Here is a 72089-nt window from a genome sequence, read left to right as displayed (position 1 = left end):
GGAGGGATTAGGTTAGGCACTGGGGGGAAGGTTAGGGTAAGGCACCCCTAAGGAGGGTTAGGGTTAGGGGTTAGGGGGTTAGGTCAGGTTAGTTCATACTTACGTGGGGACGATTGGTATTTTCAGCCGTGTCAGCCTGCCCCTGTCAGGATTCGAACCGCTGGACTTATGTCTGGCGGTAATTCGTACGTATTCCGTTAATACAAAGGTTTCTTATTAATAGGGTAGAAATAAGATGGCTATTTTACTACTTATAAGAAATATTATTCCTACTGTAATAGGTGTGATAACATATGATATGTATAATATGGTCTTAGCCTTAATGTATTAGGATTCCCTTGGTTATTGGATAGGAAGTATGCAGGTTGGTATTTGATGAATGCTTGGCAACCAATTTTCCAAGGGTGATGCACAAAATGAATACAAAATGTCCTGTGGCTTTTTTATGCTATAGGATGCCTATTATGTACCTAACATCAGCGATGTATATCTTTGATTATTGTTTTTCCTTTTTTTCTTTTTGGAGTATAAAGTGTTTTGATATAGTATATTCGTTTCCTCCTCGCTGTGTACTGCCATCTCCGGCTGTGTACCCTGACAGCCAGGTTGCCAGGGGACTTGATTGGTTGCTCTGGCCAGCCGAGGGTGTGAAGGTCGCGGTCCCGCAACGTCACTTCCGGCATGGCGGAACTCGGATTTGGTCCCCATGATGCTTGGTGTGACCTCAGGTTCCACTTGCCGGATGCTGTAAGCCAGCGATTGTTGGAGACCGCAGGTGGGGATCTTTTGCACAGGTGGGTTTGATAATTATATATTTGTTATATAAAGCAGGTATTTAGATTCAGATAGGATGGCCAACCCTTGTTAAAGGCGGACTGAGACGGAAACGGCCATCGGGGAGGCGGTAAACTATGGCTTTAAATCCTTAAGCATGATGTTGCTAAGTATTGCCTGATTTTTTTTAAACTGACTAAATTGATGGCTTCTGAATGTGGAAATAAATGTTTTTCATACCTTTTTTCATACTAATGGTGGTGTGCTGGTCTCCTGCTGTATGCTTTTATTAGCTGCTTCTAGGTGGATTTTATTTATAATATTATATATAAATAATCCAATTGAGCGGCACTCCAATCAATGCAATAACTATGACTCTGGTGCCCTCCGTTTAGGACCAAATTCTGTGGGTCCAATATAGAAGTCCAACTCGGCAGCACTCAGGTCAATAAAACAGCCACAGCCCAGGTATTAAATCACAGATGTTTCAGAGCCATTTATTGCTCCGTCATCAAGCTCAAAGACAGAAATACAAAAGACACTTACTTATACCCACACCTCACCTCATGAGAGCCGCGCCGTCTGGCATCCAGGATTAGGTCGTACCTCAATGACGTCATCCCACGCATCCGCATCACCAGCTCCAGCCATTGGAGAGAGGGGACGTCACCCATAAGCGACTCTGTCACCTAGACTATGGACAGCATCAGATCTGTAACATGTAAAAAAATAAACATAAACAAGTGACATCAGTATCAGGCACAGAATAGAATAATACACACAATACTGCATAAAATCCTAGCGATATGTCATAGTCTTAGAGCATGGACCTTATGACCCAGATATAATAAAAACATTATTCTCCAATAGGGATCCTTCCTAGAAATTAATTTGACAATGAACTGAATGACAATATACCTAATGCAGCATTTCTATGAAAAATTGCTAATATATAGTTAAGGACCACCCTATCCATATCATGAGTGTTATCAAAATAGTAACATGGAAATACCTATACACACAGGATATCTAGTTCTAAAGAACACACACCTATATGTGAAACAAACACGTGTTCACAAGAAGCAGTGTAAACCAAGGTTCTCATTAAGACCTCATGGTGCCAGGGAATCTAGCCTATAGATCCAGCGTGCTTCACACTGTAACAGCTTGAGTGATCTATTGCCGCCACAGGGTGATTTAGGCACATGATCAATGATCATGTATCGTAGGGAGGATAAATTATGTCCCCTTTGCAAAAAGTGGTGAGCCACTAGCTGGTCACAATTGCCAGAAGATTTTTGCAGAACAGATGGCTGACCGGTGCAGCGCCATGCATTCTCTTAGGGTCCTGTCAATTTTCCCCACATATGTCAACCTGCAGGGGCAAGTAATAAGATATACAATAAATTTGGTGGTACATGTTACTTTATGACATAAAAAATACTTGCGTCAACTGTAAGGGTGTCAGAAACTGTTTCCCACAGTTAATGAATGACATGTAAGGCAATTAAGGCATTTAAAATATACTAAATTTAGATTGTAAAAATTGATTCATATTCTCAGTAACTAATCTGGTGATATCTGTTTTCATAAACCAGTTATGTATATTGCGGCCTCTGCTATAACAGGGCATAATGCGAGTGTTATCAAGATTTAAATCAGGATCAGTACCCACAATTGGACATAGCTCCTTGGTAGATCTCCTAATCTTCTGACTATGGATGTTGTAGTGATTTACCCATGGAATCTGAGGTTTAATATCATCCTTCTTTTTCACTGATCTAAGGAGATTCATTCTAGGGATGGTCAAAGCTCTATTTCTAGCCTGATCCAGAATTTCATCCAAATAGCCTCTCTCTCTCAGAATTGTATTGTCATTAAATCAATTTCTATTTTCTCTATAGCCTCATCACTACAGATTTTGCGAGCTCGTAAAAATTGTGAGAAGGGCAGCCCGTAATTCAATGGCCTGGGATGGAAACCTCCACAATATAAACTGGTGGTTTCCGTCTGTTGGTTTACTATATAGTTGTGTTACAAATTTGCTACCACTCAGAATCAATTGAATGTACACTATGGTCATCTACAAAATGTAAATTTGATCGGGCTGCTGGACAAATTGTGTTGTTCCATAAACCCAAGGAACTGTTGTCTGGTGCTAGATACACATATAGCGCCTGGAACAACGACCCCCTGGATGATATAATCGGTCTCCCAGGGGGTTATCCAGGTGCTAGTGTATCTTGGGTAATGTGTATAACAAGGCCGTCATGGGACATTGAGGATTTAAAGCTTCACCAAGATTCATAGGAGTTATCCCCTCTTCAACCGCAACTCTCAATCTATCCTGTAGTTGTTTAATAAATATATCCATGGGGTCAACATCCAATTTCCTGTATACCAATGTATCTGAGAGTTGTCTCTCAATCTCAGTCTTATATGTGGACAGGTCCTGTATGGCAATGGCACTGCCCTTGTCCGCAAGGCGGACAACTATAGTATGTCCATATAATTATATAAATCTCGCAATGCACTCCAGTGTCCAGCAGATAAATTACTGCATCCTTGCATGTTATTAATAATATTATTAGATGAGATCTCATTACTTCCTGGTCCAGCATGCGTGCAAACATTTTTATTGCAGCATTATTAGATACCGGCTCAAACTGTGATCTTGCTTGTAATTTACATACTGTGCCAGGAATCTCATTCTCCAACATTTGTATAGGTCTTGGTGGAGCCTTTGCACCATTGTAGAATTCATGAAGTTTCAACTGTCTTGTTAAACGGTATTTTTCTATTTCCCATTGCATCCCATCAAACTTTGAGGTAGGTACATATGACAGACCACGACTTGAAACTTTCTCTTCTTGGTCTGTAAGTATATGGGAAGAAATATTTATTACTATAGTTTCCTCGGGAGTGACGGTCACCCCGTTCTTCTTTGACCGCGTCCTCGTCCACTGTTTGCCCCTTCTGGTATATCTCCTCCACCTCTGGGGGCCGGTTGGTTGTTGGACCCTAATCCTAAAGGGACCATATGACTTGTTGGTCTACCAAAACTGGTATCCAAATCACTAGTATTCTGATTATATTGAGAGGAATCTGAATTATCATGTTGCTTACGGAATCCCCGTCTTTCGTGGCAACATTTATCACTTCAGCCATTATTAATCCAATTATATACACGATTCTGATCGCAATCTGAAGCTACTTTAACCACCTTTAATTTCTTGAATTGTATTAGATCATGTTTGTATTTAGCTACTCTTTTGTTTAGCTTCTCAAGCCAAGTTGTACTGGCATCTGCTTCAAATGCTGGTTTGTGTTCCTCCTCAAAGCTGGTTAACTTTTCCCTTATTGATGTAAGCTCACATCCAGCCTTCTCAATCACAAGAAGCATGAAGTCGTAGCTACACTTATTTTGTATAGCTAGCCACCTTTTACAAAAATGTATATTGTGGCGACCAATGGTGGGACAGTTTCTAACACGGAACCCTCGGGGGATACGTTTCTGCTTGTAATAGTCACTCAAGGTAACTCCGTGGTAATGAAAGTCCAACTCTTTTTGTTTTAACTTCAACCAATCACGATACAGATGCTGTAATGATTTAGTAGCCGCATCATCTCCTAACTGTTCCTTGAATGATATTGCTTCTGCATCAGGATCAGAAAATTTAAGTGTACTACCTTGTGTCAAAATAGCCATGTTAATGGCCTCATAAGATCCTTCTCCAACCTTATCTGTGCCTTCAGCCAAGATGTCACTACCACACTACCTACACCAGTAGGAACAAATCACTTAGATGATGTGCAGTATGAAAATCATATATACCGGGTGCCTGCCCTGTGTATGCAGCCCCTGCCTGGTGGCTCACACCAAATAAATAATCCAATCGAGCAGCACTCCAGTCAATGCAATGACAATGTCCCTGGTGCCCTTTGTTTAGGACCAACTCCTGTGTGTCCAATATAAAAGTCCAACTCGGCAGCACTCATGTCAATAAAACAGCCACAGCACACGTATTAAATCACTGATGTTTTGGAGCCATTTATTGCTCCATCATCAAAGACAGAAATACAAAAGACCCTTACTTATACCCACACCTCACCTAATGAGAGCCGTGCTGTCTGGCGTCCAGGATCAGGTCGTACCCCAATGACGTCATCCAACGCATCCGCATCACCAGCACCCACGTGAGCGGCACCAGCCATCAAAGAGAGGGGGCGTCACCCAGTAGCGATTCCATCACCTAGACTACGGACAGCATCGGATCTGTAACATGTAAAAGAATAAACATAAACGAGTGACATCATTATCAGGCACAGAATAGAATAATACACACCATACTAAATTAAATCCTAGCGATATGTCATAGTCTTAGAGCAATGGTCGGGGAACAGGGGTAAATTACCCCACATGGGGTAAAAATTTAATTCCTGGGGGTAATGGATGAACAGCCGGGCATGCATATGAAACATTCTATAATATAGAATGATTCATATGCATGCCCGGCTGTGCCACAGGGAGACTCTAAGCCGGATGCCCGCTGAGATGTTATTACCAGCGGGTGCCCGGCTCCTTCCCTGCAGCGCCACGTTAGCCAGAGGCTGGAGTTCTCTTCTAAACTCCAGCTTCCGCCTCTCTCCATGCGCACTACAGGAGAGATGTCATGACATCTCTCCCATAGTTCGGAGGAGCAGCCGGGCAGACAGGATGGTGGCGGATGCAGGAGCGGGGATTATGTTAATTGTTTTTTTTTTTTTTTTTTTTTTACAAGCGGCACTACAGGAGCATTATATGGGGGTACTACTACAGGGGCATTATATGGAGACACTACTACAGGGGCATTATATGGGGAATTACTACAGGGGCATTATATGGGGGCACTACTACAGCGGCATAACTATGGTGGCACTACTACAGGGGGATTATATGGGGGCACTACTACAGGGGCACTACTACAGGGGCATTATAAGGGGGCACTACTATATGATTTCCTTACTTTCAAATCAAGGGGGTAACGTCGGCGTATCTAAATATATTTTGGGGTAAAAGGTAAAAAAGTTCCCTGACCCCTGTCTTAGAGCATGGACCTTATGACCCAGATATAATCAAATCTTTATGACACACATATAATCAAAACATTATTCTCCAATAGGAAATTAATTTGACAATGAACTGAATGACAATATACCTAATTCAGCATTTCTATGAAAAATTGCTAATATATAGTTAAGGATCACCCACTCCATATCATGAGTGTTATCAAAATAGTAACATGGAAATACCTATACACACAGAATATCTAGTTCTAAAGAACACACACATATTTGTGAACTAAACACATGAGTTCACAAGAAGCAGTATAAACCAAGGTTCTTATTAAGATCCATGGTGCCAGGGGATCAAATGTAAAGATCCGGTGTGCTTCACACTGTAACAGCTTGAGTGATCTATTGGTGCCACGGGGAGATTTAGGCACATGATCAATGATCATGTATCTTAGGGATGATAAATTATATTCCCTTTGCAAAAAGTGGCATGCCACCGGCTGGTCAATTATTTATTTGGTGTGAGCCACCAGGCAGGGGCTGCATACACACGGCAGGCACCCAGTATATATTGATTTACTTGAGATGATTCTCACAAAGATTTTTTTTATGTATAAAAGGTATGTTGTAGAGATGAGCGGGTTCGGATTCCAGAGTTCCGAACCCACCCAAATTTAGCATAACCGAGTCGGACCCAAGCAGGCTTGGATGTTCCCGCCTTACTTGGAACCTTCAAATCGAGGCAAAACCATAGAGACAAAATCTCATGGTTCGCGAGCTTTCATCTCTATGATCAATGTAGTATATAAGGGACCACGCAACGGATGCCATTTCACTCCGGCTGTGGAGACTGAACAGGGAGGGTGGGTAGTGTAGGGCTGGGAGAGGTGCTGGTGCTATCTGCTGTGTCCTGGGCTGGTGACTGCTGATCCATTCTGGTCACGGTGCTGTCACTGTCACTGTGCTGTCTGCTGATCCATCTGGGCTGTCTGCTGTGTCCTGGGCTTGTGTTGTGTCCATCTCGGGGCCCAAGTTCTGGACTCCAAAAACGAAAAAAAAATCAAAAAAAAAAATCAAAGTGTCTTTTATATTTTTCTGTGTGTGTGTGTGTGTTAGGCTTAACCGCAGTAGCTCACAAGATCCAGCCCAACTCCAGTCATGCTAAAAACAAAAAAAAACAATCAAGGTGTCTTTTATATTTTTCTGTGTGTGCTCGTGGGTGTTAGGCTTAACTGCAGTAGCGCACAAGAGCCAGCCAGCGATGCAAGTTGCAACCTTGTGCTGCCCGACTCCAATCGTTCTAAAAAAAAAACCAATAAAAGTATCTTATATTTTTTTCTTCTGTGTGTGCTCGTGGGTGTTGTGCACTACTGCAGTTAAGCCTAAGAGCCAGCCAGCAATGCACGTTGCAACTTTGTGCTGCCCGACTCCAGTCGTGATCAATCAGTGCTCTGGGCCCAAGTTCTTCTGGAGCTGACAAAAAATAAAAATCATCATTTGTCTTTTTTTCTAATATTTTTGTGTGTGCGCACGACTGCACATGTGTGAATTTTGTAATTGAAGGCGCTAAGGATGATGAGGATGTTGATGATGAAGATGTTGGTGATGAGGTTGCTGATGCCGAGGATGTCCTTTTTTGTAAGTAAGGCAACAGCTGTTGCACATGGTTTGAAAAAGCCAAAACCCATTGTTGTCATGCCAGGACAAAAGACAAAAAAATCTACTTTTCACGTTTGGAATTATTTCCATCCCGATCCGGACAACAGTTGTCAAGCCATATGTGCCCATTGCCATGCAAGAGTGAGTAGAGGGAGGGACCTAAACCACCTAGGAACCTCCTCCTTGTTATGTCACTTGGATCGCATTCAAATATCAAAGTGTACGTCGCCAAGTTCCAAAACTCAAAACGTAACAGGTCCAGTGTCGCCTACCTGCTCCCTCTCTGTGAGATCCAAGCGCCTTCGATCTCCAACACCAACACCTGCATCATCAACATCCTCATTCGTCATCGGAAGTAGTCCTGCTGCATCCAATGTTGGTATTCGAAGCATAATTGACTCCTCTCCTATCCGTGATTCCTCAGAAGGATCCTTGATAACTACACCTGTTGCTGCTGCTGTTGCTGTCAGTGGATCTTCATCCCAGAAGGGGACCAGAAAGAAGACTACTTGTAGCGTATCCTCCAAAAAACAATTAATTGTCAAACAATCGTTTGCAAGGGCAAACAAGTATGACAGCAATAACCATTTGCACAGCAGATTACTGACACCATAACAGCTATGCTAATAGATGTGCGTCCAGTATCCTCCATTACTGTAGTGGGTTCTCAACAGTTAATTAAGGTCCTGTGTCCTCGCTACCAGATCCATTCTAGATTCCCCTTCACTAGAACAGCAATTCCAAATATCTACAAGGACATTAAAAAAAACCTTACTAATGTCCTCAGAAATGCCGTTATACCCACTGTCCACTTGACCACTGATATGTGGACAAGTGGGACAGGGCAAACTAAGGATTACATGACTGTGACAGCCCACTGGGTAGGTGTATTGCCTACAACAGCAACAGCAACATCTCCCAAAAGGCAGCTGATACAGAGGCAGGCTACTCTTTGTATAACTGGTTTCTCTAAGAGGCATACCGCTGAGAACCTCTTAGAAAAACTCAGGGAAATCATTGCTAAATGGCTTACCCCACTTGGACTCGCCTTGGAATTTGTGATTTCGGATAATGCCACCAATATTGTTAGAGCATTACATGTGGGCGAATTCCAACATGTCCCATGTTTTGCTCACACAATTAATTTGGTGGTGCAATGTTTTTTAAAAAGTGACACGGTCATGCAGGAGATGCTCTCTGTAGCTCGCAAAATATCCGGACATTTTAGACATTCAGCGACCGCTTGTCGAAGATTGCATGACCAGCAGGTACTGTTAAATTTACCCTTCCAACAGCTGAAGCAAGAGGTAGTAACTCGGTGGAATTTTAACCTCTATATGCTTCAGTGCATGGAGGAACAGCAAAAGGCCATCCAGGCCTATACAACGGACTATGACATAGGCCATGGAGGGGGAATGCACCTTACTCAAGCGCAGTGGAGAATAATTTCCATGTTGTGCAAGGTTCTCAAACACTTTGAACTGGCCACACGTGAAGTTAGTTCAGACACTGCCAGCTTGAGTCAGGTCATTCCCCTCATCAGACTTTTGCAAAAACAGCTGGAGAAACTGAAGGAGGAGCTGAAACGGAGCGATTGTGCAAAGTATGTCAGACTGGTGGATCAAGCTCTTGATTCACTTCATCAGGATCCAAGAGTAGTCAATCTATTGAAATCTGAAAAATATATTTTAGCCACCATTCTGGATCCTAGGTTTAAATCCTACCTTGTGAGTTTTTTTCCAAAAGACCAAAATCTAAAACTATGCAAAGAGCTGTTGGTCAAAAAATTGTCAGCTGCAGCTGCATATGAAATGCCAACATCTCCTCCTTCAGTTTCAACAGCTGCCAGGAAAAAACTCAATTTTCCTTACAGAATGCCTGCTTGTCATGCACATCGTTCACCAAAAAATGATATCTGGTCGGGCCTGAGACAACTGCCTATTAACTGCCTACAGTCCCTTGCAGCACTGGCAGGAAAAAGAGGCAATTTGGAGTCCTATACACAAACTGGCTTTGCATTACTTAAGTTTCCCACTCTCCAGTTTGTACTCTGAAACAGTTTTCAGTGCAGCTGGCAACCTTTTCAGTGATCGGCATAGGAGGTTACTTCCTCAAAATGTGGAAAATGAATTACAAATTCCACGAGGAAGACCTCTGCCAAAAATTACATTAAAATATTACAGAGGCACCTATGGTGGATTCCAGTGGGGACGAATTAATATTGTGTGAAGTAGAGGATGTACACACTGATGGGGATGACGAGGACGCGGACAACTTGTAATGTAAAGCCAGTTTGTGTATGGGATAATTTTAATTTTCATGTCCAATGCACATTGGCAGCTTGTTTTATGGGGGTCCAAACAAACCAATCATTTCAGCCACAATTGGCAGTCCTTTTCGCTGAAATGATTGGTTTGTTAAACTGTCCTGTTTTGTATACAATGTAAGGGTGGGTGGGAGGGCCCAAGGACTATTCCATCTTGCACCTTTTTCCTTTCCATTATGTGCTGGTTGGGGCATTGCTGCCTGACATTTTAAATTAATGTTATGGTTGGTTTAGGAACCAATGCTTTATTTTTAAATTAATTTATGATCAATTTAACAGCCAGGGGCTGCACCCAATGAATTGTTTTTAAATTAATTTATGATCAATTTAACAGCCAGGGGCTGCACCCAATGAATTGTTTTTTAATTAATTTATGATCAATTTTACACCTGGCTGTCACTGTCATCGGCGTAGCTGTGCAGGGGTGCTGTGCTCCTGTCTGTCGAGGGGCTGCTGCCCAAAATAATAAATAAACAATTTTTTGTGTGTTTGTCAGCCACCCCTGTCATCGGCATAGCTGTGCAGGGGTGCTGTGCTGCTGTCTGTCAAGGGGCTGCATGAATATTGCAATGACATTTTTAGGTTATTGGGTTTCAAAAAGGTTTTTTTTTTAATCTTAGGATAATATTTCTACTATGTTTAACAGCTTATAAAGTTATATGCTCTAAAAAACTAAAGCCTAATTCTGCCAAAAGATACACTGACACCATGGCTAAACATATGAGTCACCTTCTGGATGTGAATTGTCTCATTTGCATGGGGAAAACCCAACCCTCAGATGAGATGGATTGAAATCACCATTAAAAAGTCACAACTGAAGATACAGTGTGGAAAATCTTTCTTCACAGTCAGGAGAGGCCTCAGAGAACATGAAAAAAGATGCTTTAGGTGCTGAACTTCAATGGATTTCTCCATCATGTTCTGCAGTGTGGAAAGGTTTCATTCACATGTTTTCTATAAAGCAGTTCAAAGTTACAGACTTCAAAGTGTCTGGCAATAACACCCACCTTTGCCAGGAATTACCAAAGATTATTACAAGCAAAGGATTCATCTGTCCGGAATCTGTCTGGGAATTCATGGATCGTATTTGGCCTAAATGCACTAAGACATCCAGTGATTCTGTCACTGTGTTCTGTAGCCAACTTTATTCCTACCTGAATCGCAAACTGAAATACGGAATAGTAAGCACAGACAACATGGAGGCCCTTGTTATTCCGCTGCCTGCATTCCAACCAATACCTCCCAGACTACACCCACTGGGGGGACCAGGTCTTGATAATGACCATCTGCATCTGTTGCTAGGCCTTCTTCTTCCAAACCATCCATCCTGGACTTCCTGTCCAAAAAGGTTAAGCAGGGTACAGAAAGAGGAGCTAGATGTCCCCAATGACATTTTCTTTCTTCTATCATAGATGATGTGGAGAGATAAGAGCTTCAGATGTTGGAACAGGGGCTTCCACATATTTGGCTTTCCTCCAGAGGACAGAACTCTGTTCCACAGGAAATGTCTATGCCTGAGCTGATAGGTAGGTAGTCTCTGTCTGTTGGTAAACACCCTTCAGGAGATGGCAACCCAAAATAACAACAACTATAATAAATTAATGTGTCCACTGATGATTACCAGCCTGACACCTTAACAGCAACATACCCCATATGGCCAACTCATGACATGACACCCAGTTTGCAGCCTCCTCTTCCTTATGACACTAATCCAGTCACCATGGTTGATCAATCAGCCATGTGTGGTCCACCCAATTTTTGGCCTTCTACATTCTATTCTAACACACATATCTAAGAGAAGTGGACAGTGGGAACAATGGCAATTTGAAGGCCACTAACTGTTTTTTTTATGCCCCTGTAAAAGTTGGGAAATTCCATTACACAACAGAAGGTGTGCAAAGGATTATTTAAGTCAATTGTCTATTTATTTTTGGAAAGCATGCTTCCTGGTCCCCTTCTGGGATGAAAAAAAATCAACTCCCAACAAGCAGGCATGGCGATCAAGAAAGAATTCCCAAGATAGACTCAATGTAATACTTAAACCTTAGGTCTGAAATGTTGCATTTGCTGCTCTGTTCCACTTGTTCACAATATATCTAATATGGTTAAATGGACAGTGGGAACAATGGCAGTTTGAGGGCCACTAACTAACTATGTTTTTTTATGTACAGGTTGGGAAATGCCTTTATAGAAGATTTGAAAAGCATTATTTAAGTCAATTGTTTATTTATTTTTGGAAAGCATGCTTCCTGGTCCCCTTGTGAGCTGTGAGGTGGTCAAAATTGACTGGAAACTAGTGGAAATAAATGATATTGAGGTTATTAATACTGTAGGAATAAAAAAGGCCCAGTTTATGTGATTTTAGCTGTTTTTTTTATTTTTTAAGAAAAAAATCCAGATCCAAAACCAAAACACGAAAACAAAACACGGAGGTTAGGTTTTGGCAAAAACCAATCCAGATCCAAAACCAGGGGAGATCCAGATCCAAAACCAAAACCAAAACACGAGGGTCGGCGCACATCTATAGTATGTTGTACCTTCAGCTCGTTGGTGTGGCAATAGTTCCAAAGTGGCCCCATTGAACGCCAATGCGTACATATTTCAGACTGAACAGGAAATTTTCTTTCAGGACATCTGTATATCTGGCAATATCGTCTTTTATACCAGTTACATAGACGACATATTCCTGAAATGGACGGGTACCAGACTAGAGTGCCTTAGGTTTATGGAACAACACAATTTGTCCGGCAGCCCGATCAAATTTACATTTTGTATAGATGACCATAGTGTACATTTTTTGGATGTTCAGTTGATTCTGAGTGGTAGTAAAATTGTAACAAATTGTAGCAAACCAACAGACAGAAATACCATTTTATATTGTGGAAGTTTCCATCTCAGGCCATTGAAATACAGGCTGCCCTTCTCACAATTTTTACGAGCTCACAAATACTGTAGTGATGAGGCTACTGCGTGAATAGAAATTGATTTGATGACAACAAAATTCTGAGTGAGAGGCTATTCGGGTGAAATTCTGGATCAGGCTAGAAATAGAGCTTTGACCATCCCTAGAATGAATCTCCTTAGATCAGTGAAAAAGAAGGATGATATTAAACCTCGGATTCCATGGGTAAATCACTACAACATCCATAGTCAGAAGATTAGGAGATCTACCAAGGATCTATGGCCAATTATGGGTATTGATTCTGATTTAAATCTTGATAACACTTGCATTATGCCCTGTTATAGTAGAGGCCGCAATATACATAACTGGGTTATGAAAACAGATATTACCAGATTAGGTACTGAGAATATGAATCAATTTTTACATCCTAAATTTAGGATGTTTTAAATGCCTTAATTGCCGCACATGTTATTCTTTAGCTGTGGGAAACAGTTTCTGACACCCTTACAGTTGATGCAAGTATTTTTTATGTCATAGAGTAACATGTACCATCAAATGTATTGTATATCTTATTACTTGCCCTTGTGGGTTGACATATGTGGGGAAAATGGACAGGACCCTAAGAGGACGCATAGCGCTGCACCGGGCAGCCATCCAGGCTGCAATTTCTTCTGACAATTGTGACCAGCCCGTGGCATGCCACTTTTTGCAAAGGGGACATAATTTATCCTCCCTACGATACATGATCATTGATCATGTGCCTAAATATATAAGAAACTGTTAATAAATAAATCCCCCTGTGGAGGCAATAGATCACTCAAGCTGTTACAGTGTGAAGCACGCTAGATCTATAGGCTTGATTCCTTGGCACCACGGGGTCTTAATGAGAACATTGGTTTACACTGCTTCTTGTGAACACATGTGTTTGTTGCACATATAGGTGTGTGTGTTCTTTAGAACTAGATATGCTGTCTGTATAGGTATTTCCATGTTACTATTGTAATAAAACTCATGATATGGAGTGGGTGATCCTTAACTATATATTAGCAAATTTTCATAGAAATGCTGCATTAGGTATATTGTCATTCAGTTCATTGTCAAATTAATTCCCTATTGGAGAATAATGTTTTGATTATATGTGTGTGTTATAATGTTTTGATTATATCTGGGTTGTAAGGTCCATGCTCTAAGACTATGACATATCGCTAAGATTTTATTCAGTATTATGTGTATTATTCTATTCTGTGCCTGATAATGATGTCACTTGTTTATGTTTATTCTTTTACATGTTACAGATCTGATGCTGTCCATAGTCTAGGTGACGGAGTTGCTTCTGGGTGACGCCCCCTCTCTCCGATGGCTAGTGCCGCTCACGTGGTTGCTGGTGATGCGGATGCGTGGGATAACGTCATTGGGGTGAGACCTGATCCTGGATGCCAGACAGCATGGCTCTCATGAGGTGACGTGTGGGTATAAGTAAGTGACTTTTGTATTTCTGTTTTTGACCTTGATGATGGAGCAATAAATGGGTTTGAAACGTCCGTGATTTAATAACTATGCTGTGGCTGTTTTATTGACCTGAGTGCCGCCGAGTTGGACATATATTTATTAGGGATGAGCGGGTTCGGATTTATGGAATCCGAACTCCCCCGAGCCCCCCCGATCTGAGTCGGATCCGAGTCAGGCTCCAGTTTTCCTGCCTGACTCGGAACTGAATTCGAGGCAAAACGTCATCATCCCACTCTCGGATCTCGCGGCTTTTGGATTCTATAAAAGGTCCCCGCATCTGCGCCATTATTCACTCCCGGCTGTGGACAGTGAAGAGGGAGGGTGGGAGTTAGGGCTGGCTGGGCTGTGTTGTGCTGCTGTTGTCCATAGGGGCTGTGTCCACTCCAAAGTCCATAGGGGCTGGCTGGGCTGTGTTGTGCTGCTGTTGTCCATAGGGGCTGGCTGGGCTGTGTTGTGCAGTCAGTTGTCCATAGGGGTGTGTCCACTCCAACGTCTATAGGGGCTGGCTGGGCTGTGTTTGTGCAGTGTCCCATAAAGGCTGTAGTCCTAAAGGGGTGCAATAGTGTTGTCCAGCGGGCGATCTGTCCATCAAGGGTGCTCCCTCCAAGTGCAAAAAAAAACAATTATTTTTTTTGTGTTTGTGAATTGTGTGCGCTGTAGCCACACATGCATCAACAAAGTAGAGCCAAGCGTGCGCCTGTGTCATAAATCAAGGGCCGGCTGGCTAGTCTGTTAAAGGGCTGTGTAACACCCAAAGTGCACTCGAAAAAAATGAGTAATTCTTTTTTTCTGTGTTTGTGAATTGTGTGTGCACAGTAGCCACATGTGCATCAACAAAGTAGCAGCTCCAAGCGTGCACCTGTGTCATAAATCAAGGGCCAGCTGGCTCCTCTATTAAAGGGTGGTGTAGCCACCAAAGTGGGCTCCATCCCCCCAAAAAATAAAAAAAAATTCTGTGTTTGTGTGTGCCTTATACGTCACCTGCAGAAACTTTATAAGTCACAGTTCAGAAACTTTGGCTAAAACCGTAAGCAGTCCAGGGACACCTAAATCACTTTGTCCTGTTGTATCCAAGTGCCTGCAAACCACAATTTCCTCCTCAGTCAGGATCGGAAGTAGTCCTGCAGGCCATGTCACTGGCATGACTGACTCCTCTCCTATCCGGGATTCAACCAGAGGATCCTGCATTGCTACACCTACTGCTGCCACTGCTGCTGTTGCTGCTGGGATTCGTTCATCATCCCAGAGAAGAAGTAAGAACACCACTACTTCTTTTACTAAGCAATTGACCCTCCAACAGTTCTTAGCGAGGAGGATGAAGTATGACAGCAGTCATCCTGAAGCAAAGTCAATAACTGAGGCCTTGACTGCTATGTTGGTGTAGACGTGCGTCCGGTATCCGCCATTAGTGCAGTGGGATTTAGACAATTGATGGAGGTAGTGTGTCCCCGGTACCAAATCCCGTCTAGATTTAACTTCACTAGGCAGGCGATACCGAGAATGTACAGAGACATCAGAAAAAGTGTCCTCAGTGTCCTAGAAAATGCAGTTGTACCCAATGTCCACTTAACCACGGACATGTGGACAAGTGGAACAGGGCAAACTAAGGACTATATGACTGTGACAGCCCACTGGGTAGATGTATCGCCTTACGCAGCAACAACAGCAGCGTCACCAGTAGCAGCAGCTCAGAAACGCCCGCTCATTCCAAGGCAGGCTACGCTGTGTATCACCAGTTTCAGTAAGAGGCACACCGCCAACAACCTCTTAGAGAAACAGAGGGAAATCATTGCCCAATGGCTACCCCACTTAGACTCTCCTGTGGATTTGTGATATCTGACAACGCCACCAATATTGTGAGGGCATTACATCTGAGCAAATTCCAGCACGTCCCATGTTTTGCTCACACAATAAATTTGGTGGCGCAGAATTTTCTGATACACAACAAGAACGTGGAGGAGACACTTTGGGTGGCCCGAAAAATTTCTGGCCACTTTCGACATTCAGCGACTGCGTGCCAAAGACTGGAGCATGAGCAAACAGTCTTGAACCTGCTCTGCCATCACCTGAAGCAAGAGGTTGTGACGTGGTGGAACTCAACCTCTATATGCTTCAGAAGATGGAGGAGCAGCAAAAGACCTATATATCCACCTATGACATAGGCAAAGGAGGGGGTATGTACCTGACTCAAGCGCAGTGGAGAATGATTTCCGTGTTGTGCAAGGTTCTCCAGCCCTTCGAACTTGCCAAACGTGAAGTCAGTTCGGACACGGCCAGCTTGAGTCAGGTCATTCCCCTCATCAGGCTTTTGCAGAAGCAGCTGGAGAAAGTGAAGGAAGCGCTAAGATGGAGCGATTCCGCTCAGCATGTGGGACTTGTGGATGAAGCCCTTCATTCGCTTTGCCGGGATTCGAGGGTGGTCAATCTGTTGAAATCAGACCACTACTTTTTGGCCACCGTGCTCGATCATAGGTTTAAAGCCTATGTGGTGTCTCTCTTTCCGGCTGACACAAGCCTGTAGAGGTGCAAAGACCTGCTGGTGAAAACACTGTAAGCTGAAGTGGAAGTGACACGTCAACAGCTCCTTGGTGCAACCTTTTGGCCTAAAAACAATATTGTGAGGTGTGAGGTGTTCAGAATAGACTGGAAATGAGTGGAAATTATTGTTATCGAGGTTAGTAATAGCATAGGAGCAGAAAAACCCACAAATTCTGTGATTTTTAGCTGTTTTTATGCTTTTTTCCAAAAAAATACAGATCCAAAACACAAAACCCAGAACATAAAACACGGAAGGGTGGTTTTGGCAAAACCAATCCAGATCCAAAACACAAAGAAAGACCCAAATCCAAAACCAAAACACGAAAAGTGGCCGGTGCACACCCCTAATATATATGCAGCAAACCATGCCCTGGCACTCCGGTCAATATCTAATATTTCTTGCTCCAGTGAAGGGATTGTGAAGGGTGGGCTGGGTGGCCCCCCGGCTGCTTATGCTCCAAACACAGCAGCAGAATCCCAGAGAGGGGAGTTAGTTAGTGTGGGCTGAGCGGGAACTGGCCCCGCGTCCCGGCAGCCCAATCCACCCTTGGCATCAGCACAGGAGGGGCGCATAGGGAATATCAAGAGGAGGCATTAAAGACTGGAGGCGGAGCAGCAGAGTGGGTCGGCCAGTAACATCGGCCGGACCCAGCTGCCAAAGCCTCTATGAGTGTGGGTTTTTTGCCTTCTCCGGGAGTGGGGGGTAAGCGGATATAGAAAGGCTCCTGCCACTGGGGATTCACCAGTTCTCTCCATGCCCTCCATGGGGATTCACCAGTTCTCTCCATGCCCTCTCTCCAAAAGCCTCAGTGGGACGCCCCTCAGGTCCCGACACCCTTAGGCAGCTGCCTTAAGCTGCCTAATGAAAGCGCCGGCCCTGTTCGCAGAACTACATAAGGATGCCCACCTTACCTTACACACATCCGTAATGTTTAGTAAGACTGCAAAACCATCAGTAACATTGAGTACCATCGCAGCCTCACCCACACTTGCACAAGCTCTGACCTTACTCAGAAATTGCTAACCTCATCGTACGCTATGAGTACTTAAGCTGCATAAGGCATCGCAGTGGATAATTTATGCACTCTCCTGCAGTGGCGTTCAAACGCACTGACGCGCCTGTGTTTTGCCGACCACCTCCTGTCACCTCCACCAAACGGTACATCCTGTCAATCACTCTGCAATGGGTCTGCGTAGTAACTGCGATTGCAATCCTGATCGCAGTAGCTGGTTTGCGCATGCGCACTGCGAAGCTTGCGCATGTGCAGAACGCAACAATTGGCTGATTGCATGTGTAATCGCAGTTGCGATCCTTGCTGACTCAGGCCCACTGTTAGCAAACTAGTACATAGATTGTAAAGTGAATTAGCATTAGTAATTAAGGATGTCTTTACTTTAAATTTTCTGTAAGTACTGTAAAGGTAACGTATAATGCAAGAAATATAAGAATACTGGTAGATATGACTGGTCTACTGGGCTGTTATTCCAGTTGAGAAATCTTGACACTTTAGGCTGTGTCCCTGATCTAAATGACCATTGTCCAATTAACCACAGTTTCAGCAGGCCTTGACTTTCTCCACAAATTAAGATGTTGCACACCTGTTTTCTATGGAAATGTAGACTCAGCACAGGTGAGAGATAGATGCTCTGGTCTTCCAGTTGGGCATCCTGGCAGTCAAAATTCTGACTCTGGCACCTTGACAGGGTTAGGATACGGACACCTCTCTGTAGGTATCCTAACCTTCTCCTACCCCTATCTCTAACCCTAACCATCCCTCCCCGCTGCCTAAATCTATCATTCCCCCCTAGTGCCTAAACCTAACCCTTCCCTTAGTGCCTAAATCTAACCGCTAACCCTTTCCCTAACCCCACTTCATACCTTTGGGATGCCAGCGGTATTGATGCCAGTGCCGGGATTGTAAGCACCAGCATTACACTTGCCAGGATTATGGATCTCATCCCTACTGTAATAGGTTAATGTATGACAAAAGGGAGCCAAGCAGTGACGATTTTAGTGAAGTAACTCAATGTAAAAAAGGACATTCCAGAGCTTACTTTGCTTATGCTGCCTAAACCGTTAAAGATATTTCGCAAAGATGGACTTTATTTTATACCATGTAGAGATTGATACGTATTATTCGGTTTCTCATGAAAAATAAATATAAGTCCTGTTTACTGATACAAAATGTATTTTCCCTTGTTTTACTGTTCCTATTTCATTTATGTGAATTTCAAATACGTCCATATCCTTTTAAGAGTCTCATTTGGTATGACAATAAATAAAGCACAGGAACAGACATTTTATATGGCTGGAGTTGTCCTAAGAGGAGATAGACAACTTTATGTGGCCCTTTTGCCTGTTATGTCAGAACAAGTAAATCTTTTTGCATTGACGTTAGGAGGGAATACAACTAATTTCATCAACATGGCAATCTTATAAGACCTTGGTTAAAAAAGACTATCACCGTAAATTCAAAATTGCTCCAGGGCGAAGCCTGCGCTGGTCACTAGTTAGATATATTTCAGTCTTGTATGTTGCAAAACTGCCACCTGGTGTTATAATTTTACATTACGTCTGCTATTAAAGTGGATTATTTCAGACACTTGATATTTGCAAGTGTTAGGTAACCCCTGAGTTTTAAAAACCTTGCTTTACAACTGGGATTTACCAGGTTTTCTTCTTTAGCTAAGGTACACTGTTTCGAGTATCAGGTCAGCTCACATAATTTTCCAATTAGAAGAGTACTCCCACTCCCCTTCTTTCCTTCCTGTTTCACCAACAGTGCAGGTTCTGAATTCAAGACGTGATGTTATAGCTTTTGCTATTTTGCTAAGAGTAATTGAAGATCCTAATGCCCTACCTAGACAACAATTTTAATAGCTTATTGTCTCTTTTTGGCACTGACCCCATTCCTCTGAATGCCCAAATCCCTTGCCCAGGTACTCTGACCCAATTGCAGAGTGACTCTGACATTGATGAACCAGTCCCAATTAGTTTCAACTTGCAGTCTGTTGTTTTTATGCCCATGCTTCTTATTGAGAATGCTGGTGCCAATTCTCCCTTGCCACCTTTGCAATATGCTGCTTACCAGGACCATTTGCATCCTAATGGTGCATACACACGGTCAGATATTCCAGATGAACGACTGAACGATTGGACAATTGAATGATTTGCAAACGATTGAACGATTTCAGCCTGTATTAAAAGGAATGAAATCGACCAAAACTGACTGCAAAGACAACAGATGTCAGATATCGTTATCTGACAAATGGGTATGCGCATCGTTCATTGTTGCCCACATGTCAGATTTTTCTTTCAGATATGAACGATTGAACGATTTTTAAAATCGTTATCGTTCAGATCTGAAGAAAAATCTGACTGTGTGTATGCACCATAACACTTGGATAGACAGTGTTGCTCTCCTGGACGATTGGACTCTATGGTACCTGTTTCTCCTATGGTACAGGAAATAACTGTAACTTGGAGCAGTTGTCGGTGACAGCTCTATCCTGGTCACCTCAGGAGTCATCGATCAACATACTGTATGTAAACCTGATTTTGTTCTTAATGCTCTGGAAACTAGAGCCAGTTCTTGAGATGTTGTTATTGTGTATGTGGCAAGTTATCCCCCCTCCCCCTCCCTCCATATGTACTATATATTTATTTTTAGGTCTCTTAAGGGCTATTAAATGAGAAGATGGTTACTTATTTAAGTCCTCTTGTCTTTCTTCTACTAGATATACCTTCACAACTTTGACCATGTCTCTTGATATTCAAAATTTCCACTGGTTACAATGTGTGTACATTGTTTGCTACCCTCTCTCTTTGGATTTAATGACATTATTTTTCTAATATTTTAGGGGGTTGTTTGTGAAGTTTATATTTTTATAGTTAGTATTAAAGTAGAACTTGATAGGTGTCTGCTTGCAAAGATAGATCCTGCTAATAATATTCTAATACTCATATATGTTACAGTTAGTTTCCTATTTTAGGTTTGCAGTTCAATATGAGAATGTGGGCTGCGGTTGTAGCTCCCACCCCTTTCTTGTTATTATTTGGAAAATTAGAAAATTAGGACGTTGGAAGCAGCGCATCTTCATTTCAGTCTGTGTTGAACGTTTATTCCATCTTTAATTTTTTCTCATCTCTTACACGTATTTTTGTTATATATAACATGAGATGTCTACTATATTATGTCAAAATTTCTAAGCCATAAGCCGCATTGTTATGTCTTTTCAATTTCCTCTTAGCTATGCTACTGATTTTGTATGTTGCACCAATGCATGTGCTTCAATAAAAAAAAAGATTGTTTAAAGTGAGATCTTTTTTCTGTAGCATAAACAGCTGAACAGTGTTAACATGGACACTTTAAATCAAGTGATTTTTTCCCTCTCTTAATGGGGTTTAGTTAAAACATACTAGTCAACTTAACAATGTTTGCTTCCACTTAGGTGTGTTTAGTGTGCATGTCTGCAACATTTCAGGCCCAAATGGCCCTTTCTCAAGCTGTTACTGGTTGAGAGAGAGCTAATTGTGCCTGAAACGTTGAAGACTTGCACAATAAGCATACCTTGTTTAGGAAGCTATTCCAGAGTTTCTACAGGAATTTGCAGATACTGTTGCTGGACTAGTTCTGGAGCATCAACTATGGCTGATCATTGGAGATTTCAATGCATGGGTAGATGATGAGAATTCACACCTTGACCAAGACCTCCTGTGCACAAAGAATGCTCTGGGCCTCACACAAGTCATTCCTTCTACTACATATAAAAGTGGTCACACTCTTGATCATGCCTTCCATATTGGAATAGAAGTACCTGACCTGAATATAAACCCAGTCACGTGGTCAGACCACCACTCAATTCATTTCTCAGTCGCAACCCCTCGAAATAAACCTTTACCCATGGAGTTGAGAAGGTATCATCCAAAAAGGGGTATGACTCCCCAGGCTCTTGCTGCAAACCTGGATCTCTCTCGTTAATAGAGGTCAGTGAGGATCCTTGTTCCCTAGTCTGTTACTATAACAAGGATGTCACAGCTGCAATGGATATTATCGCCCCTGTGTGTATACAATCCCGCATACCACACCGTCAAGCCCCTTGGTTGATAACAGTGTTAGTGACTTCAAGAAAAGGGGTCATAGAATTAAAAGATGATGGAGGTAGATGAACCTGGTAGAGGATGTTAAAATGAATCAAACATATTGGAGAATATCAATCAACAATCATCCATAAGAAAACAGAGTTCCTTTCAAATGAGATAATGACAGCAAACAATAGGCCAGCTCAGCTTTTCCGTACAGTGGAGATGCTTTGCAAACCAGTATACATGCAGCCTGATTAAACCCTCTCCCTGTCAAGATGCAATTAGTTTGCAAATTCTTTGCAGATAAAGTATCCTCCATCCGTGGCTGAAATGCCCATAGTACCATCAAAGAAGTGCCAAACTACCAAGCCTGTGAAGGTAAGCCATCTGTCTCCATGGAACAGCTTTGACATAATGGATGTAAAAAAAATTACTAAAATTCCCCGAATGTTGCGCCCCACCACCTGTGATCTGGACCCTCCCTCAACCAAGCTTCTAATAGTGTGTATGGACATGATTGGTCCTGTATTTGCAAAAATAGTTCAATGCTCTTTGCAGACAGGCATTTTTACTGAACCACTAAAGGAAGCAATTGTTAGACCACTTCTTAAAAAACTTAATTTAGACTCCACTGCATGGCCAACCACAGACCTTCCTTTTCTAGGAAAGATTATCAAGAAAGTTGTGGCAACTCAACTAGAAGCCTGTCTGTCAATCCATGATATTTTTATGAACTATCAGGAGAAGACATAGCACTGAAACTGCCCTGCTATGTGTGCTTAATGATCTTCTGATGGCAAAAGACAGAGGAGACTGTTCTATCTTAATCCTTCTAGATCTCTCTGCAGCATTTGAAACCATGAACCATGGGATTCTAATTGAGCACCTAAAACATTTCTGTGGACTGGATGGTACAGTCCTTAGCTGGTTCAAATAATTTCTGGCAGGTCTCAGAGTTTCTTCTGGAGTAAATTCTTCATCACTAGTGCCACTTCCATGTGGTGTCTCACAGGATTCTATACTATCTCCCATGCTTTTTCATTGTACATGCTACCACTGGGTGAAATAATCAGACGTCATGGCCTGGTCTACCACTGCTATGCAGATGATACACAACTGTGTCTGTCCTTTGCTCCAGGTACTGAAACCCCAATAACAACCCTAAATGACTGTCTAGCTAAGCTCTAGGAGTTGATGAGTGCCAGTTGGCTGCAACTGAACCTTGATAAAACAGAGGTCCCTTTGATAGGTCACTGGACAAGGCTGCAGCATAGCCAACTAACAGGACTTACGCTTGGGGATCAGAATTACAAAATACTGAACATGTGCGGAATCTTGGTGTTGTCCTGGATAGTTGCTTAACACTTAAACATCAGTTATCAGCCACAATAAAAATACTCATTCTTTCATATGAGGAACATAGCTAGAATCAAGAACTTAATTCCCTCACAAAAAGTCATACATGCATTTATATAATCATGCCTAGACTACTGTAATGCCCTCTACTTTGGTCTCCCAGCAAAACAATTGCAACACTTGCAGCTGCCAGGGTTTTAACCAACCAGCCCCGTTCCAGCCACATAACACCCGTTATCTACACCCTTCACTGGCTGCCTGTAAGATGGCGAATCATTTTCAAGATTTGTTTACGGACGTTCAGGGCCCAGGGTACATGAAGCAGCTTCTGATCCCTTATTGTCCAACTTGTTTACAGAGATGTATTTACAGTATCTTAAATCTCCCAGAATTTGGGGGTCAAGCTTTCAGCTTTGTGGCTCCGACTCTATGGAATTCGCTTCCCCACACAGTTCGAAAAGCCTCCACTCTAGAATTCTTTAAATATAGACTCAAGACTTTCCTGTCCTCACAAGCATTTCATTAATGTCCCTTTGTTAAGCTTGTTTTGTATTTTGTGCTGTAAAGGCAAATATAAGGCCCTATAACGAAAAAAGTGCTAAATAAATACTATTATTATTATTATTATTATTAATAATAATAAAACATATTGTATATATATATATATATATATATTGTGATAGAAGCACTGGTAAAGTGGTCAATGGCAGATACGTTTGTCCTAGATTTTTGGCCTATATTTTCCCTCAGGAGAAGTTTGTTTTGCTAACAGACCAGAGTGTCGGCTTTTGATAAATGCCAGATTAGGTCCTGGGGGTGTGGATGTGAGGAGAGGGAGGGCTCCATCCACAGGCCACTCCAGGTGTTGGGCCTTTCAGCCTGACAGCAGGATCCTAAGGGCTTGCACCTGGAAATGGCTAATATAAGATGGGTTTGTTTGTGGTTGAGTGTCTCACACCTGGGGAAGTAGGCATGCAGGCTAGCATGTCCAGAGACACTGTTTAATAACCCTGTAAGTACTGTGCATGTGTTGTTATTGATGGTGAGGACAGTAGGCCCTACCGTTCTGATAGTGAGGGTACCTACTGTTTAGTTAGTGACCAGATAGGCTAGAATTTTGGTTTATGTTTTGTTATATTTATCTGGCACAATAAATACTGACTCCGAACAGCTTACACGAGAACCCTGGACTGGTGTACTGTTGTCCCGGCTGCTGTGTGTGTAGAGAGGGAGTCAGTCTACCCCAGGAGAAGGACCCCTATCCCGACCTTATCACAATTGGTGGAGAATGCGGGCAATCACACACTGAAGTTTGCAGCTAGAAAAAAAATTTCCTTTCAAATTTAAAGGGACAGACATGAAGTTGTGAAATCCATGAAGGTGGCATCAGCAGATGCTCAGATAGGCCAGGTTCTGCTTTCAGCCTACCTCTAAAGACAACATGGAGGACAGTATTAAAGTCTTGTTCCAAGCTACGGCAGCTCAGCAGGAAGCTACCAGGGCTCAGCAGGAAACAAACAAAATCCATCAGGAATCCACCAGGGTGCAACTATTGGCCTTGGAGACCGCCCAGAGGCAACAACAAGTCACCATCGAGGAAACCCGCCAGGCCTTAGCGGAAAAACCACCAGGCTTTAACGGAAAACAGCCAGGCCATAAAAGAGGTGGTACAACACCTAGTAGCCCCGTCTGGAGATGCATCCGCTGACCCTCCAACCCACACTCACCTCATACGCACCAGTCATTTTTTACAGAAGATGACTTCAAGTGATGATGAGGAGGCGTATCTCACGGCATTTGAGAGAGCCGCAGAAAGGGAGAGTTGGCCCAAGGAACAGTGGGCAAGTCTTGTGGCATCCTTCCTGGCTGGAGAACCACAAAAGGCAAACTATGATTTGTGCCTGGATAATGCAAAGGACTAAGTAAAACTAATACGGGAGATCCTAACTCGCTTGGGAGTCACCTCATTTGTTCGTGCCCAATGAGTCCACCACTGGGAGTTCCAAATGGAAAAGCCTATAAGCTCACAGATGCATGACCTCATCCATCTAACCGCAAAATGGCTACAACCCGAGACGCTGACAAGACCGTAAATTGTGGAAAGAGTAGTGATGGACCGATATCTGCAATTGCTATTTGCAACTCTGCACAAGTGGGTGAGCCATGCAGACCCTAAGTCCGCAAACCAGTTAGATGAACTGATGGAGAGGTACGTGGTGGCTGAGGAGCTTATAGGTGTGCCTCACCGAGCCCCGATGGCACATCGGCGAACTCCCATTGACACTGGTAAGACTGTTCCAGGGGAGAAGGGTGGTGGGCAGTGGAATGTACTCAAGACTGGGGGTGTGGAACCTGGAGACGGCCAGCCAGGAAGGTTCCTACCCCATAAAAGACTAAATATTAATGTGATTCAATGTTTCCGATGTGGTGGTTTCGGCCATATTGCGGCTAATTGTCCACTTACTTCTGAACCTATGCAATGTGGTACTGCTCATGTCAACTGCAGGATGTCTTTCTTTGCACAGCCAGCCTGTACTGCTGACCAGCAGGTTGAGACAGATAAGCACATTAGTATACTCACTGTAGAGGGCAACCAAGTAGAGGCTCTGTTAGATTCTGGTAGCCTGGTTACACTTATGAAAGCTGAACTGGTGAACCCCTTGAATTAAATCTCAGACACACTCCTTGACAATGGTAACTAGGGAATAGGGTATTTAAACCCAGTAACATGTGTGGCTCTGTTTGCCCTGATGAAGCCAGACATCCGGTGAAATGTGCATAGGCAGTTGCACTTACTGTGTCTCCTTATGTGAAAACTGAAAAACAAATGTGTCAGTTTAAATATGTCAATTTTTGTGCAAAATAACATAGAGTGAATGCAATGTATTGGCAGAGTGTGTAGTGCTAATTGAATTGAGACTGCAGGTGCTTGTCAGCCCCACGTGAGCATCGGCTAGCTGACCGCAAGGTAACTCTCTCTGCAATAACAGCAGAGAGTAATTGCGGAGGGACACACTATATCAGCAGGAGTCCCGAATGTAAACCATGCCGAAAGCCTGACAAAGCTGTTAGACATAATAGAGGCAGGAGAAACTGTCATGCTAACTAGGGATTCTGACATGTGCAGGAATTAACAGCAGCTGGAAATCCACACACTGTGACTTATGGTAGCCATCCATTCAGAACAGGATACATGATATTTTAGCTATATGAGCAATGATATATCTCCACAATACTAGAAGATCAGTAAAGAAATTTGCTTGAAGAATCAGTATATATCTCAATAAAAAGAGAAGATTGCAACAGTGTTGCCTGAGACAGCTGAGATTTCACAAGCAATATATCAAATTTTGAGACAATTGCCACATTATTTGATGGAGTCTATATTGTTGCTATATGTAACACAATAATAATAATATTCTGAAGGAAATATAATCCAATGGGATTTTTCCCTTTTAAATCAGAATAAACATACTGACATACAAACACAAACAATAATTATTAAAAACACAAATAAAAGACACAGAGGTTATGATTTTTATATCACTTTATTTTCAATCTTTTTTACTACTTTATTGATTTTAATCTATTTTTCATGCTATTTATAAACCGCCAAATAATAGTTAAGTTTTAATTTTGATGTTAGCCTTACATTCATGGTTCCAGGTGTGCACCAACTAATCTCACTTTCTATTAAATCATAAGAGTCTTTTCTTTTAGTTTTTTTGCCCCCTTTTTTTCATTAGAGGTATACGTTAGAACCCCTTGAAGTATAAGGGGAAAACTGTTGGTGTGACCTGCATACATGGGGATACCTGGTATTATGTTACTGCAAAAGTGAAAATAGAAACACCATGTGGTTCCACAATAGTTTCTGTGGGTTTGGTACATGGCTTAATGTATGATGCAATATAGGGGAGAGATTTTGCTCACTTCTGGAAGTTGTGGGAAAGACGATTTTCTACAACGGTAAATTGCCCTGACCCATTTGAGAAGGTTACTGATGTAGTAGCAGAGGAAACTTCTTCAGGGTCGGAGATGTTCCCTTTTTCTAGTATTATTGGCGAACTAGAGAGTGTGGAGCGTGATGTGCCTCCCACCGAGATGTGAAGTGTTATTGAGCCAGTTGATCGTCTGCCTGATTTAGAGGTCAGAAGAGAGGTCTTTGCCGTGAAGCAGTTAAATTACCCTACTCTGGTAAAAGCCAGGGAGAATGTCAAAGTGACTGATGGTAAACCCATAGACCCCGATAGTCCGTTGTCATATCCTCACATGGCAGTCTATGAGGTCTATGGAGGAGATAGGCTGACCGCACATAGCCAATCAGCGAGCAGCTCCGATGGAGATGCCCACTGATTGGCTGGCGCCTCCTGCAATGACTGGGCACACATGGGCCCAAGTCATTCGCGCAGAGGAAAGGTGTGGAAACACATACCGTTCCTCCTGTCCGGCATGGTTTCAGGAATTTGCGGCTTGTGTTTTAACCCCCTGGATGCCTACATGGAACGTAGAGGACCTGAATGTATGTTATAATAAAGTTTATTGACATGGTGCGTTTGTTGTGGTTTTTTTTTAAGTACTTCTTTGGCTGTGGAACTACAGGTACCAGCGGGCCCATAATGCCACACATGCTGGTACTTGTGGTTCTCCAAGTACCAGCATGCAGGGGAGGCTTGCTGGGACATGTAGTACCACAGCTAAAGACAATATTTACACCTCTATTTTACACTACACTTTGACACTATCAACCCCAGGCTATCAGCATAGGCCTGGTGTACCCTGGAGAGGGGAACCCCTTTATTGGGGCATTCCCAACTCCCCAGGGATCCCTGGCCTGGGCTGACCAGCGGTCAGGGGTAATGCTTTGACCGGGGAAACCGGTGAAAGGTTTTCCCTGGCTGTGGCATTACACCCCCCCCCCCCCACTAGAAAGAGTCAGGTGCTGGTTATGAAGATTACAGGTGATCCTTACTCATTTTGTCCCATTTTTCCACAACAAGGACTGGCTCAGCAAAGCCCTGTGCTGGTTCCTAATATACAGGGGCCCCCTACACATTTTGACCCCTGTATTTTGAGAACCAGGACAGGCTTCATAAAGCCCGAGGCTGGTTTTGCTTTTGGGTAGGGGCTGCACATCCTTTTTTTTACTATTTTGGGGATCTAATCGATGTTAATGGCAATAACATCATTACAAACTCTCAGGAGAAGTCTGTTTTGCTAACAGACCAGAGTGTCAGCTTTTGATAAAAGCCAGATTGAGTCCTGGGGGTGTGGATGTGAGGAGAGGGAGGGCTCCATCCACAGGCCACTCCAGGTGTTGGATCTTTCAGCCTGACAGCAGGATCCTAAGGGCTTGCACCTGGAAATGGCTAATATAAGCTGGGTTTGTTTGTGGCTGAGTGTCTCACACCTGGAGAAGTAGGCATGCAGGCTAGCATGTCTAGAGACACTGTTTGATAACCCTGTAAGTATTGTGCATGTGCTGTTTTTGATAGTGAGGGCAGTAGGCCCTACCGTTCTGGTAGTGAGGGTACCTACTGTATAGTTAGTGCCCAGATGGGCTAGGATTTTGGTTTATGTTTTGTTATATGTATCTGGCACAATAAAGACTGGAAAAGGAGAGGGGGGGGAAGGAGCAGGTGCACACTATAAGCTTAAAGGGTGCACCTGCTCCTCCCCCCCTCTCCTTTTTGCTGTAGAACTACTGGTCTCAGCATGGTAGCACCTATTATCATGTTTAATATTAGGATGTGCAGCCCAGCCCCTCCCACAATAAAGACTGGCTCTGACCAGCTTACACGAGAACCCCGTACTGGTGTACTGTTTTCCCGGCTGCTGTGTGTGTAGAGAGGGAGTCAATCTACCCAAGGAGAGGTACTCCTATCCCAACCTTATCACAATATATATATATATATATATATATATATATATATATATACCTACTATATATATGAAAGAAGTTTGTTTGTTTCTTTGTTTGTTGGTGAATATCTGCTACAGCTCTAACAATAAAGCTGCCAAATCTTCCATAATTATTTAGTATCAAAAAAGTAAGCTATTAGATCACAAAGCGACAATGAGACAAAGTGGCAGAGCAGCAAATCTTATATATAACATTAATTGGTCTGATTGTTTGTTTGATAGTCTGTCCGTTAATGCATTCAGACACCCTTTCACCAATGTGATTTGGTCCAGTTAGAGCCTGGCCAGTTTTTAAGGGGGTTAGGGTCTCGGACGGACCTTCTGTTCAAGAACACTGGGCAGAACTTTGACACAGTGGGCCTGTTCTGACCCTTCCACTGGATGGATTTGGATTTGGAAGAAAACTTCACAGAGTGGTAACATTGGATCCCATAAGACATACTAGCAGGTCAAGTTCCCGGTCGGACCTCTTGTTGGTGTACACTAGGCAGAAATCTGACCCGGGGATCCTGGGCAGACCTTTGACCCATGGAGCCTATTCTGGGTCTTCCACTGGATTGATTTAGATGAAAACTTCATAGAGGGGTGGCAAATGGTCTGTGTGCCTACTAGAGTTGTTGGGGTCCTGGTCAGACCCCATGGTGGAGTGTGCTAAGTAGAACTTTGACCGAGGGAGCCTCTTATAGGCCTTCCACTGGATGGATTTGGACAACATCACATAATTTGGACAAAAACTTCACAGACTGGTAATACTGGCACCTAGCAGACATACTAGGGGGTTGGGATCCCAGTCAGACCTCCCTTTGGTGTACCCTGGGCAGAACTTTGACCCAGAGATGCTGGGCAGAACTTTGACCAAGGGAGCCTATTCTGGGCCTTCTGCTTTATGGATTTGGATGAAAACTTCACAGTGGGATGGCAATTGGTCTGAGATGCCTATTGGAGTGGTTGCAGTCTCTGTCGAATCTCACAGAGGTGTGCACTGATCAGAAATGTGACCCAGGGAGCCTGTTCTGGGCCTTCCACTGGATGGATTTGGATGACAGCACATCAGAGTGGTAACATTGGATTCCACAAGACATACTAGGGGGATGAGTTCCTGGTTTGACCTTTTGCCTCAGGGACGCTGGGTAGAACTTCTGGGCTTTCCACTGGATAGATTTGGACAAAAATTTCAGAGTGGTAACATTGGATCCCAGAAGACATACTAGGGGGTTGAGGTCCTAGTCGGACCTCCCGTTGGTGTATGCTGGGCAGAACCTTGACCCAGAGAGCCTGTTCTGTGCCTTCCACTGGATCAATTTTGATGAAAACTTCACAGAGGGGTGGAAATTGGTCTGGAATGCCTAATAGATTGGTTGGGATCCTGGTCGGATCTCACGGTAGAGTGCACTGAGCAGAACTTTGATCCAGGGAGTCTGTTTTGGGCTTTCCACTGGGTGGATTTGGAAGACATCACAACATTTGGACAAAAACTTTCCAGAAAGGTAACATTAGATCCCAGAAGACATACTAGGGTGTTGAGTCCGACCTCACGTTGGTGTACACTGGGCATAAATTTGACCTAGGGAGCCTGTTCTGAGCTTTCCACTGGATTGATTTTAATGAAAACTTTACAGAGTGGTAACATTGGATCCCAGAAGACATACTAGGGGATTTAGGTCTCGGCCGGACCTGCCATTGGTCTACGCTGGGCCAAACTTTGACCCGGGGATCCTGTTCTGGGCCTTCCACTGGATGGATTTGGCTGAAAACTTCACAGAGAGGTGGCAATTGGTCTGGGATGCCTAATTAAGTGGGTGGTTGCTATCCTGGTCAGACCTCATGGCAGTGTGCGCCAGGCAGAACTTTGACCCAGGGAGCCCGTTCTGGGCCTTCCACTGGATGGATTTGGACATCATCACATAATAAAACTAAAAAACTTGAAGATTTAAATCCGGGCAATGCCAGGTACTTCAGCTAATATATATATATATATTAGGGGTGTGCACCGGCCACTTTCGTGCTTTGTATTTTTGTTATGGATCTGGATCTTTTTTCGTGTTTTGGAGCTGGATTGGTTTTGCCAAAACCACCCTTCCGTGTTTTGGGTTCTGGGTTTTGTGTTTTGGATCTGTTTTTTTTTTTTTTAAAAAGCATAAAAATAGCTAAAATCACAGAATTTGTGGGTTTTTCTGCTCCTATGCTATTATTAACCTCAATCACATTAATTTCCACTCATTTCCAGTCTATTCTGAACACCTCACAATTTTGTTTTTAGTCCAAAAGGTTGCAGCGAGGTAGCTGAATGACTATGCTAAGCGACATGAGTGGGCGGCACAAACACGTGGCCCATCTAGGAGTGACACTGCAGTGGCAGACAGGATGGCAGTTTGAAAATCTAGGCCCCAAACAGTACATAATGAAAAGAAAAAAAGAGGTGCAAGATGGAATTGTCCTTGGGTATGTTGTATAAACAGGACATGCACACTTTAACAAACCAATCAGCGCCAGGGTCTGCCAAACGACTGTGGCTGAAATGATTGGTTCATTTGGGCCCCCACAAAACAAGCTGGCAATTAATCTGTCCCTGCACAAACTGGCTCTACGGAGGCAAGATGTCATCCTCATCCTCCTCATCCACCGAGTCCTCACCCTCTTCAGTGTTGTGTACATCCTCATCCTCACAGAGTATTAACTCGTCCCCGCTGGAATCCACCACCACAGGTCCCTCTGTACGTTCTGGAGGCTGGTCTCCCTGGAAGAGTTGATAATTCATTTTTATGAACATCATCTTCTCCACATTTTGTGGAAGCAACCTCCTACGCCTTTTGCTGACAAGGTTCCCGGCTGCACTAAACACTCTTTCGAGTACACACTGGAGGGGAGGCAACTCAGGTAAAATAGAGCCAGTTTGTACAGGGGCCTCCAAATTGCCTCTTTTTCCTGCCAGTACAGGTACGGACTGTCTGACCTCCCTACTTGGATGCTGTCACCGATGTAATCCTTGGTGACAGTATCATATGCAGTGACAGTAGACATGTCAGAAATTGTTGCCAGGTCCTTCAGTCCGGACCAGATGTCTAAACTTGGTTCTGCCTGCCCTGCATCACCGCCAGTGGATTGCTTAGGATACCTAAGTTGTTTCATGTCAGCCCCAGTTGCGGGAGAAAATGAAGAAGGAGCTGTTGACGTGTCACGTTCCGCTTCAGCTGACAGTGTTTTCACCAGCAGGTCTTTGCACCTCTGCAGGCTTGTGTCAGCCGGAAAGAGAGACACCACATAGGCTTTAAACCTAGGATCAAGCACGGTGGCCAAAATGTAGTGGTCTGATTTCAACAGACAGACTACCCTGGAATCCTGGCAAAGCGAATGAATGGCTTCATCCACAAGTCCCACATGCTGCGGAATCGCTCCGTCTTAGCTCCTCCTTCCCTTTCTCCAGCTGCTTCTGCAAAAGCCTGATGAGGGGAATGACCTGACTCAAGCTGGCCGTGTCTGAACTGACTTCACGTGTGGCAGTTCGAAGGGCTGGAGAACCTTGCACAACACGGAAATCTTTCTTCACTGTGCTTGAGTCAGGTGCATACCCCCTCCTTTGTCTATGTCATAGGTGGATGTATAGGCTTGAAAGGCCTTTTGCTGCTCCTCCATCCTCTGAATCATAATGAGCGTTGAGTTCCACTGCATCACAACCTCTTGCTTCAGGTGATGGCGGGGCAGGTTCAACAGTGTTTGCTGGTGCTACAGTTTTCGGCACGCAGTCGCTGAATGGTGAAAGTGGCCAGAAATTTTTCGGGCCACCCAAAGCATTTCCTGCATGCCCCTGTCATTTTTCAGAAAATTCTGCACCACCAAATTTATTGTGTAAGCAAAACATGGGATGGGCTGGAATTTGCCCAGATGTAATGCCCACACAATATTGGTGGCGTTGTCAGATATCACAAATCCCCAGGAGAGTCTAAGTGGGGTAAGCCACTGGACGGTGATTTCCCTCAGTTTCTCTAAGAGGTTGTCGGCGGTGTGCCTCTTACTGAAACCGGTGATACACAGTGTAGCCTGCCTTGGAACGAGCTGGCGTTTCTGAGATGCTGCTACTGATGACGATGCTGTTGTTGCTGCATAAGCTGATACATCTACCCAGTGGGCTGTCACAGTCATATAGTGCTTAATTTGCCCTGTTCCACTTGTCCACATGTCCGTGGTTAAGTGGACATTGGGTACAACCACATTTTTTAGGACACTGAGGACACTTTTTCTGACGTTTCTGTATCGTCTCGGTATCACCTCCCTAGTGAGGTGGAATCTAGACGGGATTTGGAACCGGGGACACACTACCTCCATCAATTGTCTAAATCCCACTGCACTAACTGCGGATACTGGATACACGTCTAACACCAACATAGCAGTCAAGGCCTCAGTTATCTGTTTTGCTTCAGGATGACTGCTGTCTTACTTCATCCTCCTCGCTAAGGACTGTTGGAGGGTCAATTGTTTAGTAAAAGTAGTGGTGTTCCTACTTCCTCTCTGGGATGATGAATGACTCCCAGCAGCAACAGCAGCAGTGGCAGCAGTAGGCATAGCAATGCAGGATCCTCCAGAGGAATCCCGGATAGGAGAGTCAGTCATGCCAGTGACATGGCCTGCAGGACTACTTCCGATCCTGACTAAGGAGGAAATTGACGAGGAGGGAGTTGATGGTGTGGTTTGCAGGCGCTTGGATACAACAGGACAACGGGATTTAGGTGTCCCTGGACTGCTTACGGTCTTAGCCAAACTTCCTGAACTTGACAGTAACTTTTTATGAACACGCTGCAGGTGAAGTATAAGGGAGGATGTTCCTGGGTGGTTAACGTCCCTACCCCTACTTATTTCATCTTTACATATGGCACATATGGCAAGACAGTTGTTGTCCGTATTTGGATAGAAATTTTGCCTGACCAAAGAGGTGGAATGTTTAGTCTTCTGCCCAGGCATGACCGTGAAGGGCTTTTTCATCCCACGGACAACAACTGCCTCCCCCCGGAGCCTGATTTAAACAAACCACATCACCATCAGAATCCTCCTCGCCAACTTCCTCCTTAGCGCCAGCTACACCAGTATCCTCATCCTGTTGTACTTCAACAGTGACATCTTCAATTTGCATATCAGCAAGTGGACTGTGGGTGCTCCTTTCAGCACTTGCAGAGGGCATGAAAATGGTGGAAAGAGCCACCTCTTCCCATCCAGTGCTGGGAAGGTCAGGCATCGCAACCCCCACCACACTTGGACTCTCCTGGGGGATTTGTGATATCTTCTTAGAACGCACAGTTCTTCGCTGTGCTTTTGCCATCTTAACTCGTTTGATTTTTGTAGCGGGAGGAGGGCTTCCATCGTCATGTGAAGCTGAACCACTAGTCATGAACATCGGGAAAGACCTTAGCCGTTCCTTGCCACTCCGTGTCGTAAATGGCATATTGGCAAGTTTACGTTTCTCCTCAGATGATTTCAATGTTTTTTTAAGGTCATGTTCCTGAACTTTGTCATTTGGGATTTTATATGCCCTCTACTATGACATTGGGCATCGACCTTGGCAGACGACGTTGATGGCATTTTATCGTCTATGTCATGACTAGTGGCAGCAGCTTCAGCACTAGGAGGAAGTGGTTCTTGATCTTTCCCTATTTTATTTTTATCGGACAAAGTTAGGTCCTCCATTTATATTATATTGATATATACGTGAAGCTAAGGCGCATACAAAAACAGAAAAGAAGAATTTAAAAATTTTTTTGAAGTGCACTTTTGGGTTACACAACCCTTTAACAGACTTATGACACAGGCGCATGCTTGGCGCTGCTCATTTGTTGATGGACGTGCGGCTACAGCGCACACAATTCACAACACAGAAAAGAAGATTTTTTTTTTTTTTTGGAGTGCACTTTGGGGATTACACAACCCATTAAGAGATGAGCCAGCTGGCCCTTTACTTATGACACAGGCCCACGCTTGGCGCTGCTCCTTTGTTGATGCACGTGCAGCTACAGTGCACACAATTCACAAACTCAGAAATAAATGGTTTTTTTTGCACTTGGGGGGATCACCCCTGATGGACAGATCATCCCCTTGACAACACTACAGCACCCCTTTAGGACTACAGCCTTTATGGGACACTGCACAACACAGCCCAGCCAGCCCCTATAGACTTTTGGAGTGGGCACAGCCTCTATGGACAACTGACTGCACAACACAGCCCAGCCAGCCCCTATGGACAACAGCAGCACAACACAGTCCAGCCAGCCCCTATAGACAACAGCAGCACAACACAACCCAGCCAGCCCCTATGGCCTTTGGAGGAGTGGACACAGCCCCTATGGACAACAGCAGCACAGCACAACACAGCCCAGCCAGCCCTAATTCCCACCCTATCTCTTCACTGTCCACAGGCAGAGTGAGAAATGGCGCCGTCGCGGGGACCTTTTATAGAATCCAAAATCCGTGAGATCCGGAAGGCGGGATGATGACATTTTGCCTCGATTTACCGAGCCGGACTCGGTTCCCGACTCGGATCGGGGGAGCCCAGGGGGGGGCTCGGATTTCAGAAATCCAAACCCGTTCATCATATATATATATTGTGATAGGATCACTGGTATAGTGGTCTGTGGCAGGTACATTTATCTCAGATTCCTGTCTTTTGTGTTTTAAACCCCCAGGAGAAAGTCTGCAGTGTAGCAGGCTTGAGTCTCGGCTTTTTGAAAAGCCGGTTTGGGACCTGGGGGTTGTGGGTGAGAGGAGAGGGAGGGCTCCACCCATGGCCACTCCAGGTTTTGGTTCTCGCAGCCTGGTAACAGGCTTGTTAGGGTTCCCACCTGAGAGTGGCCAATATAAGCCTAGTGTGTTTAGGGCTGAGTGTCTCACCTGGGAGAGCAGGCAGGGAGTTTGCTCAGAGACACTTGAAAAACCTATTTGTAAGTACTGTGCTGTGCCTTGTTGCTGGTGAGGGCATTAGGCCCTGCCAGGTTCTTGTAGTGAGGGAACCACTTGTAAAGTTAGAGCCCAGCCAGGGCTAGGATTTACTTTTATGATTTCTTTATGTTATTTCTGTTTTGCACAATAAAGACAGGCGCCGAAAAGCTTGTACTCGAATCCAGTCTGGCGTACTGTTTCCCAGCTGCTGTGTGTGTAAGGAAGGAGTCCTCTACCCAGGAGAGGAACCCCTAATCTGACTGTGTCACAATATGGTGGAGAATGCGGGCAACCACACACACTGAAGTTGCAGCGAGAGGAAAACTTTCCGTTTAAAAATTAAAGGGACAGACACCCAATTTGTGAGTGTGGAAATAACACTGTGTCCTTGGAGTCCCATAGAGGAGGCGTCAGCCAATGCTCAGAGAGGCAAGGTTCAGCTTCCAACCTACACCCCAGGACAAAATGGAGGACATTATTAAGGCCTTGCTCCAAGCTACAGCAGCTCAGCAGGAGACAAACAAACTTCAGCAGGAATCTACCAGAGCTCAGCAGGAATCCACCAGGGTGCAACTGTTGGCCTTGGAGACAGCCCAGAGGCAACAACAGGTCGCCATCGAGGAAACCTGCCAGGCCATAAAAGAGGTGGTACAGCACCTGGTCGCCCGGCCCAGAGATGTTACTACTGGTCCTCCCACCACCACTCACTCCATACGAGCCAGTCACTTCCTCCAAAAGATGACTTCGGGCGATGATGTGGAGGCCTATCTCACCGCATTTGAAAGAACGGCCGAAAGGGAGAGTTGGCCCAAGGAGCAGTGGGCAAGTCTGGTGGCACCTTTTCTGTCTGGGGAGCGACAAAAGGCATATTTTGACTTATGCCTGGCTGATGCCAAGGACTATAAAAAACTAAAACAGGAGATCCTAACTCGCTTGGGAGTCACCACCTTTGTTCGTGCCCAACGGGTCAACCGCTGGGAGTTCCATATGGACAAGCCTCCACATTCACAGATGCATGACCTCGTCCATCTGTCCCCAAAATGGCTACAGCCCGAGACGCTGACGGGACCACAGATCGTGGAAAGGGTCGTGATGGACCGGTACCTGCGATCATTACCTGTGACTCTGCGCAAGAGGGTAAGCCATGCAGACCCTAAGTCCGTGGACCAGTTGGTCGAGCTGGTGGAGAGGTACGTGGCGGCTGAGGAGCTGATGAGTATGCCCCACTGAGCCCCAATGGCGCACCGGCGAACTCCCACAGACACTGGTAAGACTGTTCCAGGGGAGAAGGGTGCTGGGCGGTGGAATGTACCTAAGACTGAGGGTGTAGAACCCGGAGACAGGCCTGCCAGGCCAGGAAGGTTCTTGCCCCGTAAACGACTAGACATTAATATGACTCAGTGTTTCCGATGTGGTGGCTTTGGCCATATTGCCGCTAATTGTTCACTTACAACTGAACCTATGTAATGTGATACTGCTCATGTCTACCACAGGGGGTCTTTCTTTGCACAGACAGCCTGTACGGCCGATCGGCAGGCTGAGACTGATAAGCACATGTGTGTACTCACTGTAGATGGCAACCGAGTAGAGGCACTGTTAGACTCTGGTAGCTTGTAGACACTTATGAAAGCTGAGCTGGTGAACCCCTTGAGGCATAAGGGGAAAACTGTTGGTGTGACCTGCATACATGGGGATACTCGATATTATGTTACTGCCGAGGTGAACATCGAGACACCATGTGGCTCTGCTATAGTTTCTGTGGGTTTGGTGCATGGTCTGATGTATGATGCAATATTGGGGAGAGACTTTGCTCACTTCTGGAAGTTGTGGGAAAGCCGTTTTGTTCCAGAAGTGAACAACCCCGATCCATTTGAGAAGGTTGTCGATGTAGTGGAGGAGGGAATTTCTTCTGAGTCAGAGTTATTCCCTTTTTCTACTATGATTGGCGAACTAGAGAATGCGGAGCGTGACGGTGGCCCACCAACTGGTGTGCCTCCCACTGAGGTGGGAAGTGTTGTTGGGCCAGTTGATCGGCTGCCTGATTTAGAGGTCAGAAGAGAGGTCTTTGCCGTGGAGCAGTTGAATGACCCTACTTTGGTAAAAGCCAGGGAGAATGTAAAAGTAGTTGATGGTAAACCCGTAGACCCTGATAGTCCTTTGTCCTATCCCCACATGGCAATGTGTCAGGATTTGTTATATCAGGTGACTAAGAAGGGGGAAGATGTTGTGGAACAACTAATAGTTCCCAAAGCCTACAGAAGAACAGTGTTGGATCTGGCCCATGGTCATATAACGGCAGGCCATCTAGGGGTAGAGAAAACCACTGAGCGAATAATGCAGAGGTTTTTCTGGCCTGGGCTTCATAAAGAGGTATCTGACTTTTGCGCATCCTGCCCTGAGTGTCAGTATCATGCTCCCAGGCCACATTTTAAGGGTCCACTAGTTTCATTGCCTATTATAGAGGTGCCGTTTGAAAGAATAGCGATGGATTTGGTTGGACCCTTAATGAAGTCTGCCAGGGGACACCAGTATATTCTGGTCATAATGGATTACGCTACCAGATACCCGGAAGCGATCCCGTTGCGCAATACGTCAACCAAGACCATTGCCAGAGAGCTAGTTCATGTCTTTAGCAGGCTGGGTATACCTAAGGAGATACTAACTGACCAGGGTACACCGTTTATGTCAAAAGTCATGAAAGAGTTATGCCGCCTGTTCAAAATCGAACAGTTAAGAACTTCGGTTTATCACCCCCAAACCAATGGGCTGGTCGAGAGTTTTAACAAGACGTTAAAACACATGCTTAGGAAAGTGGTCAACAAGGATGGTAGGGATTGGGATTACTTATTGCCGTATTTATTGTTGGCCATAAGAGAAGTTCCCCAGTCCTCCACCGGGTTTTCACCCTTCGACTTGTTGTATGGGAGACACCCAAGGGGGTTACTAGACATTGCCAAAGAGACATGGGAGGGGCAGTCTAGTCCTTACAAAACGGTGATTGAGTATGTTTCTCAAATGCAGGAGAGAATTGCTGCGGTAGTGCCGATAGTGAGAGAGCACCTGGAACAGGCTCAACAGGCACAGCAGAGGGTATACAACCGCAATGCTCGGTTACGCAGCTTTGCTCCTATGAACAGAGTGTTAGTATTGGTTCCCACTGTGGAAAATAAACTTTTGGCTAAATGGCAAGGGCCCTTTGAAATCTTAGAAAGAGTGGGGCAGGTCAATTACAAAGTTTACCAGCCGGGGAAAAGAAAGCCGGAACAGATATACCATATAAATCTGTTAAAGCCCTGGAAAGATAGAACGGTACTGTCGGTCGTCCGAGCCCCTCCAATAATCCAGGGCCCTTAGTTCCCGAAGTGACAGTGGCAAAAACCCTGTCGGCAATTCAACAACAAGAGGTCAAGGAGTTTCTGATCAGAAATAGGGTGCTGTTCTCTGACGTACCTGGGAAAACCTCGGTCATTAAACATGACATCATCACTGACCCAGGGGTTAAAGTTAATCTAAAGCCCTATAGGTTACCAGAAGCACAAAGAGAATCGGTGTCGAAAGAAATTAAAAATATGCTAGAGTTAGGGGTTATTGAAGAATCACATAGTGAATGGTCAAGTCCCATTGTGTTGATTCCAAAGCCCGACGGGAGTGTGCGTTTCTGCAATGACTTCCGAAAGTTGAACAGTGTTTCAAAATTCGATGCCTACCCGATGCCAAGAGTGGATGAACTGATTGAGAGACTAGGGACGGCAAGGTATTTAACCACTCTTGACCTAACCAAAGGGTATTGGCAAGTACCGTTAACCGAGAGCGCCAAACAAAAGACAGCTTTTTCAGCGCCAGAGGGCTTGTTTCAGTACAAGATGTTGCCCTTCGGGCTACATGGGGCACCTGCTACCTTCCAAAGAATGATGGACAGGATTCTAAGGCCCCATAGACGGTATGCGGCTGCTTATCTGGATGACGTGGTCATTCATAGTCCTAATTGGCAGTCTCACTTACCCAGGGTACAAGCAGTGTTGGACTCCATCTATAAGGCAGGTTTGACAGCCAACCCAAAAAAGTGTTGTCTAGGCATGGAGGAAGTGAAATATCTGGGATACACCATTGGCAGAGGCCTGATAAAGCCTCAGCTCAATAAGGTTGATGCCATACAAAACTGGCCACGGCCTCTGAATAAGAAGCAGGTGAGAGCCTTCTTGGGAATTACGGGGTACTACAGGAGGTTTATACCCAACTTTGCCACCATGGCAGTCCCACTGACTGACCTGACCAAAGGCTAACAAAAAGTCATTATAGAATGGAGTCCTGAGGCAGAAAAAGCTTTTCAGGAGTTGAAAGTAGCGTTGTGTTCCCAACCAGTCCTGATGACTCCTTATTTTGAAAGGGAATTCATAGTACAAACCGATGCATCAGAAGTAGGTATAGGAGCGGTCCTGTCCCAGAACAAGGAGGGTGAGGAACACCCTATTTTCTATCTAAGCAGAAAGTTGAATGTACATGAGAGAAACTATGCCACAGTGGAGAAGGAGGCGTTGGCCATAAAGTGGGCGTTAGAGGCTCTCAGGTACTACTTGGTTGGAAGAAAGTTCAAATTGATCACTGACCATGTCCCTTTGAAGTGGATGTCCGAAAATAAGGACAGTAATGCGAGAATTACGAGATGGTTCTTGGCGTTACAAACTTTTAAATTTTCAGTGGAACACAGGCCAGGAAGCCAGCTGGCCAATGCAGACGCGTTGTCACGTGTTCATTGTTTGGTGGCTTCAGTTGTTCCGCCCCACAGGTCGAAACAAAGGGGGGGGATATGTGATAGGATCACTGGTAAAGTGGTCTGTGGCAGGTACATTTGTCCCAGATTCCTGTCTTTTGTGTTTTAAACCCCCAGGAGAAAGTCTGCAGTGTAGCAGGCTTGAGTCTCGGCTTTTTGAAAAGCTGGTTTGGGACCTGGGGGTTGTGGGTGAGAGGAGAGGGAGGGCTCCACCCACGGCCACTCCAGGTTTTGGTTCTCGCAGCCTGGTAACAGGCTTGTTAGGGTTCCCACCTGAGAGTGGACAATATAAGCCTAGTGTGTTTAGGGCTGAGTGTCTCACCTGGGAGAGCAGGCAGGGAGTTTGCTCAGAGACACTTGAAAAACCTATTTGTAAGTACTGTGCTGTGCCTTGTTGCTGGTGAGGGCATTAGGCCCTGCCAGGTTCTTGTAGTGAGGGAACCACTTGTAAATTTAGAGCCCAGCCAGGGCTAGGACTTACGTTTATGATTTCTTTATGTTATTTCTGTTTTGCACAATAAAGACTGGCGCCGACCAGCTTGTACTCGAATCCAGTCTGGCGTACTGTTTCCCAGCTGCTGTGTGTTTAAGGAAGGAGTCCTCTACCCAGGAGAGGAACCCCTAATCTGACTGTGTCACTATATATATATATATATATATAAATAATTACTGGCTAACACCATGCAGTGAACCATTCTTTTGAAAGATACTTTCCTAACCTATTTCAATTTGTTACACACTCCTGTAATACATAGTAAAATGAGGAGATACAAAGTTTCTGTGAAATGTGTCAGTGTTAATCTTTTTAATGACTTGTTCAATATGCATGTCTGTGTACCAAACATTTTATTTATTTATTTTACCTACAGACCCTGCATTCCTCTGTAGACTTATAAAGTCCAAGGGGTCTTGGACCTACAAAGCTCCAAGACCTCTTGCAAACCGAAAGCATGTCTCCAAATCTGTGCAATTAAAACCAATGTTGCATGCCGGAAAATCAATTAGATTGCTGTGAAACAATCTTGTCACTATATGGAAAAAAGATTTTTGTGCTGCTCTTACACTATATTTTCGATCTTTTTATTTAATTTTGCAAAGTTGGGTATACGTACCAGTGTCTCCCCACACAGCAACATCAAATTAGATGTACAAATTACAAAGGCTGCAGAGCAAGCAACGAAGGAGAGAAAGAATAAGAGGTGACATTATCTGTAGGGGGCTAACAGGGAGAAGGAGTTCAGCTGAGTCGTCCTGTTTCCTGAAAAACACTGAATTGCTACATGACAAAATTAATCTTGCACCCTTTGTTGTGTTCTGGATGTTATACACAGGGAGTGTTATTACACTTTTTTTTAGATAGCCCTTAAGCCAGAGGTTCCCAGATTCGGTCCTCGCGGCCCCTAAAGGTCCAGGTTTTAAGGATAACCATGCTCCGGCACAGGTGTCTTAATTAGTACCTCAGTCACTTTTATTTAAGCGTCTTTGCTCATCTATGAACATCCTTAAAACCTTGACCATTAGAGCAGAGCCATAACTAGACTTTTTGGTGCCATGTGCCAGAAAGAGCATTGGTGCCCCCCTCATTTTTCAAAGGGACATAATGCACCCAAAAAAAGGCCATGGCTTCATGGGGAATGGCCAGGGAAGAGATAGGAGAGGCCAGGAGATGCTGGGGATGAATTTAGAGGAAGCTACAAGCAAGAATGAATATAAACAGAAATTTGACAGGCCCAAACAGTGCCCCCTGACCTGTGGTGCCCTGTGCGATGGCACCGGCCGCACTACCTAGCTACGGCCCTGCATTAGGGTGTCTTGAGGAACGAGTTTGGGAATCTCTGCCTTCAGCATCAAACAGCAACATGCTGTTTCCACATCTGAGCCTTTTACACATGCAAAAACACACTTGTATAAATGAGTCTTTATACAGTTAGAATTTCACTTTTTTTAATGTACAAAGTGTAAATATTGTTGTTTTATATTCATATAGTTATGGTACACCAGTCGACTATGATCCGAAGAGATGTACATTCGTCTTTGACAAGAAGTCCTGTTCTTACAAGCTGGAACCAAATAAGGATCCAAAAATAATATGTGAAAAGTATAATATGATTGGATAAACCAGTTTTCTATAAAATCCTCCTCCAGACTCATCAAGCAAAGTTTCCAAATGTGCGGCGATATGTGTTGCTATTGAATCATCTAACCTTTTTTTAAATATTTTCAATTTCCTTGTCCTTCTGGGTTCCCTCCCATGACATAGATCCACAGACATTAAAAAACACCTGACAATAACTTTTTGTCATTTGGTACATCCTTAAAGCTGTTAAATGTCAAATTGTCCTCTACTGGGTAAAACCTGGGCCTCCTTCTCTTTCAACAATAGAGAAAATATGGCATGTGTACGGAATGCCTAATTCCTGTAATATCTCTGGCTCAATTTTTGACCAAATGGCTCAATTATCATGCAGCTGACCCACCACTAAATCTTGGTTTATAACTATACTTACAATATGTGCCTGGATACCAGATATTTCATAATGAATAATAATTCAAATGTAATTGCCCATCTCTCCGTACAATACGCCTTCACTGATCATTATATTACACTTTTTAAGATATTACCTTAGTGTTAACAGTATGAAATTTTTAAACTTGCAATTTGTTCAGAGATAGTTACATTTATGTGTTAATCATGACTTTGCTTTACACATGAACATTTGTTATAAATTTAAATAAAATCTACTTTCAAACAAATAAAAAAGACTCCAAAAGTGGTCTATCTTGTGCCAAGTGGCAAATAAATTACATACAAATGTATGTGCAAATATATGAAATCATTCACAATGTCTCATTCACAGAGGGAACATAGGGCCTCATTCACTACGGATCGCAATTCTGCTTATACGCACGCACCGCAGTTGCTAATATCAATGGTGCTATTTAAATATTTGCATTCACATTGCGATCGCAGTCATACATAAGGACACCAACTTCCCCTTACTCACATCCCTATACTAGGGAAACATAGCAAAACAATCAGTAACATCGAGTAACATCGGACCCATATGCACACTTAGGCAAGCCCTGACCTTACTCAGAAATTGCTAACAGCCACACATGCTATCAGTGCTATGGCTGCTTATGGCAGTGGATAATTTATGCACGCTCCTGCAACGACATTACAATGCACTGGCACGCCTGCATTCCACTTACCAACCCCCCGTCACAACCCACAAACGGTACTTCCTGTCAATCACTCTGCCATGGGTCTGCCTACACACTGCTATCTCATTCGCGATCGCAGTGGCTAGTTTGCGCACTGCGATGCACACGCATGCGCAGATCATGAAAATCGTCTGAAATGCGTGCGTATTAGCAACTGCGTTCCTTGATGAATCAAGCCCATAAACACTTTATATATGCTTAGTTAATAAAAAGGACTTAGGGACTGATTCAGCATTGCACCTAAGTGCAATGCTGAACATTGATTTCCAATTATCGGGAATTTGCAAGTGTATGTGCAGGACCAGTTCGGCGATTTGGTTGCAGTGCTGGGATCGTAAAAGCAGGTGTCATACAGCTCCTTCTGCAGATGCATCTGCATATTTGCAAGGACAAAATTGCAAAGCTGTTTACGTGCAACTCCATCCTCTGCTAAATTAGCCTCTTAAACATAGACACAATGGCCCGTATTCAATTAGAGGAGAAAAACGTTTTGCCGATTGCTGCTTTTCGCCTCTAATTGAATACGGGCTAATATGGGGAATGTAACAGAGTGTGATCTGCTCAAATCATCAGTTTTGTAATTTGTTTGGGTGAAATACCAACTGTGGGGTGTAGAAAAAGCAAAATTGCCAGAAAATTACTAGAAAACTGTGATTTTGAAACACGTCTCATCACGAATTGCCATCCTGAGTTTTTCAGTGTTCTTAATACAAATTGTCAGATGTAATAAGCTGCCAGCACACAAACACACCAGAAAAAAAAATCAGCAGACAAATAGAGGTGACTTTGGACAGCGAGATTTCTCAAATTGCATGTAATCTATCTGCCCTGTCAGAAACACAATAAAGAAGCACATTAAAAATATGTATTTCATTGTTGTAACCAACCAACACATCATTAGGGGGCCCCATTCATTAAATATTGTGCCTGATCACCACCTGTAGACAACTATTAACTTACAAATTATTGGTGTTTAAAAATCAACATCTACCATACAACCTCAGGTATCATGCCATAGTAACCAACTGAGTAGTGTGCAATAACTATAGGGAAACAAGTGTCAGGTAGCTGCTTATCACTGTACAACTGTAGAAAGTGATCCCACTGTATATATAGTATGCAGGGGAGTAGCAAGGGTGGTTTCAGTGGAGCATGTGCCCCGGGTGCCAAAATATACAGAGGGCGCCATCCAGAGTCCGGAATTCATGGGGCGCTGCACAGTGTGATGGCCGCCTATTTGTTTTATCTTGGTTTGTTTGCTCTATATCCTAAATAGGTTATGAACCTGAGATCCATTTCTACATTTCATGCTCCCTCAAGCAGCCCAGATTGCCTCCCCTCTGGCCCTCCCTCCTCTGTGACCATCTTCTGTCACCTCCCCTTACCTGTCAGATTGATTACATTCACTTCTCACCTCTTTAATTCCCTCCCCTCTCTACCCTATGATTGGCCCGTTGCCCCTATTCATTCCTTTCTTATTGGCTTCTGTCATCACCCCTTTCCTCTCCTTTTTTTATTGGCTTCTGTCACTGGCCCTCTCTGTTTGGCCCTTTGCTCCTCCCCTCTCCTTTCATATTGGCCTCTATCATCTCCCTCTCTGATCAGCACTTTCCTCTCCCCTCTCCTGTTTGATCCCCTCCCTCCTTATCTCCTCGTTCATTCATTCATTCATTCATTCATTCATTCATTCATTCATTGTGCTTCAATGGACTTAATAGTTACACATCTGAGGTAAAAACCTAAACTTCAAATATAAGGTATGAGTTTAAAAAAAGTCACTGCTTTGCTATTTAAAGTAATGGAGGTGTTCCCTTGCATGACCACACAGTGTTATTTGAAAGGACTTTAAAAAATATTAGGAGACCTGAAATAATAATAATGGTGGTAGACAGAACATGACATGGTTTATAGTTACACTAATATAGGTGCAATGTATATTTGCAAAGTAGGAGCATAGCTAAGAAGGGAGCTTCCTATAGGTGTTCCCACTCCAGTGATAGCTGCTTGGGGCAGTAATTGCAGTAATAAGCTGTGCACTGTGTGGAATCTCACTCTAGCACATGTACACTGTCAATTTAAGTTAATTGATCAGAATATATAATACAATTTCCTCTATTGACTAATAACAATGATTCAATGGAGATAAAAGTCAGATCCTAGGTGCTATACATAAATAAAGCAGTGCCAAAGGAGCTACCCCTTAATGTCAGATCACCGAAGCATTCTATTCCCCCAGTTGCACAGCGCAATACTGCCACTGTTTGCTGTTTTTCTCTTCAGTTCAGTATACCCCTACAGGCTGGCCATACCCCACTGGCACGGTTCAGTACAGGGGGGAGGGTGCTATGACATACACTTTCTCCGGGCGCCATGGTCCCACGCTACTCCTCTGACAGTATGTCATGCTAGATTTTATGAAACTCTAAGTATAGATCTGGTTTTGTGAACAGTTCATGTTAACAAAAATAATGAAAGCGAATGTTACCATGTTTTCCATGCTCCATCCACTCTATTTTGAGTCAACTTATCAAGTACCCCATAATTTAACTATTTACAAGCAGTACCTCATGCTACTACATATTTGAATACGTTTTGTATTCAATATAAATACTAATAATTAAAAAAAAATGTAATACTTTATTATATATTTATAACATAATCTTCCCAGAGACCCGCAGATGTGCCAGAGTCTACTCGCAACTTTACTGCTGACAAATGAGAGGGCCTGCAGCGAGGTTGCACATGGGACACCTTCTCCCTTAATTGCAGCACCATGCTATACCATCTGGTCTACACCTAGTTAATCAAGGGTTCATCCTGCAGCAATATAATGCCATAAACATACTTCCAGGCTATGTAAGAACTTTATTTGAGGAAAAGAACAAGACTGTAGGCTTCAAATCATGGCGTGGCCAGCACAGTCTTCTTAGTTAAAACCTATCCAGCTGGATCAAGATGAAGTAGACAAAAGGGTCAACCTACAAGTGCAACACATTTGTAGGAACCACAGAAACAGTGGACAGAATGGCACAAGTCCATTCAGTTGTTATACTACAAAATGAATTTTAATGAGTCAAAAATTTAAATTACGGTTTGTTAAACAAAATGATTGTATGAATAATTTTTTTATCTCTAATTGTTTATTTGTTATATGCCAGTTTCCCAAACTCTGCCATTACTGTCCAGGTTTTAAGGATATACATGCTTGAGTGCAGATTGTTAAATCAAGCTGAGTGAGGTATTAATGAATCCACCTGTGCACAAGCATGCATTTCCTTAAAACCTGAACTGTAGTGGCGGAGTTTGGGAAACTCTCGGCCTGATTCAGTGATGGATGGTATTGTACAGCCACAAGGTAGCGGCTGTGCGATACCGTCCAACTAAATTCAAATGCAGAAGGAGGAGTCTGTAGAAAATAGGCATCCCCTGCATGCATCTGCAATCCTAGTGCAGTGTCTGTAGATGCTGCCTTGGATCACCATCACAACCATCTTGACCATCTATCGCTATGGTTGCTGCTTTGGTCAGGCTGAGTAAGCTGAGACTTTAGTAGCCTAGCCAATAGAAGTGGACAGCTGGGTCCAGGAAGTCTCCCGATGAGCAGACCCTAGGTTCAGCATGCCTCTAAAATAGGGACGATATTCTGCCTCCCTTCACATGCATGCCGGCGTTAATTACACCGGCATGCATGAAAAAAATCACAAAGGACAGCTCTCACGATAGAAGACCCAGAAGTCCCTCTGGTGTCATTTAGCACATGCACATAAGGACGCTCATTCCATGGGGGGTGCTGAGAGGGATGGCAGCACTCTCTGAATAGAAGCCCATAGGTTTCTATAGCGTAACACGTTACACACCGCATCCAAGCCTCGGAATTCATCGCATTCTGGGGTTTGGTGCATATGAGAAATGCAGTCAAACCCACATGAGTCTGATTCAAAGATGCATACAATATCAATAATATGTTGGATGCGGTGGAGTAATTTTTTGCTGCTGCGCATACCCAGGTGCCACACTGTGCACACGCCAAAGCCGCACTGTGCATGCACAGCTGTGGATTAGTGACAGCGGACGCAGAGAGGATTTATTCAAAAAGTGAGTGACAGGTAGTCAGCATTTGGGCTCTCCGCGGCGGCTTGGCACAAAGCAAGGACACACACACACACATCTTTCATCTGCACTGGGACAGAGTATCGGGTCCCAGTGACTGGGCATGAGGACAGAAGCGCTGAAGCGGCGGCAGTTTAAACTTTGCAACGGCAGTGAACCAATCAAAAGCAGCCATGCAACTGCTTCTGATTCGCTGCCAGACCACAAGCCGTGATTGGCTAGCTGCCGGTGCCAAACTTAAAGGGCCATCGCTGATTCCTCTTTGATTGACCGCCGGACCGCGATTGGTTCATGGCCAGCGACAACTATAAACGGCAGTGCTGCTGCATCTGCTCTGGCGTTGGGCCTGATACACAGTCAAGCTAGCACTTATCAGAGATGTGTGTCCCCAGCTGGACACCTCCAAATAATGCTGCCAGCCCAAATCATTCAATAGTGCACCGGCCCGGGGGGCCCATGGCCCCCTGCCCCCCGGCCCAAGCCGCCCCTCTGTAAGGTGCTTAGCGGCTAAAGGACTTGGGGAGATGTACTAAGCTCTGAAAAGTGATAAACTGGAGAGTAATAAAATGGCACCCACTCAGCTCCCAACTGTCATGTTAGAGGCTGTTTGAAAAATGACAGTTGTGAGCTGATTGGCTGGTGGTCAGCGTAATGCAGGCGTCCCAGTGCATTCGAACGCTGTTATAGTTCGCAATTCCTGAGTAAGGTCAGAACAGATATATAATGACTTTTACTGATGACTACTCCAGATACACAGTCACTTACCTGATTCAAAGAAAAGATGAAGTGCTGGACAAGTTATAGGATTATGTAACATTGGCTAAAAAAAATAATTGAAATCCACTTTCATTTCATAGCGACAATGGAGGTGAATTCTCAGGACAGTAGAAAAGTTTCTAAGACAACTCGGCATAGAGCGCCACAAGACCGTTCCATACACACCAGAACAGAATGGGGTAGCCGAGAGAAAGAACAGAGGGCCTGATTCAGAGTTGGGAATAGAGAGAGATATCTCTCTCAACTGATCATCTTGGTGAAACCATGTTGCACTGCAGGTGGGGCAGATTTACAATGTGCAGATAGATTTAGATTTGGGAGGGAGGTGTCCAAACTGACATCTAAATTGTAGAGTAATACTAAAGCTATGCAGTATTTGTGGGCTACATGTAAAAGCAGCCAGTATTTACCATACATGCAAAAAAAAAAAATATTTACACCCCTTGCATTGCAACATGGTTTGTCCAGATACACAGTTAAGTGCTATCTCTCGCTCAATTCCCAACTCTGAATCAGGCCCAGAATTCTGATTCAAATAATCAGATGCATGGTGACAGATTCAGGGCTATCTGAAAAATATTGGCGTGAAGCCACAATGACAGCCACTTATTTACAGAGCAGCCAATTCTTAAGAACAGCGCAGAAAACTCTGTATAAATTATGGCATGGAAAGAAATGCATAGGGGTGTATCTAGGGGTCCGTGCACACCTGGCAAAGTAAGGGACTGGCGCCTCCACCTTATTTCCCCTTACAACTTGTGCTCTATGATGGGTTGGGAGTTGTGAGGGGTGTGTAGAATTCCAACAGGATGGGAAAAGGAGGGGGAGAGCTGGTGTATTTGGAGAAGAGGGGAGTTGTGTGAGTGGGGGTGATAACTGTCGTCGTCCCCAATCCAGTTTCAGTGCTTGTGCTCCTTCAGTGCACACTTTACTACTGCTTGCAATGTAAATCTGAGACATACTTGTCAAAATTCACCCTCCACATCCCACACATACATACACACACATACAAAGTGAGCCTCCACTACCTTGTTTACCCTGATGCAGGAACTCACATAAATGCTGTCATGCATGCACACACATGCATGAACTTGGGGGAGATATAAGCTTGGTACCAGAAGAGTCTCCTGGTACCAAGCTGGTATCGCCCCCAAGTCCATGTCCTCTCCCACCCCATCCGCTTTCTCCTGCCAGGAGGTCGGAGCTGCACTGCAGTGCTGATCACCGGGTGATGTTGTGGAAATATTCAGTACTCAAGAAGGTGGGCTCACCTGTGATGTTTCACCTCCATTGCAGCTCCAGGTCCAGTCTGCAAGAGCAGCAACTATGTTACTACAAACGTGGACATGAGTATTTCTCCAAGCAGCCAACCCATCCTAACAAGATCATCAGCTGGGACACATCAGCAGGCCTTTCTCAGCCAATAAGAAGCCTCCTGCTCCCAGCAAGTCAGTGTCAGTAAAAAAAGTGGGGACATAAGCAAGATAGTTGCAACTGCTGCATCGAGGAGGAAGCGGATCAGCGCCCTGTCCTTTGTGCAGTATTAAGGCTATTTTGCAGATCCTCTGTGTATGGGACCTACTGGTAAACCAGTCCTTGCCGCTGCACCTAAGTGACGTCATGCGCAGCGCAGAAGGAGCAGGTGCTTTACTGCAGCACAGGGAGAGCTTGAGAAGCCTTCCACTGTGTTGATATGCCCAAAACTTAACCCCCTGCACATACCGGCTGGCTGGGGGGCAGCATGTGGTGGCGGCCAGGGCTTGAGTTTTAATGGGCAGGGCCTCGGACAGCCGCTTAGAGCTAGTGAAATTAAATATAACTCCTGTCTCTAGCCCGGCCCTGGTGGCGGAAACTTGCTGTGTGTCTGCTGTGAGCCGGTCTCGCCCACCTTCCTCAGGCTTTGCAGGAGGTGGGACAAAGCTGCAGAAAGAAGGGGTAATGGAGGAGGAGGGGAGAGGCCAGCTGTGATTGGGGAGAGAGAGCTCCGGCCTGCAGCTCCTTCAGCAGTACCTGGAAGGAGCTGTGTGTTACGGTGATGATCACTCTATTCACATCCACTGGATCCATCCTTAAATCTTCTCCCTGGCCTGGGGAGGCACTGCCGGGTGGCGCCCCCCCTCAGCTGGCGCCCCTGGCGAGTGCCATCCTGGCCAATGGGTAGGTACGCCCCTGGAAACGCAGTATAATATATATTACAGTTTTCAGATGTAAAGCATTTGTCTGCATTCCCGCAGAAAGACACAGTAAACTGCAGAATCGGGCAGTGGAAGGGATTCTTGTTGGGTACAGTAAATGTTCCAAAGGATATAGAATCTTATATCCAAAAACAAAAAAAGGAACTGTAAGCAATAGTATGACATTTGTTGAGGAACTGAGTAATGAAATGATGATCCCAGTAGATCTGGATAAAGAAGAGAGCACTAACTCCAGAGACACCAGCAAGACAGCCATTAATCTGCAAACCAGATACCGAAGCTACACAGAAGTGCACAGCAGATGAAGTAAGGCGCTCAGCCAGAGAAAACAAAGGTAAAGTAACTGTGCACCTCTCACATAAGGCTGAGACAATCAATATACGTGAACCCTCGTTTTGGGAAGCAATATCTGATTTACCAGAAAGGGAAGCTGACAAATGGATAGAAGCAACAAAAGAAAAAATTAAATAAATGCATGGCAACCCGACATGGACACTAACTGATATGCAAGCAGGAAGAAAAATCATTAGCTTGAAAATGACATCAGAAAAAATCTAGAAGTATGGGTCTCATTTATTTAGAAGGGGTGTTGAAACATTGCAACAGACTGAGACTTATGGGTATATTTACTAAAGTGCAGGTGCTGTACTCTGTATAACATCAATAAACCACTCTACTGGTTATGAACCGAACTGCTCATAGTTTTGAGGCATCCGCCGAACTTTACTAAATCCTCAAGTCTGTATACACATTTCCAACACATTCAAATTAGGTTGTCTTTGTCACTGGCCAATGGGCTGCAGACAACACATGGCAGAGAAATCAACTGACTGTATGTGATAATCAACCACAAAACCAGCTATAGAAGACAGGGAGAAGTGCATTGTCACCACTGACAACTATACATTCCTTTTCACCTAACAAAATCAACACTAAAGGGTATATTTACTAAAGTGCAGGTTTTTAGAAGTAGAGATGTTGCCCATAGCAACCAGTCAGATTCTAGCTATTATCTTCTAGAAGGTGCTAGATAAATGTTAAGTAGAATTTGATTGGTTGCTATGGGCTACATCTCAAATTCTAAAAACCCACACTTTAGCAAATATACAACTTAAGGCGGAATGTAATAGGGTGCAAGTTCTGAAGAGGTGCGAGTTTAGTGCTAAGCTTGCAAAATTTGCAAACTCCCACATGTAATAAGCTGCGAGAACATGCAAACTCACATGTAACTCACATTTTCACTACTCGCATGGCCCAAATTCGCATCCAGATGTTTTCCCATTCACACTCTATTACATTATATGAGTTGTATGTTTTAATACCACTCGTACAATGTAATAGGGTGCAAGTTATAAACTCACACAAAATTTGTTAAATAAAACCCTGCAAAATAATATACCTGCTTCAGGCTAGCAAGTTTAGCCTGAGCAGCAGCATCTATACCAGAAGACTACACAGATCAATGAGATCCATGTAGGGTTCTGTGTGCAACAAGGGAATTAAAGTGTTAAAATAAAAAAAAATTACGTGAGGTCCCCCACAAAAACACAACCAGCATCAGGCTGTCTGAGCCGGTCCTGGTTGTGAAAATATGGGGGGAAAAAGACGTATAGATGTACGCCGTATTTTCATCAACCAGCACCAGGCTCTATGAGCTGATCCTGGTTGTGGAAATATGGGAAACAAAATGAGTAGGAGTCCACTGTATCATGTATCATGTACAACAAGCACCAGGCTCTAACAAGCGGGGGTGTAATGCCACAGCCAGGGGACACACTTCATGGGGTCACCCTGCCAAAGTGTTTAGCAAACCACACTAGTCATCCCAGGCCGGTGATCCCTGGGAATGTGGGGACCCCCAAATATAGAGTTCCAGGGTACCCCAGGCTAGGGCTACAGCCTGGGGCTATGCCTCACATTCCTGGCAGGTGGATGTGGAGTTAATTGTGTAAAAAAATGGATATAAACTAGGGGTGAGCGGGTTCGGATTTCTGAAATCCGAACCCCCCGACCCCTCCCGATCCGAGCCCGGCTAGACTTTTCCCACCTGACTCAGATCTGAAATCTAGACAAAATGTCATCATCCCGCCTTCCGGGTCTCGCGGGTTTTGGATCCTATATAAGGTACCCGCGTCAGCGCCATTTTCTCACTCGGCTGTGGACAGTGAAGAGGGAGGGTGGGAGTTAGGGCTGGCTGGGCTGTGTAGCGTAGTGTAGTGCAGTGTAGTGTTGTGCTGTGCTGTACTGTGCTGCTGTTGTCCATAGGGGCAGTGTCCACTCCTTTAAAGTCCATAGGGGCTGGCTGGACTGTGTTGAGCAGTCAATTGTCCATAGGGGCTGTGTCCACTCCAAAGTCCTGTGCAGTGTCCCAGTCCTAAAGGGGTGCTGTAGTGTTGTCCAGGGGGTGCTCTGTCCATCAGGGGTGCTCCCCCCAAGTGCAAAAATATATATATTTTTTCTGTGTTTGTGAATTGTGTGCACTGTGGCTGCACGTGCATCAACAAAGGAGCAGCTCCAAGCGTGCGCCTGTGTCCCATAAGTAAAAGGCCGGCTGGCTTGTCCGTTAAAGGGTGCTGTAACCCCCAAAGGGCACTCCAAACATAATAAAAAAATATATTTTTTTGTGTTTGTGAATTGTGTGCGCAGTAGCCGCACGTGCATCAACAAAGTAGTGCCAAGCGTGCGCCTGTGTCCCACAAATAAAGGGCTGGCTGGATTGACCGCTAAAGGGTGCTGTAAACCCCATAGGGCACTCCAAACAAATCAAAAAAAAATTTCTGTGTTTGTGAATTGTGTGCACTGTGGCTGCACGTGCATTAACAAAGGAGCAGCGCCAAGCGTGCGCCTGTGTCCCATAAGTAAAGAGCCGGCTGGCTCATTTCTTAAAGGGTGGTGTAACCCAAAAAGTGCACTACTCTCCAGCAAAAATAAAAAAATATTTTCTGTGTTTGTGTGCGCCTTAGCCGCACGTATATATCAAATCAATATAACATAAATGGAGGACCAAACTTTCTCCGATAAAAATAAAATAGGGAAAGATCAAGAACCACTTCCTCCTAGTGCTGAAGCTGCTGCCACTAATCATGACATAGACGATAACATGCCATCAACGTCGTCTGCCAAGGCCGATGCCCAATGTCATAGTAGAGGGCACATACAATCCCAAATGACAAAGTTCAGGAAAATGACCTTAAAAAAAACATTTAAATCATCTGAAGAGAAACGTAAACTTGCCAATATGCCATTTATGACATGGAGTGGCAAGGATCGGCTAAGGTCTTTCCCTCCTCCCACTAAAAAAATCAAAAGAGTTAAGCTGGCAAAAGCACAGCGAAGAACTGTGCGTCCTAAGCAGATATCACAAATCCCCAAGGAGAGTCCAAGTGTAGCGGCAGTTGCGATGCCTGACCTTCCCAGCACTGGACGGGAAAAGGTGGCTCTTTCCACCATTTGCACGCCCCCTGCAAGTGCTGAAAGGAGCACCCACAGTCCACTTGCTGATATGCAAATTGAAGATGTCACTGTTGAAGTACAACAGGATGAGGATACTGGTGTAGCTGGCGCTGAGGAGGAAGTTGGCGAGGAGGATTCTGATGGTGATGTGGTTTGTTTAAATCAGGCTCCGGGGGAGACAGTTGTTGTCCGTGGGATGAAAAAGCCCATCACGGTCATGCCTGGGCAGAAGACCAAACATTCCACCTCTTTGGTCTGGCAATATTTCTATCCAAATCCGGACAACTGTCTTGCCATATGTACCATATGTAAAGGTGAAATAAGTAGAGGTAGGAACGTTAACCACCTAGGAACATCCTCCCTTATACGGCACCTGCAGCGCGTTCATAAAAAGTTACTGTCAAGTTCAGAAACTTTGGCTAAGACTGTAAGCAGTCCATGGACACCTAAATCCCTTTTTCCTGGAATCGGTGGATGAGGAGGATGAGGACGACATCTTGCCTCCGTAGAGCCAGTTTGTGCAGGGACACATTAATTGCCAGCTAGTTTTGTGGGGGCCCAAACGAACCAATCATTTCAGCCACAGTCATGTGGCAGACCCTGGCGCTGAAATGATTGGTTTGTTAAAGTGTGCATGTCCTATTTATACAACCATAAGGGTGGGTGGGAGGTAGTGTGTCAGTTTCCTGGGTGCAGTGTGTCAGTTTCCTGGGTCTCAGCTGAGAACACAGTCCAGTAAAAGCAAGACATTATTACCTCATTTCAGCAAAGTGGCCAAGGCCAAACCATTCATCAAGGATCTTTTTGCTTCAACTCTGGCTTTCCAGTGAAAGCAAGACATCATTGTCTCATTTCAGCAAATTGGCCAAAGTCAATCCATTCATCAAGGATCTCTCTGCTTCAATTCTGGCTTTCCAGTGAAAGCAAGACATTATTACCTCATTTCAGCAAAGTGGCCAAGGCCAAACCATTCATCAAGGATCTTTTTGCTTCAACTCTGGCTTTCCAGTGAAAGCAAGACATCATTGCATCATTTCAGCAAATTGGCCAAAGCCAATCCATTCATCAAGGATCTCTCGGGTCAATTCTGGCTTTCCAGTGAATGCAAGACATCATTGCCTCATATCAGCAAATTGGCCAAAGCCAAACCATTCATCAAGGATTTCTCTGCTTCAACTCTGGCAGTTCAGCTAAAACAAGACTTTATTTCATCATTTCATATAATTGGCTACATGCCACATCGTTCACCATTATTCAGGTGTCTCATTATAGGCCTGCAAGACTAAAAGACTTTGGTTTCCATTTCCTTATTTGTTGTTCAGAACTGTTCTTTGAATATTGCATTTAATTTCTGCCATTATAACACAGTGCAACAGTATATTATTGACATATTGACTGTGCTTGGGACTCATGCTAACTACTCTGTTACTTATTCATTTGTCTGCTCATGGACCAAAAAATAAATTGTTATATTTTTATATACTTTCCATGTTTATGCTCCAACTCAAACCAGAGAATCATAACATTATAATCAGCCAAATATATATTGACTTGGAGCTTAGCATGGAGCAAATCCAGGGACCCGCACAGATACTGGCAGCCCAGATACAGGTTCTGACACAAAAAGTTCAAGAGCATTCTCTACGTGTGGATGAAGTGCATTCACCTGTTTCGTCATCTACTTTTAAAGAATCCAAAATTAATTTACCGGATCGGTTTACAGGGGATTGTAAATTATTTCTCATCTTTCGGGAGAGTTGCAAATTATATTTTAAGTTGCATCCTGTATCTTCCGGGACAGAATGTCAGCGAGTTGGTCTGGTGATTTCATTACTCCAAGGGGATCCACAGACTTGGGCCTTCGGTCTCCCTGCAACTAATGCAGCCCTTCAATCAGTGGATGCTTTCTTTGTGGCTATGGGATTTATGACGATCTGGATAAAGTTGCTCTGGCAGAGTCAAAATTGCATTCACATAAACAGGGACTAAAAGCTGGGGAGGATTATTCCTCGGAATTTCGATGATGGGCTACAGACTCTGGTTGGAATGATCCGGCCCTTCACAGTCAGTATCGCCTGGGCCTATCTGAAGCTATTAAGGATATCCTTGTTCAGCACTCTCTGCCTCAGTCTTTGGATAGTCTAATTCAGCTTGCTATAAGAATTGATCGATGTATCCGTGAACGTAAACGAGAATGAAACCTTCCTGTAAGATCACCTCAATCTTCTGTCTGGGTTTCACCTTCTGATTATGATGAACCTATGCAGATAGGCGCTTCTCGTTTATCCTTGGAAGAAAGACGTAGGAGACGGAGTAAAGGCCTATGTATGTATTGTGGGGAAAAGACACATTCTCTGATTAATTGTCCCAGAAAAAAGCCAAGATCTAAATGTTAAGGAGGGATTGCATTTAGGCCTTGCTCCCATTTCCTCAGAAAATGCAAATTTGGTTAGTTTTGCAGTGTCTGCTTTCTTGGACAGTGGCGCAGCCAGTAATTTTATGGACTTTCGATCCTTTAAATCTCTGGGTGTGTCAGCTGTTCCTTTGGACTCAAAAATTCCTATCTGTGGATTGGATGGAGGACTTGTGGCTAATGGCCATATTGAATTCAGAACCCCTCTTCTTCAGTTGTCTGTTGGAGCGTTACATTCAGAATCTCTTTCTTATACAAAGTTTTCTGGCACCCATCATCCTCGGCCTTCCATGGCTCAGAAGTCACAATCCTGTTATTGATTGGTCATCAGGGGAAATCTTAAAATGGAGCCAAGCCTGTCAATCAGCCTGTCTTACCCTTCCTCTCCGATCTGTTTATTTTCTGAATTGAAAAGTACTCCAGTTATTCCTGCTCAATATCAAGATTTCACGGATGTATTCTCTAAACAACTGGCTGATGTTCTTCCTCCACACCGTCCATATGAATGTGCTATCAACCTGGTGCCCGGTGCTTAATTGCCCAAGGGTCGACTATATTCCCTTTCGATACCTGAAGCTAAAGCTATGAAAGAGTATATCGAGGATACCCTTGCCAAAGGTTTTATTTGTCCTTCCAAGTCTCCATTCGGGGCGGGATTTTTCTTTGTTCAAAAAAAAGATGGATCCCTGCATCCTTGTATTGATTTCAGAGGATTAAATTATATCACCATCAAAAATTCTTATCCTCTTCCACTCATTTCAGTCTTGTTTGATCAATTACGTCAGGCCACAATTTTTCTAAAATAGATCTCCAAGGTGCTTACAATCTCATAAGAATTAGAAAAGGTGACGAGTGGAAGACAGCCTTTAGTACTCATGCGGGACATTATGAAAATCTTGTTATGGCCTTTGGATTGGCCAATGCCCCAGCGGATTTCCAAGACCTTATCAGTGACGTCCTTCAAGAATTCTTGGGAAAAATTGTCGTAGTTTATCTTGACGATATTCTTATTTTTTCTCAGTCTGTGTCTCAACATTATCATCATGTTTGACAAGTTTTACAGAAACTGCGGGAGAATCAGCTTTTTGCCAAGTTGGAGAAATGTGAATTTCATGTCAATCAAGTTTCATTTTTAGGCTACAATATTTCCTCCAAAGGTTTCTCTATGGATCCTGACAAAGTCAAAGCTGTTTTGGACTGGGTTCAACCAACTTCTTTGAAGGCTATACAGGGTTTTCTGGGTTTTGCCAATTACTATAGAAGATTTATTAAAGACTTTTCCACCATTGTTTCTCCAATTGTTGAACTTACTAAGAAAGGTGCTGACACTGGTAACTGGACACCTAAAGCTGTTCAAGCTTTTGAAGCCTTAAAGGCCACATTCACTCAAGTGCCTGTACTCCGACATCCTAATCCAGATCTACCTTTTATTCTTGAAGTTGATGCCTCTGAAGTAGGAGCTGGAGCTATACTCTCTCAAAGGGATCCCAATGAAAACAAGTTGCATCCATGTGCATATTTTTCTCATAAGTTCTCCTCTGCTGAACATAATTATGATGTGGGCAACTGAGAGTTACTGGCAATTAAGTGGGCATTTGAAGATTGGAGGCATTGGCTTGAAGGGGCTAAACATAGGATTAAAGTGCTTACTGATCATAAAACTCTTGCATATATCCAAACTGCTAAAAGAATAAACTCCCGTCAAGCTCGTTGAGCTCTCTTATTCACACGCTTCAATTTTCTCATTTCTTTTTGCCCTGGATCTAAGAACATTAAGGCCGATGCACTATCTAGGAGCTTCATTCCTGAACAGCAAGTTACAGGTTCCAATGAACCGATTGTTCCTCATTCCCGGATTCTCTGTGCTGTCACCCGGAGTCTGGCTGAGTCTATCCAAGCCTGTCAAGACAAATCACCTCCAGACAAACCTCCAAGTCTCCTTTTTGTTCAAGAAAGGTTCAGAAAATCAGCGTTAATGTACTTCCATACTAAATGAGCTTTTGGTCATCGTGACATCAGTAAAATTTCTGAAGTGCTGGCTCGTTCTATTTGGTGGCCATCTCTCAATAAGGATATTCACGAATTTGTCCTTGCTTGTGAGGTCTGTGCTCGCAACAAAGCACGTTGAACAGCACCATCTGGTTTGTTGCTGCCTCTTTCTAATCCATCAAGACCATGGACACACATAGCTATGGACTTTATTGTTGAACTCCTGGTTTCCTCTCAATGTTCAGTCATTTGGACTGTTATGGACCGATTTAGCAAAATGATTTATTTCATTCCACTAACAAAACTACCATCTGCCAATGAACTGTCCCAATGAACTGTGTTGTTTCTTCAGCACATTTTTCGTCTTCATGGGTTACCTGTTGACATTGTTTCAGATCGTGGTATGCAATTTGTGGCTTAATTTTGGAGATCTTTCTCTTCTTCCGTGGATATTCATCTCAGCCTTTCTTCAGGATATCATCCATAGTCCAATGGCCAAACAGAACATGCTAATCAATCTGTGGAACAATACTTGCACTGTTATGTTTTCCAAGCATCATAATGACTGGGTGTCTCATCTACCGCTTGCTGAATTCGCTTTTAATAATTCTTCTCATTCTGCATCAGCTGTTTCACCTTTTGTTTGTGTCACAGGACAACATCCAAGAGCCAACTCCTTTGATTCCAAATAGTCAGCAGCACCTTCTGTTTCCCAACTTCTTCAAATTTGGAACAAAGTTAAATCCAATCTTCAGAAGACTGCTCTCCATTCCAAAGAGTCTGCTGACAAACATCGGAGCTCCTGTACATTCAAGAAAGGTGACTTGGTTTGGTTTTCTACAAAGAATATTAGACTTCGACAGCCTACTCAGAAGCTGGGTCCTAAATTTATTGGTCCATTTCATATCCTTGATCAAGTTAATTCAGTTGCCTTCAAGCTTCTTCAGCCCAGGTCATTATGAATTAATAACACCTTTCACTGTTCTTTGTTGAAACCAGTCTGCTCCTCATCCAGATCTAAAGCTAAGCTTTCTCCTAAACCTGCTCCAGTTATCATCCAAGGTCAACAGGAATAAGTTGTGGAGAAGATTCTTGATTCAAAAATTTCTAGAGGCAAATTGTACTTTCTCATTCATTGGGAAGGGTATGGCCCAGAGGAATGTTCCTGGGTTCCGGAGGATGGTCTTCATGCTCCCAGACTCAAGAGACTGTTTTTCAAAAGATTTCCAGATAAACTGGGATCCTTAACCCTGCATCAAGGAGGGGGTACTGTTACAAGCTGCACTCACAACTTGCCTGTTACTAAGGTGTTACCTCCTGTTGCTGGGCAAACGAGGAAAGTCACGTGTGCCTTCCTAGTGTTAAGGGATTGGCTTTATCTGCTATTTGTATGCTCTGAACTTTTACCACATTGCTGATTATAGCATCTTGTAAGTGAGCTATCCAGAGGCAAGTGTGTGCTCCGTGGTCTCCAGCCATTCAAGACTCTCTGCTGCTGTGAATCCTGCTGGGCTCCAGCCACTGTTACCAGTTGCATACTTGTCTACATGCCGGCTCTGTGATTTTCCGGAGCTCCTTCGGTGTATCAGTTTCCTGGGGTCCCAGTTGTGAACGCTCTTCAGCACAATTGTCTGCATTCCAGCTCCGTGGTTGACCAGTTCACCTGCAGTGTGTCAGCCTTCTGGATCCCAGCCATGAGTTCACTCCTATGTTCTTGCCTGTTTTTCCTGCTCCGTGGTTGTCCAATTCTCCTGCAGTGTGTCAGTTTCCTGGGTCTCAGCTGAGAACACAGTCCAGTTAAAGCAAGACATTATTAACTCATTTCAGCAAAGTGGCCAAGGCCAAACCATTCATCAAGGATCTCTCTGTTTCAACTCTGGCAGTCCAGCTAAAGCAACACATCATTACCTTATTTCAGCAAAGTGGCCAAAGCAAAACCATTCATCAAGGATCTCTCTGCTTCAATTCTGGCTTTCCAGCGAAAGCAAGACATCATTGCCTTATTTCAGCAATGTGGCCAAAGCCAAACCATTCATCAAGGATCTCTATGCTTCAATACTGGCTTTCCAGCGAAAGCAAGACATCATTGCATAATTTCAGCAAATTGGCCAAAGCCAAACCATTCATCAAGGATCTCTCTGCTTCAATTCTGGCTTTCCAATGAAAGCAAGACATCATTGCCTCATTTCAGCAAATTGGCCAAAGCCAAACCATTCATCAAGGATTTCTCTGCTTCAACTCTGGCAGTTTAGCTAAAACAAGACTTTATTTCTTCATTAATATAATTTGCTACATGCCACATCGTTATTCAGGTGTCTCATTATAGGCCTGCAAGACTAAAAGACTTTGGTTTCCATTTCCTTATTTGTTGTTCAGAACTGTTCTATGAATATTGCATTTAATTTCTGCCATTATAACACAGTGCAACAGTATATTATTGACATATTGACTGTGCTTGGGACTCATGCTAACTACTCTGTTGCTTATTCATTTGTCTGCTCATGGACCAAAAAATAAATTGTTATATTTTGATAAGTGATGTCACTGTGCAGCAGGAGCAGCAAGTCCACATAATGCAAGTTGCCTTGGCTCAGGAAGAAAACACTAGGCTCTTGTGTAAGCTGCTCACTCAAGTCAGTCAGGATTGAGATGTTCCAGAACTGCAGACAATGTCTTCATTTGATGATGTGAAGGCATAACTTTTAGCCTTTGAACAAACCACCTAGAGACTTTAGCTGGGCACTAGAGGTTTAGGCAGAGGAACTGGCACCATATTTATCTGGAACTGCTCAGTAAGCTTATGTTAATGTAATTGAGAAACAAGCTTCAGACTGTCAGAAGGTGAAGGCTGAGATATTGGCCAACATTGGGGTGAATGGGCCGGGGAGGGCACAGTGCTTCTATGATTTGCATTTTGTAAAAAATAAGGCTATTCATTCACAGTTGGCCATCTCTCTAAAGTGTTAAAAACCTGGTTACAACTGGGTACCAATTCAAATAGCCATATGGTAGAGATCTTAACAATTTATCATTGTATCCTTGAGCTTGATTGGAGTTGACAGAGGTGGGTACTACAAGCTGACCCTCAGACATTAAGGAACTTGTTGTAGTGATAGACTCCTTTGCCACACCACAAAATATGGAACCAGTGAGTAGTATAAGCAAATTTAGCTTCTGCTCACAATAAAAGGGTCAAACAGTTACTATAGTGGCTGCCATAGCCCCAGTTACCCTTGCCCCTAATTTTATGTGAAGATACTTAATGATTGAGTCCAGTTGGAAATGTTGGCAATTGACACCCCAGCAGAAAGGTTAGTCTTAAACTATAGATTATACAAGCCTAATTGACACATGAAATGAAACTACATAATAGCATATGGTGATACTGGCTACAAACGCCCAACTGCTACTCATCTACAAAGAGCATCAAGAGCAGCCGGTGCAGTCCTAAAACAGTGGTATTGTCAGTGACACTTTTTCAGAACCTACTGGAGATGAGGACTGGTCCCCAATTTCAAAGCTCTTTTCTGTACAAGATTTTCCTTAGGATTAGTTTATTGATGCTACCTTGGGGGATGCATTTAAAACTGTTGTATGGGTTAATGGGGTATTCTCTGTACAGAGTGGGGTTTGTTCAACAGAAAAGGGTTGAACAGTTGTTAGTACTACAGGTACACATACCTATAGTTTAAAAGACTGCACACATACACCTTTGAGGAGGACATTTGGTAGAGAACATTTATTTATTACCAGTTATTTATATAGCGCACACATATTCCATAGTGCATTATAGAGATTATTTGGCCATTCACATCAGTCTCTGCCCCAGTGGAGTTACAATCTATATTCCCTACCACATGCTCACACACATACAATTAACCAATTAACTTGCCTGTATATTTTTGGAGTGTGGGAGGAAACCCACACAAGCACAGGGAGAATATACAAACTCCACACAGTTAGGGCCACAGTGGGTATTGAACTTACAACCTCAGTGCTGTGAGGCAGTAATGCTAACGATTACACCATATGTGCTGCCCATAGCATAGAGTGTTCCATAATTTTTACTGGCCCAGTATCCATGAAGTGGTGTAACCAGTAGGAGTTAATGACAGTGGTTTCTGATCCTTGTCCCACGTTCATCCGTTGTGCAAACTTTGCATATGTCCTTGTCTGTAGAACAAAACATTTTGTTTGTAGAGCAGAAGTTGTGATCATATTGCTGGAATGTATTACCCGGCACCCGCAAGGACAGGGGCTGCGAAAGGAGCCTGTCCCTGCGATGTGCCCGGAGAGCTGCCCTTGCCACTGCGCATGCACAGTCCCGCTGACTGCACATGCGCAGCCACCATTGCCGGGGTGGGTTCTGGGGAAACCATCTGCCGGCTAATTATGCAAAATGTAGCCCATAGGCTACAACAGGCTAACGCAGGGCCGGCTTGAGGCACCTTCTGTCTGTGCAGCTACACAAGCTTAGAGAGAGGGAATAAGGGCAGAGGGGGAGGGCAGTGGGAGTGTAGCACAGGACAGCACTGGGTGGTGCAGAGACACTTATCACTGACCCTAGGCCATCTTCAGGTGACATTAGCTGCGTGGGCGATGCATTCAGGAGCTTAGTAAATCTGGCAGCATCGCATCCCCCAAACGACCTAATGGGGGCTGAGGCTGGCAGTGGTAAGGAAGCGATCGCAGCAGGTATTGGAGATATCTACTGCGTTCCCTCCTTCATACATTGGGGTGATACAAAATATTTGCGGTTACCCCGGAAAACGTGTGTTTTGGGGAAATAAGCTGCAAATATTTAATGATAAATGGGCCCCTATGAAACATCAAAAGATTTGACACCTCCCCGAGACCTATTGCAGCTTTGCAGAAGGTATATATTACCCAGTCTATGGGAGATACGTTTTTTGGAAACATAATTAAAATCTCAAGTAATACAGATAACATTAAATATACCTGTTACTGAACTATGTGAACTGCATCATTGATACACTATCCTTATACAGAATTCTACTGGTCAATACATTATTTAATATGTTACATTCTGGCTAATTCAACTTAAACTGAACTCTATTTAGGGTGTTACTGCCAATTGTATAACATTAAATAAAACAACTAATATATTTTTAGAAAACAGAGAGCAGATTTATAACTATATAGCAAGCAATTGCTTCAGTATTTCCCAGGCGGCAGATTTGCAGTGTACCTGCCATACCTAAAAGCCTAATTCCCCAGTTTTACTGAAATAAATAAAATCTATTATTTATTTATTCACATCATGCAGAGGTAGGCAGAACCTGTCCACCTACTTCTGTGACATTCCACGTTGGAGAGAAGTTGGCTGGTGTGATGAAAAAGTTGGTTGGTTGGTTGGTTGGCTGGTCTGATGAAAGAGTTGGTTAGGTGTGTGGGGCAGCATTTTAGTTGGACAGTTGGTCAGTTGTATGGTTGAAGGAAAGTTGGTCTGATGTATGGCCAGCATTACCTCTTGTTCCTATGGGCCATATTCAATTTGAGGCAAAAAGTCAGTTTATTAACAGACAGCAAACCTGATATAGATATTTATACATAAATCTATTAGAAGTGCTTTGTAAAGATTTGTTTTTTCATTAGTTTTTTTGCTGTGGAGACTTTTGTCTCTGGGTTTCTGACCAAACCCTCATTACTTACAGCTGGCACTGCACACACTAATTATTTCTGTATTGAGCGCCAGGATATTTGCAGCTTTAAACTGCAAATTAGTTTTTCCTTTTTCCAAAATGTCAGTTTTCGCCTGTTTTTGGCGAAAACTTTTCGCCGATGATGTCATTTTCGCCTGTTTGGCTTTTACCCCTTATTCAATTTGGTAAAGACTTTCCGCCTAGGCGGAAAGACTATGCATTGTAGTAGGCGAAAAAGTATCGCCTATGAATAGCCTGTGAATAGCAGGCAGAAAAAAGTGGAGTATTGGGGTTTAGGGGTGCAACGTTGTAGCCGGAGCCAATCAGCAGCCGCTCTACAGTCAGCGCGGCCGCTGATTGGCTGTCGGGACGTGCAAGCCCCGTGCAGTCCCATCAGCTGGCATTCGGGAGGTATCTGTATGTGTGGTAACACACATACAGATCCTGGGTACGTGGATCATGAACTCGTTTTTTTGTTTTGCCAAGTTCATGGGTTACTGCAGAGACCAGCGCCAGGATATAGGTGAGTATGTTTTTTTTGTTTGCAGGCCCTGTCATTAAGGATTTGCTACTGGACAAGGGGACAGAAACATCTTGTATAGGTAAGTATGTGTGAATGGGTAGGTGTGTGTAATAAAGTTATACTGATCACAGTGTGTGTGTTTTGTCTTTATTTAACTATTTATTTTACAGTGAAGTTACAGGTGCCGCATGTCTGCTGGCACTTGTATTTCCAGAAGTGCAAAATGGCAGGTATGCTGGCACTTGTAGTTCCACTGTAAAATACAATAGTTTTACATTATTTGGCCCCCCTATTACCCCCATACCCACCACTCCAGGGGTATGGGGAAGAGCCCTGGGCGTCAGTGTAAGCCTTTGGTGCTCGTGAGGGGGGGGACCCTTCTTTGGGGGGTCCCTGACTCCCCCGAGACCACCGGCTTGCGCTGACCGACTTTGGATGCTAATGCTTTAGACCTGGAGCCCCAGTGATTGGGTCTCCGGGCTGTGGCATTACACCCCAGTCGGTAGGGTCTGGTGCTGGTCTTAAATATAGGGGGATCACCACGTCTTTTTTCCCCCCTATATTTAAAACCAGGACTGGTCCCTGCAGCCTGGTGTTGGTTTCTAAAATACGATGGAACCCTACACATTTTGTTCCCCATATTTTTAGAAACCAGGACTGGCTGGCAAACCTGGGGCTGGTTTGGCTTTTGGAAGGGGGGACCCCTATGTCATTTTATTTTTTACTTTTAACCCCTTTTTTTACAGGTAAAACACAATGGGAATTTTTGGGAAATATTACAGGGACCCCCCTATAGATGTGCAGACATTGGAGATCACTATGGGTACCCCCATTTTTATCTCCTGAAGGAAGTCAGGGTTTCAAATAGCGGCGACAGGTGCATTTTTTAAGAATTTTAAAAAAATGCGTTTAGGGACTTAAAAATATGCTAGTACCCATTTTCATGTACCCCAAATTTGATGGGACCACTTTTTAAAAAAAAAAAAGCTAAGTGCTCTTCTGCATCATTTCTTCAATGTAGGGGAAAAAAACACATGTCGCGGCTATTTAAAAACCCGACTTTCTATTGCAGGCAAAAATGGGGGTACCCATAGTGATCCCTCTGGTCTGGACATCTTTAGGAGGGTCCTACAATTATTTCCCGAAAATTCTCATTTTAGTTCACCAATCCAAGTTTCGCCGGTTCCCGATTTCGCCTACTTTCAAATTGAATACGGGGATATAGCGGGCACACGCGCGAAAAGTTTTTACCTCCAAACTGGCGATGTAGGCGAAAACGGGATTTCGCCAGCAGAGGTGAAAACGCTGCTTCAAATTGAATATGGGCCTATATCTGACTGAATGGTGACTTCTTGGGTCTTTTTTTTTGTATGTCTGTATTCACCCAGTTATAGTGCCAGCGCTGCTTTTACATCAACATGTGTCTCAATTTGTGTTTTGTAACTCAGTAAGGGGTCTAAGCAGTGTTAAGAGACAGAGTGAAAAATTATAAGAAAGTGATAAGGTGCCAGCCAATCAGCTCCCAACTGTCATCTCACAGGCTGTTTGAAAAATGACAGTTGGGAGCTGATTGGCTGGCCCCTTATCACTTTCTTATCACTTTTCACTCTGTCTGCTAACACTGCTTAGTAAATAGACCCCTACATTTTGTTGCCTTGCCATAGGAGGCAGATTCCTAAGTTTACCTGATTATAATTCTCAAAATCAGAAAGTGGGTGCACAGCTACAGAATAACTGCAAGATAAACATGCAGCACAATTTTTCACTTTACCAGTAAACACCTTTTAAAGATTTCCCATGCCTGCTTGTAGATATCCATACAAATATGCTTTATTTACCTATAGCTTACATTAATTCCACTGAGAAAATGTTAGTGAACGTATCATATATCTAATGCCACAGATAATACATTTGTAACAAGGAAGACAAACACATGATGACTTGGCTGTTGGTGGTTGTTAGCTTTTAATGACTAATGACAAATAACTAGAAGACACGACACAGCAAAGATACAATAAATCATCAGCTTAATTTTGGGTGACACATTGAGAAAAGTACATATCAAACCATTATTTGTACTGAAATCAATCCAAGTATTTGGGGTTTTTTTGTCTCTCAAAAAAAACCTAACACAGATGACATTCACAAAGTAGTACTATTACTGAGGGGACCACCATAACACAAATGGGGAAGCATGTGCAGCAAACATACAGTATTTATTTTAGTTTGTCCTCAAACCATTCTACAAAAACATCCATGTTACTATGCTTACATAAAGTATTATGTGGCCCTTCCTCACTAATGTATTTAAATGTGTTTGGCTCCATTGTAGTTATATAAATTCTTGTATTTACAAGAGCTAGATAACAAGAGTTAGATATCACTGAATAATAAAACTTTACCAAGCTCCTGGATGAAAGCAATCATTGTCCTGTGACACCACTGATCTCTCTAAAGCTAGGTACACACTGGAGCCATGTGTACCCGGACAATATGCCAGCCGACGGGTCACCATATCATATCCGTGGTACACATCAGAACGATGCAAAGAAGGGTGGAACGATCCCTCATTCATTACATTGCACGGCAGACCGGAGGATATCAGTAACGACTGCGGGAGCGCGCTGATTGACTATATACACTAAAAGATCCGCCCAATATGTCATTCTGATTCAGCTGGAAACTACATATTGGGCTGATATTGCTGCAGTGAGTCTCTCCCCCTCTCTCGCCCACCACCACACCCACCTTGTGCCCGGGACTACATAGGAGAAGCACTGTGACTACTCCAATAAAACAGTTTACTCCCACCCTGTGTCCGCCTCTCTCATTCCTTTGGTCCACCCGTCCCAACTTATCCACACCATACACACAAGCAACCACATACACATTCCAACACCCCCCAATCATCATTGCACCCACAGGGCGAGCGCACCTTCTGTACCCCATCGTCTTGCTGCAGTGAGTACCCAGATTAACTGTCATATATAATTACCCTTCATCTAAATCCTTTAAACCAGTGGTTCTCAACCTCAACCCTCCTTTTTTCCAACAGGCCATATTTTGAGGATTTCTGTCTGTGGGAGCAGATGGGATAATTACTGACCCAGCTAAATATTGTAGAGTAACTCACCGGTGCATGCATAAAGAAATCCACAAAACATTACCTGTGGGTAGTACACGAAGGCTGGAGTTGAGATCCCCTGGTTGAAATCCTTCACTAGTTATTTCGATAATTGCGTAAAACTTGAGCTTGTTGATTTCACTCTAATATATGTATTTTCATTTAAATTCTGGCCATCTGCCTCATTTATTTTGTTAAAGCACATGTACTCTGCATTTCCCACACATCATAACTCCCAACATTTGATCTAAGGGGGCCTATTCAAATGCATAGCAACAGTGGGTGCATTAGGAGTAGCTGACATGCAGGTTTAAATGAATTTTGATTAACATACAGACATATATACAATAAATGCAAAAAGAAAAAATACATAGGGCGCTAGTCAAATAAAAGGTATAATTTAATAAAGTAACACATATACATAACACATAATATACACTAGAAATAAACCCTAAAAAAAAAATTATATATATTAAATAAAATAAAGAAAAAGATGAAATTAAATATAAAAAATAATAAAAACAATACGAATGAAAAATGAAACATGAACATCAATAATATACAGTTAATACAGCAAGCACCATTACACTGGTATAGTGCTACATATATAGAGTACTTTAACTCCTTAAAAACACCAAGCAAACCTGCTTGGCAACCCGACAAAAAAAAAGGAGTCTGATTTTAAAATGTTTGTAGCATAAGATCATCAGGTTATAATTCCATTTTAAAGGGATAATTTGTATCCTTTAAAAAAACACAATAAAAAATCAGTGTATTCAATATACCATGTTTTGCTATATATAGTGCAATCCCAAATAGGGATATAAGCTGTATATAGATCCAATTGAGACACTTGTATTTAGTGTGCTTATGGAACTTTGGACATGGGTTGCCGGTAGAGATTTTGAACACCATGCATGACATTGTCTGAGGAAACCGCCCATGAGCTTAAGGCGGAGAAACACGTAATACAAGAGTGCCAACCTGTGGAAAGGCTAATGGTTTATGGGCTGCCGCTCCCTCTGAATATGTTTCCCGGCTTCACTAGGAAACAACACGGTGACTGGTAATTACCACTGCGGACCTTGTCACATCTATCATGCAGCACCGTGATTGATAGAAGGGATACCATTGGGGCTTGTTTAATCTCTGAGTGAGACAATTACTAAGTACACTTGCATACTGTTCAAATCTCTACCGGCAACCCATGTCCAAAGTTCCACAGGCACACTAAATACAAGTGTCTCAATTGGATCTATCCACAGCTTAGATCTCTATTTGGGATTGCGCTATATATAGCAAAAAAATTGTATATTGAATACACTGATTTTTTTATTGTGTTTTTTTAAAGGATACAAATTATCTCTTTCAAATGGAATTATAAACTGATGATCTTATGCTACAAACATTTTAAAATCAGACTCCTTTTTTTGATGTCGTGTTGCTAAGCAAGTTTGCTTAGTGTTTTTTAGGAGTTGAAGTACTCTATATATGTAGCACTATACCACTGTAGTGGTGCTTGCTGTATTTACTGTATATTATTGATGTTCATGTTTCTTATTTTTCATTCGTATTGTTTTTATTATTTTTTATATTTAATATCATCTTTTTCTTTATTTTATTTAATATATATAATTTTTTTTAGGGTTTATTTCGAGTGTATATAATGTATTATGTATATTTGTTACTTTATTAAATTATACCTTTTATTTGACTAGCGCCCTACGTATTTTTTCTTTTTGCATTTATCTCTTTTGGGGTTCATCCAGTTTTCCCCAATCATGGTGGCTGGCTGTCAATTAGGTGGACTCTATTTTGAGTGTATATATATTCCGAGATACGGTTTATGACTAATTTATTTTATAGATGCAAATTTTTGGTATTCTATAAGTATTAGCGCCTTGGGTTTTTTTCTGTGTATACTATATATACAATAAGTATTATAAACAAAAAGTATATTTTAAAAATGATAATGTCTCCCTAATTCTAATAGGTATTATATAGTGTGGCCATAATCCAATATTGTAATTTATGTTTAATTGGGGCCATGGCTGCACTCCTGGTGATCTATATGGCTATTTATCATTTCCCTTAAGCCAGGAAAGCTGTAGTTATAAGTGAATCCAAAACCATTGTTTTGACATTAACAGCATTAGCTATTGTAGTGGTTCCCAAACTTTCTTGAATCACAGCAACCTACAGTATCCGTATTTTTTCATGCCACCCTAGGGATGGACATTGGAGCCCAGTATCGAATGGTTACTGGGGATGCTGACATCAAATCAAGCAACGTGATGGCAACTAGCCAATACATTGCATCCATTAAATAGTATAACCATCGCGAACAGTTGAAAAGGGGCATGGAGACTTTGTGAAAAGGGCTGGATCCTCGTGGCAACCCAGTCATGTCACTGTAGGGATGTGCCCAGTATGTCTCCGAGATGCTGGGCTGCCCCCAGGCTCCCCCTACACTGAGATTGCAGAGCAGCGGTGTGTGCTTCCCCACCACAGCCAGCCATCAGATGGGCATCAAAAAGCTGCATCTAATGGCTGGCCAATATCAAATTCCTGGTACTTCCATCGAATTTAAAACATTGATGGTTGCTAACCATCAGCTTCTGATGTCCATCCCCATGCTACCCTAGGCAAAAAGTTTCTTATTGAAAAATTCATAAAAAAATATTTCATTAAGTAAATTGTGCTTTCCCATGAGCCTTAGGTTCAGTTATTTGGTGGTGGACAGGGTTATGTTTCTGCTTGTTCACATATTTTATGATTGGTAGGCATCAGCGCTGGTTTTGCCTATCACATTAATGACAGATTAAGGAGTGACAATCAGGGCGATGCCCTGGTGGCATCCCAAATGTTGCACTAGCTCACCATCCTCAACCAGCCCTGCAAGCCCAATTGCCAGGGGGTCACTGTGTTGTGTGATATGTTATCGGTATGCCTGGCTCTGGCTGTCTCTGACTCCCTTAATCTTTCTCTCCTTGTGTCCCTGGCTTGGATCCACCACCCGCACTCTGTGGGGAGAGCCATTCTCACATCTTGATGTCTCTGCTCATGCAAGGTCAGCAGAGAGGAGCCATCTGAAGATTGAACCTGTGGCACTGAGCATCACATCAGCCAACCTGAAGTGACATAGTCAGCCCTAGCTTCAACCAGATTAGATAAATTCTAATAAAAGAGGAATATTATTATTATTATTATTATTATTATCATCATTACTATAAACCTTTATTTATATGGCGCCACAAGGGGTCTGCAGTACCTTACAAAGTATATACCTAGAAACAGAATGAACAAAACAAAAAAGTGACTTATCATACAGATCATTGCAGAACATGGACATGGTATAAACATTGCTGCATCAGCAGTCATAATACTCAAGTAGGCAGCAGAGCAGCAGAACTCATGGGTTGGGTGCCATTATAGGGAGTAGGATATGGTAAAAGTAAGGTAAGGTCCTGCTTGTGAAAAATTCCATTGTAAGGGGAGAGGCAGACAGAGAGGGGTGACACAGGAGGGGAAGACACTGATTAAGGGGCTGTGGGCTAGAGTGAGAGCTGGATGGCTTTGATTAAGGAGTGGATCTTGATAGCCCATTTGATGTTTTGTAGCAAGGTGGATAGTCTGATTGGGAGAGGGAGATAGTTCCATAGGTAGGGAGCAGAACGGACAAAATCTTAGAAGTAGGAGTGGGAGGCAGTAATCAGTTGGGAGGAGAGGTGGTATTCATTTGTGAAGCGCAGTGGGGATAGCAGGAGTGTGAAGGGAGATAAGATCAAAGATTTAAAT

Source organism: Taudactylus pleione, unplaced genomic scaffold, assembly GCF_031769625.1.
Source record: "Taudactylus pleione unplaced genomic scaffold, aTauple2 ptg000016l, whole genome shotgun sequence".
NCBI classification, from domain to species: Eukaryota; Metazoa; Chordata; class Amphibia; order Anura; family Myobatrachidae; genus Taudactylus; species Taudactylus pleione.
Note: the sequence above shows the minus strand (reverse complement) of the source record.